General features: G+C 44.9%; 4 protein-coding genes across 9 annotated transcripts; 1 reads left to right on the top strand and 3 right to left on the bottom strand.

The window, feature by feature from the left end:
• Positions 1-11,948: 11,948 nt before the first annotated feature.
• slc41a2b (solute carrier family 41 member 2b) lies at positions 11,949-40,889 on the bottom strand. Of its 5 annotated transcripts, XM_034526164.1 has the most exons (12): positions 40,761-40,868; positions 39,781-39,784; positions 39,092-39,674; positions 36,106-36,213; positions 34,120-34,191; positions 33,410-33,554; positions 33,097-33,243; positions 30,247-30,394; positions 29,639-29,718; positions 25,188-25,319; positions 24,517-24,665; positions 11,949-14,507 (listed from the first exon to the last, which is right to left on the bottom strand). In XM_034526164.1, exons 3-12 carry the CDS (start codon positions 39,641-39,643, stop codon positions 14,322-14,324), a joined length of 1,719 nt encoding a protein of 572 aa, XP_034382055.1. In that variant the 5' UTR covers positions 39,644-39,674; positions 39,781-39,784; positions 40,761-40,868; the 3' UTR covers positions 11,949-14,321. The 5 variants fall into 5 exon arrangements, with proteins under 5 accessions (XP_034382055.1, XP_034382054.1, XP_034382053.1 ...); XM_034526163.1 differs by lacking the exon at positions 39,781-39,784 and having other exon boundaries at positions 40,761-40,889; XM_034526162.1 differs by having other exon boundaries at positions 39,092-39,784; positions 40,761-40,886.
• Positions 40,890-41,203: 314 nt separating this feature from the next.
• On the top strand, positions 41,204-44,625 carry c23h12orf45 (chromosome 23 C12orf45 homolog). Its single transcript, XM_034526787.1, has 4 exons — positions 41,204-41,580; positions 42,383-42,457; positions 43,638-43,771; positions 43,894-44,625. The coding sequence occupies exons 1-4, from the start codon at positions 41,460-41,462 to the stop codon at positions 44,053-44,055; spliced, it is 492 nt and encodes a 163-aa protein (XP_034382678.1). The 5' UTR covers positions 41,204-41,459; the 3' UTR covers positions 44,056-44,625.
• Positions 44,626-45,730: 1,105 nt separating this feature from the next.
• Positions 45,731-47,534, bottom strand: LOC117725900. Its single transcript, XM_034525757.1, has 4 exons — positions 47,450-47,534; positions 47,130-47,242; positions 46,855-47,046; positions 45,731-46,663 (listed from the first exon to the last, which is right to left on the bottom strand). Exons 2-4 carry the CDS (start codon positions 47,240-47,242, stop codon positions 45,775-45,777), a joined length of 1,194 nt encoding a protein of 397 aa, XP_034381648.1. The 5' UTR covers positions 47,450-47,534; the 3' UTR covers positions 45,731-45,774.
• Positions 47,535-49,866: 2,332 nt separating this feature from the next.
• Positions 49,867-70,092, bottom strand: aldh1l2 (aldehyde dehydrogenase 1 family, member L2). Of its 2 annotated transcripts, XM_034526359.1 has the most exons (23): positions 69,828-70,092; positions 68,168-68,312; positions 66,756-66,990; positions 62,994-63,159; positions 62,711-62,812; positions 61,369-61,458; positions 60,135-60,269; positions 59,861-59,986; positions 59,647-59,738; positions 58,674-58,821; positions 58,452-58,571; positions 58,219-58,346; positions 57,755-57,905; positions 57,591-57,661; positions 57,380-57,485; positions 57,189-57,276; positions 56,169-56,262; positions 55,986-56,085; positions 55,474-55,572; positions 54,882-55,047; positions 52,941-53,046; positions 52,651-52,850; positions 49,867-52,266 (listed from the first exon to the last, which is right to left on the bottom strand). In XM_034526359.1, exons 1-23 carry the CDS (start codon positions 69,873-69,875, stop codon positions 52,211-52,213), a joined length of 2,772 nt encoding a protein of 923 aa, XP_034382250.1. In that variant the 5' UTR covers positions 69,876-70,092; the 3' UTR covers positions 49,867-52,210. The 2 variants fall into 2 exon arrangements, with proteins under 2 accessions (XP_034382250.1, XP_034382251.1); XM_034526360.1 differs by lacking the exons at positions 49,867-52,266; positions 52,651-52,850; positions 52,941-53,046 and having other exon boundaries at positions 54,935-55,047; positions 55,367-55,572.
• Between the last annotated feature and the right edge of the window lie 443 nt (positions 70,093-70,535).

The raw sequence follows: 70,535 nt of genomic DNA, 5'->3' as shown, positions 1-70,535 counted from the left end.
CACCTGCTTCACCCCCACCCACTTCAGCAACCGCATAATCAGACACACACACACACACACACACACACACACACACACACACACACACACACACACACACACACACACTGTTGGCAACCTTCCTCCTCCTGGCTGACCTTGTGGTCTGATTACCCTTCCTGCCCTCTCCGACTGCACACCCTATCATTAGAGGGAGGCCAACAGCCACTGGTGTGTGTGGGTGTGTGTGTGTGTGTGTGTGTGTGTGTGTGTGTGTGTGTGTGTGTGTGTGTTTCAGTTGAGGTCAGAAAACAGAAAAGCAGCTTCATATTCCAACCAAGGAGAAGAGAAGGAGTTCCACCGATCTCTCCTGACATGGTTAGGGTCCAGTTGTCATGTTCTGATGATGCATTTATTTTAATTAATTTCTTTCAGAGATTGACAAAGGCAAGCGAGACACAGCTCCATCGAGTCCACTGAATGCTTTTTTTTGTTCAGAAATATACAAAAATCTAGATTCTATATGGCAGCAGACCTCCTCTTCTTCATGTAGGGCTCTTACAAACTTACCTTAGCTTGTTCCTATTCAATAAGGAAGGGACCTTTAGCCCCCTTTTATACCTTTACCTTTGTAATTGTAGTCGATTGAAGCAATAAATTCCTCAGCGCTATATTGATTAGAATATGTATCTTCCCACGTCCAGCACTGCAGCGACAGTGAGGAGGGAGGATGCAAGGAAGAACCGCAGGTTGCTATTTCAAGGGGCGGGCTCTAGATGGCGCTCAGAAATGGAACTTCCGAAAGCTGTAGGAAGTTCTGTTGTGTAAATAAAGAAAAGAAAAGGGGGGTATCTGCTGTTTAATACATCAATGTTAAAGGTTATTTTACTTAAGGTTCATAGTTCATTTGATGCCATTCTACAAAATACAGGGAGGTTTTAGTCCCTTTATGACAAGAAGAAAAACAGTTTCCCGTGGTGATACTTTAATAACTAAATGCATCACATCTGTAGTTCAATCGGGAAGTTCTGAGGAGACACTAAAGGACTAAAGGAATAAAGGACTAAAGGGCTAAAGGGCTAAAGGACTAAATGACTAAAGGGCTAAATGACTAAAGAACTAAAGGACTAAAGGGCTAAAGGGCTAAAGGACTAAATGACTAAAGGGCTAAAGGACTAAAGAACTAAAGAACTAAAGGACTAAAGGACTAAAGGGCTAAAGGGCTAAAGGACTAAATGACTAAAGGGCTAAAGGACTAAAGAACTAAAGGACTAAAGGACTAAAGGACTAAAGGGCTAAAAGACTAAAGGACTAAATGACTAAAGGGCTAAATGACTAAAGGGCTAAAGGACTAAATGACTAAAGGGCTAAATGACTAAAGAACTAAAGGACTAAAGGGCTAAAGGACTAAAGGGCTAAATGACTAAAGGACTAAAGGGCTAAAGGGCTTAAGGACTAAAGAACTAAAGGACTAAAGGGCTAAAGGACTAAAGGGCTAAAAGACTAAAGGGCTAAAGGGCTAAAGGACTAAAGGGCTAAAGGGCTAACAGACTAAAGGACTAAAGGACTAGAGGCCTAAAGGACTAAAGGCCTAGAGGCCTAAAGGACTAGAGGACTAAAGGACTAAAGGACTGAAGGACTAAATGACTAGAGGCCTAAAGGACTAGAGGACTAGAGGACTAAAGGACTAAAGGACTAGAGGACTAAAGGACTAAAGGACTAGAGGACTAAATGACTAAAGGACTAGAGGACTAAAGGACTAGAGGACTAAATGACTAAAGTACTAGAGGACTAAAGGACAAAAGGACTAGAGGACTAAAGGACTAAAGGACTAGAGGACTAAAGGACTAGAGGACTAAAGGACTAACGGACTAGAGGCCTAAAGGACTAGAGGGCTAAGGGACTAAAGGACTAGAGGACTAAAGGACTAAAGGACTAAAGGACTAGAGGACTAAAGGACTAGAGGACTAAAGGACTAGAGGACTAAATGACTAAAGGACTAGAGGACTAAATGACTAAAGGACTAGAGGACTAAAGGACTAGAGGACTAAAGGACTAGAGGACTAAAGGACTAGAGGGCTAAATGACTAAAGAACTAAAGGACTAAAGGGCTAAAGGGCTAAAGGACTAAATGACTAAAGGGCTAAAGGACTAAAGAACTAAAGAACTAAAGGACTAAAGGACTAAAGGGCTAAAGGGCTAAAGGACTAAATGACTAAAGGGCTAAAGGACTAAAGAACTAAAGGACTAAAGGACTAAAGGACTAAAGGGCTAAAAGACTAAAGGACTAAATGACTAAAGGGCTAAATGACTAAAGGGCTAAAGGACTAAATGACTAAAGGGCTAAATGACTAAAGAACTAAAGGACTAAAGGGCTAAAGGACTAAAGGGCTAAATGACTAAAGGACTAAAGGGCTAAAGGGCTTAAGGACTAAAGAACTAAAGGACTAAAGGGCTAAAGGACTAAAGGGCTAAAAGACTAAAGGGCTAAAGGGCTAAAGGACTAAAGGGCTAAAGGGCTAACAGACTAAAGGACTAAAGGACTAGAGGCCTAAAGGACTAAAGGCCTAGAGGCCTAAAGGACTAGAGGACTAAAGGACTAAAGGACTGAAGGACTAAATGACTAGAGGCCTAAAGGACTAGAGGACTAGAGGACTAAAGGACTAAAGGACTAGAGGACTAAAGGACTAAAGGACTAGAGGACTAAATGACTAAAGGACTAGAGGACTAAAGGACTAGAGGACTAAATGACTAAAGGACTAGAGGACTAAAGGACAAAAGGACTAGAGGACTAAAGGACTAAAGGACTAGAGGACTAAAGGACTAGAGGACTAAAGGACTAACGGACTAGAGGCCTAAAGGACTAGAGGGCTAAGGGACTAAAGGACTAGAGGACTAAAGGACTAAAGGACTAGAGGACTAAAGGACTAGAGGACTAAAGGACTAGAGGACTAAATGACTAAAGGACTAGAGGACTAAATGACTAAAGGACTAGAGGACTAAAGGACTAGAGGACTAAAGGACTAGAGGACTAAAGGACTAAAGGACTAGAGGACTAAAGGACTAGAGGACTAGAGGACTAAAGGACTAAAGGACTAGAGGACTAAAGGACTAAAGGACTAGAGGACTAAAGGACTAAAGGACTAAAGGGCTAAAGGGCTTAAGGACTAAAGAACTAAAGGACTAAAGGGCTAAAGGACTAAAGGGCTAAAAGACTAAAGGGCTAAAGGGCTAAAGGACTAAAGGGCTAAAGGGCTAACAGACTAAAGGACTAAAGGACTAGAGGCCTAAAGGACTAAAGGCCTAGAGGCCTAAAGGACTAGAGGACTAAAGGACTAAAGGACTGAAGGACTAAATGACTAGAGGCCTAAAGGACTAGAGGACTAGAGGACTAAAGGACTAAAGGACTAGAGGACTAAAGGACTAAAGGACTAGAGGACTAAATGACTAAAGGACTAGAGGACTAAAGGACTAGAGGACTAAATGACTAAAGGACTAGAGGACTAAAGGACAAAAGGACTAGAGGACTAAAGGACTAAAGGACTAGAGGACTAAAGGACTAGAGGACTAAAGGACTAACGGACTAGAGGCCTAAAGGACTAGAGGGCTAAGGGACTAAAGGACTAGAGGACTAAAGGACTAAAGGACTAAAGGACTAGAGGACTAAAGGACTAGAGGACTAAATGACTAAAGGACTAGAGGACTAAATGACTAAAGGACTAGAGGACTAAAGGACTAAAGGACTAGAGGACTAAAGGACTAGAGGACTAAAGGACTAAAGGACTAGAGGACTAAAGGACTAAAGGACTAGAGGACTAAAGGACTAAAGGACTAGAGGACAAAAGGACTAAAGGACTAAAGGACTAAAGGACTAAAGGACTAGAGGACTAAAGGACTAAAGGACTAGAGGACTAAAGGACTAAAGGACTAAAGGACTAAAGGACTAGAGGACTAGAGGACTAAAGGACTAAAGGACTAAAGGACTAAAGGACTAGAGGACTAAAGGACTAAAGGACTAAAGGACTAGAGGACTAGAGGACTAAAGGACTAAAGGACAAGGCCACAGCTGGGAATCAGCTGTCAGCCCCTACAGGCTTTGAAACAGGCGCTTCAGCTGTTATGGTTCCTCCTGTTTATAGCGGCCTAGAAGAGATCCCTTCCCTGCATCCAATGGGGGACCAAATCCACGGTCCTCGTCTTCCTTTACTTGCATGACTTATTAAGCGTTTATGTAAACTTGAGATAAGGTCGACCTACAGATCAGACACCAGTTATCCTGAACCATGAAACTCACAGTGGAGAGATGACAATAATTCATCCGGACCGTGGTGGGATTTGAAGGCCAGCGTGAAACCCCGACTGACGCTTTGCTTGTCGGTGCCTCCTCGTCACACATAACAGAATCACGGAGCTCTGGGATTCAGGTCTCCCACATCTGGGCTTTGTGATTCTTCTTCTCTAGCCTCCAGGAGACTCAGGCGGAGAGGCTTTCCCCCTTCCCTTAAACCTTCGCTGCAGCACACGGGTCCGTGATGAAGGTCTCGCAATGCACACGTCAGGGAGGGCTACTGCTGTGAAGCATTATGCAGGGTTAGTCCATTTTGCGTTCATAAAGATTAGAAATTACCCGCTGATTTATGCAAATGGTGACATTTAGGGTTGATGGCGAAATGAACAGAATAGAGGCCCGTTTCTTCTCTTCACCACTCCGGCAGTGTGCGTCCCGAGGGTCAATGTGGCCATAAACGTGTCATGATATCAGGAGGGAGAATTTATCCTATAAAGACTTTTCGTGAGCCACACGCCCTGCTGAGGTGCCGATGGGCAACCCACCTCCGCTCCAGCCCGGCACAGAATGGCGAGCTTCAGGCTTCAGAGACCGATGACCGTGGGATGAACTCGAACGCCGTTCCTCCAGAGAAGCGTGATTGACGGCCCAGATGGCGCTCCGTGTTCTTACACAGTCGGACATCTTTTACTGCCCCGTGCAGCGCTCTGAAGGTGACCTCCGACTTCCCCGAAGAACAATTCAAAGCTCACTTCCTCCAGTGGTCGGCCCACATACTCAGATAACTTGGTTGTTGATGGTTGTGGAACTAGATCTGCTTTTATGGCTGTTCGCCGCCCACGAATGAACCGTCAGAATCCCCTCAGCAGCAGGTGTGCAATTCCATGCTGTTTCCACCCCGACTGCATACGACGGTGTACAGTAAAATATTAGCCATGAATCAATACTCTACAGGCTATATAATAATATGCAACTTTTCACCCTCACTTTATATGCCACTCCTCGTGGTGAGACTCCACAGGCCCTGGACCAACAGACGGGGAGAGCAGCCGAGGAGGCGGACGTGTGGATGGAGGACATGTGGATGGAGGACATGTGGATGGAGGACGTGTGGATGGAGGATGTGTTGATGGAGGACGTGTGGATGGAGGACATGTGGATGGAGGACATGTGGATGGAGGACGTGTTGATGGAGGACGTGTTGATGGAGGACATGTGGATGGAGGACATGTGGATGGAGGACGTGTTGATGGAGGACGTGTGGATGGAGGACGTGTGGATGGAGGACGTGTTGATGGAGGACGTGTGGATGGAGGACGTGTGGATGGAGGACATGTGGATGGAGGATGTGTTGATGGAGGACGTGTGGATGGAGGACATGTGGATGGAGGACGTGTGGATGGAGGATGTGTTGATGGAGGATGTGTTGATGGAGGATGTGTTGATGGAGGACATGTGGATGGAGGACGTGTGGATGGAGGACGTGTTGATGGAGGATGTGTTGATGGAGGACATGTGGATGGAGGATGTGTTGATGGAGGACGTGTGGATGGAGGACATGTGGATGGAGGACGTGTGGATGGAGGATGTGTTGATGGAGGATGTGTTGATGGAGGATGTGTTGATGGAGGACATGTGGATGGAGGACGTGTGGATGGAGGACGTGTTGATGGAGGATGTGTTGATGGAGGACATGTGGATGGAGGACGTGTGGATGGAGGATGTGTTGATGGAGGATGTGTTGATGGAGGACATGTGGATGGAGGACGTGTGGATGGAGGACGTGTTGATGGAGGATGTGTTGATGGAGGATGTGTTGATGGAGGACATGTGGATGGAGGATGTGTTGATGGAGGACGTGTGGATGGAGGACATGTGGATGGAGGACGTGTGGATGGAGGATGTGTTGATGGAGGATGTGTTGATGGAGGATGTGTTGATGGAGGACATGTGGATGGAGGACGTGTGGATGGAGGACGTGTTGATGGAGGATGTGTTGATGGAGGACATGTGGATGGAGGACGTGTGGATGGAGGATGTGTTGATGGAGGATGTGTTGATGGAGGACATGTGGATGGAGGACGTGTGGATGGAGGACGTGTTGATGGAGGATGTGTTGATGGAGGATGTGTTGATGGAGGACGTGTGGATGGAGGATGTGTTGATGGAGGATGTGTTGATGGAGGACATGTGGATGGAGGACGTGTGGATGGAGGACGTGTTGATGGAGGATGTGTTGATGGAGGATGTGTTGATGGAGGACATGTGGATGGAGGACGTGTGGATGGAGGATGTGTTGATGGAGGATGTGTTGATGGAGGATGTGTTGATGGAGGACATGTGGATGGAGGACGTGTGGATGGAGGACGTGTTGATGGAGGAGGTGTTGATGGAGGACATGTGGATGGAGGATGTGTTGATGGAGGACGTGTGGATGGAGGACATGTGGATGGAGGACGTGTGGATGGAGGATGTGTTGATGGAGGATGTGTTGATGGAGGATGTGTTGATGGAGGACATGTGGATGGAGGACGTGTGGATGGAGGACGTGTTGATGGAGGATGTGTTGATGGAGGACATGTGGATGGAGGACGTGTGGATGGAGGATGTGTTGATGGAGGATGTGTTGATGGAGGACATGTGGATGGAGGACGTGTGGATGGAGGACGTGTTGATGGAGGATGTGTTGATGGAGGATGTGTTGATGGAGGACGTGTGGATGGAGGATGTGTTGATGGAGGATGTGTTGATGGAGGACATGTGGATGGAGGACGTGTGGATGGAGGACGTGTGGATGGAGGATGTGTTGATGGAGGATGTGTTGATGGAGGACATGTGGATGGAGGACGTGTGGATGGAGGATGTGTTGATGGAGGATGTGTTGATGGAGGATGTGTTGATGGAGGACATGTGGATGGAGGACGTGTGGATGGAGGACGTGTTGATGGAGGATGTGTTGATGGAGGATGTGTTGATGGAGGACGTGTGGATGGAGGATGTGTTGATGGAGGATGTGTTGATGGAGGACATGTGGATGGAGGACGTGTGGATGGAGGACGTGTTGATGGAGGATGTGTTGATGGAGGATGTGTTGATGGAGGACGTGTGGATGGAGGACGTGTGGATGGAGGACGTGTTGATGGAGGATGTGTTGATGGAGGACGTGTGGATGGAGGACGTGTGGATGGAGGACATGTGGATGGAGGACGTGTTGATGGAGGATGTGTTGATGGAGGACATGTGGATGGAGGACGTGTGGATGGAGGACGTGTGGATGGAGGACGTGTTGATGGAGGATGTGTTGATGGAGGACGTGTGGATGGAGGACGTGTGGATGGAGGACGTGTGGATGGAGGACGTGTGGATGGAGGACGTGTTGATGGAGGACGTGTGGATGGAGGACGTGTTGATGGAGGACGTGTGGATGGAGGACGTGTGGATGGAGGATGTGTTGATGGAGGACATGTGGATGGAGGACGTGTGGATGGAGGACATGTGGATGGAGGATGTGTTGATGGAGGATGTGTTGATGGAGGACATGTGGATGGAGGACGTGTGGATGGAGGACGTGTGGATGGAGGATGTGTTGATGGAGGACGTGTGGATGGAGGACGTGTGGATGGAGGACATGTGGATGGAGGACGTGTGGATGGAGGACGTGTGGATGGAGGACGTGTTGATGGAGGACGTGTGGATGGAGGACGTGTGGATGGAGGATGTGTTGATGGAGGACATGTGGATGGAGGACGTGTGGATGGAGGACGTGTGGATGGAGGATGTGTTGATGGAGGACATGTGGATGGAGGACATGTGGATGGAGGACGTGTGGATGGAGGACGTGTGGATGGAGGACATGTGGATGGAGGATGTGTTGATGGAGGACATGTGGATGGAGGACGTGTGGATGGAGGATGTGTTGATGGAGGACGTGTGGATGGAGGACATGTGGATGGAGGATGTGTTGATGGAGGACATGTGGATGGAGGACATGTGGATGGAGGACGTGTGGATGGAGGACGTGTGGATGGAGGATGTGTTGATGGAGGATGTGTGGATGGAGGACATGTGGATGGAGGACGTGTGGATGGAGGACATGTGGATGGAGGACGTGTGGATGGAGGATGTGTTGATGGAGGACGTGTGGATGGAGGACATGTGGATGGAGGATGTGTTGATGGAGGATGTGTTGATGGAGGACATGTGGATGGAGGACGTGTGGATGGAGGACGTGTGGATGGAGGACGTGTGGATGGAGGACATGTGGATGGAGCACTTTAGTGTCTCCAGAGGGAGCTGAGAGAAGTCTGTCCTCAAGTGATGTCACTTGAGTCGGCGTCGATTGGGGATGAAGTTAGAAGAGAAGTTAGAAAAAGAAGTGTGCTCCCCAGTGAGGCTACATCATCTGCTAGCATAACTCTACAGCCGAACTGTGGGTGGTGGAGTTGCATTCTGGGTGATGGAGGCTCCAGATTTTGACAGTCGTGGACACCACATTTGTACAAATCAGAGCAAATAGCTCTTCTGTAAGAACTGTGAACACAACATGAACACATGTGGCTAACTTAGTATGGTGTTTGGTGTCGTGAGTTTACCAGATCTGTCTGGGAGAATATGAAATATGACTTACTTGTTGCCCTGGTGACAGCTGGCATAAGGGATGATTGACCAGTGTTGAAAGGTTTCGCTTAGACCCAATCCTGGCTGGCTGGAGGAAGAGGGACACTTGCTTTCCTCTGGAGTCAAGTGATGACATGTGAGGATCGAAGGAAACCTGAAGCCTGAGACGTGTTGTGACTTATTGTCCTTCTGTGGTGATGGGCAATTAGTGTGTGTGGCGTGTTCACAGGGTGGCACACATCCAGCTGTCGAGTTAGGGCTGTCGACGTCCCGTCTGGGTTTCGGGTCTTGTGCCAAACGGGATTGATAACCGCTTAAATAAAGACGGATGGACCGGCGTTTCTCTCCAAGAGCACTGAGAACCCACCACAGGCTGAGTCATCCGTCCTCGGCAACGGCACTATCGATCTTCCTCTGGCGAAAGTACAGTTCCTGTCAGTGTAAAAGATGGAGAACACGGTGGTGGAGATGGTGTGTGTGTGTGTGTGTGTGTGTGTGTGTGTGTGTGTGTGTGTGTGTTTGTGTGTGTGTGTGTGTGATGGGCAGAGGTCACAGTGTCACATCCAGGCTGGTTACCCCCTGTCTCTGGGTTTCTTTCTGAGAAATGACTGTTTGAAGAGGACGGGTCAGCTCCATAAATTCAACAGGGAAACGTTCATGTGTCCTGACTCCGGAGGAATGTCACTGCACGCTGTCAGGAACTCCTCCGTCGGCCCGATGACTTCACAAAGATGGCCGAGCGTCTTGCAGCAGCGAGAGCGTCACCCTCACATTCCAGGATGTTCCATAACTGGATGCACAGGTGCTGTCAGACATGGCGTGGCTTTAATCGATGCCCTCAAGGAGCTTTGGTTGTCTTTTCCCCAAAACCCTTTTTTAGACTTAAAGCTGTAGTCATTTACAGACGTCGTCATAGTAACACATCGACAGTTTACACTTAAAGAACAAAGAGAAGCACGTGACACAGGAAACAATTCGTTTGGCTTTAATCAGCAACTCTTCCCCATAACATGAACAATGCTCTTTGGTAGTAGACAGAATCTACCCTTCCTTCATTCAATGGTTTCAGATGCTCTGCCATATTTAAAATGGAAATAGTATTAAAAGGAATATTACTGTCAGGAAAGGGTGAATCTCCATCAAGGAGTTTAATATTAACTGAGAATACACACACTCAGCATTATGATGCTGTGAGCTGAGCAACGCGTTGACCCTCTTCATGTTTGCACTTCACTTTCTCGTATTCTCTTCCTCCCCATCCCCACCGTGTGGAGCCCCGCTCCAGATGTTGTGTTTTTGATGTCAAATGGCCTAAAAACTCATTTTCATACCGTTGGGCCACAGCCATAGTATTTAACACCAGCCTCTGAAGGCAGCTCTTCCAACTCCGATTGGCCGCTCTGGAAGACGACGTGAACAGTCTTTGCCCCCTCGTGACTATCCTCCCACTTCCTGTCTCCAAGAACTCTTGTTTTATGTTGATTGTATATATGTAATTGTACAAATGGAGGTAGCAGGGGGTGATTATGTCACGTGAAATCCCCCATGAATCTGTGAAGACCACATCAGACATGGTTTGATTGTTCTCACGTTGGCTCTTTTCCTCTATGGTGCACTTTAAGGCCCCGGGTTTGGTAACTGTGACACACTGTTGCAACATGCATTTAGCTCCACTGGCAAAACCCACGGGCCCTTGAGAATTCTGTTTCCCATTACGTAGTGCATGAAACATCAATTGTTTTCCTGAGCGCCCAGAGAGGTGCTGGCTGTGAGCTGCCAGACCTCTGAGTCTGTCTCCAAGGCTCTGCATTACCATACTGCTAACAGCCCCAAGGGTGGCTGAATGAGTGACGAGGGGGGGGGGGGGGGGGGGGGGGGGGGCTCTGGCCATGTCTGGATCACTGTTGCTGAGCTCGCAGACCGTACACCCCCCAACAAACCTCCCAGCTCACTTTATCAGGCTAGCACCGCATCCCATCGACTTGGGTAAAAATTCTCCGTCTAGACGCTGTTAAAATCAAAAACACAAGCTCATACATCAACTGAAATAAAAATAATTATAGCGTCACACTTTAATAATTAAGATGCACAGCCTGATGCTGGCCTGGAATGGGTTGTTAAGTGCTCTGATAATCAGGTATTTGTAGATGTCCTGCTATTATTATTGAACCATAGAACGTCCTTCAGCTGAAGGACTCTGTCAGACAATCCATAAGCGTGAATAGCGATATACATCGAGCCTTTGATCACATGAGAGGTAAGTTGTGAAGTGTTGTGAATGCTTCTCACCGTGTTCAAGGAGATAAGGGAAATCCATTAGTTATACAACCCAGGACTTTGACTTGGTATTAAGTTCCCCCTTTCCCTTTTGATCCCAGACTGCTTCTAACCGCTTCCTGTTGGCACCTTGTGACACCCAACTTTGAAGTTTCTTAGCGCCGCTGTTTTCATGAGAAGCCGCAGACGTCAGTGCTTTCATCCGTCGCTCACGGAGGAACGGCAGCTCGTCACGCTGCGGCAAATCTCTTCTGAGGGAACTTTGATGCTCAGTGGCGTTGCAGAGACGCGTAACGGCCAAATGACTGAGGTCATGAGTCCACATCCACAGGTTCTATTATATACATCTACAAAAGACCATATTTATTAAGGACAAAATCTATTATATTGTCTCCTGTGTGCATTTGATTAAAGAAAAAAAAAAAAGAAGCTTTTTGAACTTGCGATTCTCCCAAATATCATGTGAAAAGCACAGCACATTTTTCAATTATTAGTAAATATTTATAAAAAAATGCTTTTGCCAATCTCAGTTATTGTGTGAGAGCAGAGAGAAAGGTTCTGTTCTTCCCCTGGAACATCTTGATGTGTTGGTCGGCGTAGAAATGCACTGAAGCCCAGGAGAAGAGGCAGAGCGCTGCCTGGTGGTGTTGTCATGGAGACGGCCGCAGGTCGTAGGTCATGCGTGGGGATTGCTTCAGGCGAATCTTTACCGTTCATTTGCACCCCAACTCCTGCAGTAGACGACCATCGCGTGGCCGAGAAAAAGAACCACAAGTGAGATGCTTTTCATCAGAAGGACATTTATTGAGACAGTTTTGGCACATGAGCCACGAATGCAAATAAAGGGTTTCATAGCAAATATGACAACTTATGATCTCGTCTAATAGTTTCATGCCAGCAGTTTTCGTGACGAAACGCCTCAATAATATAATAGTCGTCGTCGTCGTCCAACTAAAAGTACAAAACTCATTGCACAGTATTACAATGCTGTAGAAAGAAAATTGCATTAATGGTGTGACGGAGAGAAATACCTTGATAACCAGTGAATCTCAAGAGGCACATTGGAGTTGATCAGAACGTTCACGTGCACACTATATGCTGCTGAGATTAAGGAGGAAGTTGGATTTAGGGAGGTCATTTTTAAGCCAGACGGATATCATTTCTCGGGAGTCAGAGACACATTGAATAATCGGGCGGCTTCATCTGGACCTTTTGAAACACATGAATCTGTGTTTAGTCCGGTCGTGTTGAAATGAGAAGGAAACCATCCCACGCCGACATGAAAACAGCTGATCAGTTGAGATTCTATGCACACATTATTGCATTGATTAGCGTGCGAACATCCGGCGTGGAATGTTTTCTCTCCTGCCGTCGGTGTGCACAGCAGAGGGTAAGAGACAAAGGAAGGACATGAATGATGGGATCATCACATAGAGAAGATGTCATGGTTTGTTTGATATTGACATAACATCAGGAGGCTGGAAAGATGGAACGGTACACACAAAGTGAGTTCATCTGTGGATTGGTTGACCTCCAGCAATAATTGACCATTCACTAAGCCCGCCTCCTCTTACTTCCTGTTGCTGATTTTCAAGGAGCTAATTTAGCTAACGTTAAATTCACGAGTTGGTCTTAGCTAGCTGATGAAATGATGGCTATGTACTCGATACTATGATAGAATACGGAGGCTGATGCTGTGTTTGCATGACGAGCCACAAAGCTACAGGTCCCAGGTCAGTTTCACTGGAAGCCGGAGACTTGAAGCTAAAGACTGACGCGCTTATGACCCCTTGTCTCTCCAAAATAATTCCCGTGTCACCAACACAGGAATTAGAAAAGACACCAACAGTAAATACATCAATACATTGTCATTGTATTGCAGTGTTGAGCTAGTTGGTTTGTATGATAAAGATCAGTTTCATGTTCATTACCGTTACGGTTGACCACTGAGCGACGTGTTTAGCCAACAGAACGTATCTCTGGGGACGTTGCTGGGGCTTCTGGACTAAACTTAATCAAATCACATGAATAGCAACTACAAAAGGTGGATGTGGTAGTCGTGAACGGGGCTTTTTTAATGTTACCCGTCACCCCACAGAGCAATGTACAGCTGTAGGTTAGACAAACGCAGACTGAGTTATGACTTTATGTAGTAAGCTAGTTAGAGCAGATAAAAACAATGTTGCACCACGTGCACACCACGTGCACACCGTGCACACCACGTGCACACCGTGCACACCACGTGCACACATAAACCCCAAAGCTGGCTGTACAGACCTGACACGCCCGGTTACGTTTGCCAAGCAATGATTGGACAAGGGGTTTAGTGAAGGGTCAATTCCCAACGGCTGGGTACCAAGAAGTGTTGAACTACAAGAGCTTTAACATTATCCATTCATTTCATTTTGAGCCTTTTTGTAATCCTGTCCATATTCTTATGTTAGCATCATTCATTGCAGAAGAAATCATTTAAATTCAGAGCTATAGAATTAGACTGGAATTAATTTAGCCTGGCAGAGAACAGTGAGGGACTAAAATACACCCCAAAAAAGGGAAAATTGGAACTGTTCTGTATGGAAAGAGCACATTTGGATACAGGGACAAAACAGACGCACAACAACTTCTCCCCCCCCTCCCCCGGGGGTTAGCTGGTAGACCTGCTAACATGGCAGTTCAAAGTGGTTGTTCAGTTGATCCCGGATAAACCTCCACCGGCGTCGGCTCTGTGTCCCTCCACTGACTTGGTGTTGCAGAGCCGCAACACACAAGGCAGGTAATGAAGTTTATGACACGGTGGTAAAGGCCAAAATATACACCAACAAGAGAGATATGTCCATGGAGCACCACCAGGTTCCCTGCTCCTCTCAGCAACACCAGCAATCAAATATGCAAGTGCTGTGATGCAAACTATGCAGATCAAAATATGTGCTGAGAACAGTCTAAACTTATGGAATATGATGTATTTTATAAAAAATAAAAATAATAAAAAATAAACAAGAGCAGAAAGAAGTTCCCAAAAACCTCGTGTGGTTTCAGTGAAGTGAAGCAGAGGAATGTGCTGGCCAGCGACACAGGGCACCCACGCTCCCACAAGGCTTAAGGGAGTGAGAAGTCGGGTGGAAGAGGCGGGGGGCTTTCCACCGCCGCCGATGCCGTGTTGTCAGTCGCCCACATCGCTGTCCTGGTCTCCTATGACCCACAGGAAGTGGAAGCTGAGCGCCAGCAGGGCGGTGCCCAGCAGGTCGCCCAGAGCCGTCAGGTAAGGGATGGAGAAGCTGTCGGGATCTTTGCCGCTCCGCCACATGGAGTGCACCATCCAGTCTGCTATGCACAGCAGCAGAAACACCTGGAAGACAAAGGCAGGAGGGGGGTGAGCATATTGCAGGAGGCCCACGCTGCCACTTCTCAGAGAGAACAGGCAGAAATGTATGAATGAATCAGTTTGGCGCTTTTGGAAACACTTCTTTGCTTTTTTGCTGAGAGTTTGACGAGTAAGTTGATACCACTCTAATGTCTGCATGGTAACAATGTAGCCAGAGCCAGCAGCTTAGCTTAGCACAAAGACTGGACATGGTAACATCCTGCTGTTTGCACTAGTTGTCTGGCAAACGGTCTCAGCCAAGAAACAGTCTGGGACGTAAGAGCAGGAACAAATGACACAGAGATTTAATAAGGTTATGAGTGAGCTTCGGAGGTACTGGCTGGTTCACTTGTTTCTAGCTTTCACACCAAGCTAAGACGACAAATAATCCTATTTCCCAACATGTCAAACTCTTCCTTTAGGAACTACATTATAGCAGAAAGAATACTACAGTATAAATAAGAAATACAAATATTTTGAAAATATTAATATTTCCCTGATACAAGCTACAAACTAAAATAAATGGGAGGAGATTCAGTGTGTGCGTTTGTGTATGTGTGTGTTATTGTTTTAAGAAACACAACTGTGCTTAGCATTTGGCTCAAAGCATCATGGAGCATACCACCTTACAGAGCCACGAGCTTGGCTACAAACTCTTCTTAACAACGATAATGTGGATACAAATAAACAAATAATGGTTAATAAACTAATATGTTGTAGAAGTGGGCCTTTTCTTATTCCTTTTGAGTGGTGAAGCAGCTCTTTTTCATGGCAAAAGAAAAGGGAATAAGGAGAGGCGGTCTGAGTGTACTCCTCTACCAAAGAATAGAAAGAATAGCAAGATGGAGACAAGGGACGCTTGTGTTATGAAGGCTGGGAGGAACAAGAGCTACCAAACGCTGTGCAATGGCATAAACACTTAAACTGAGAGGAGGAGTAATGGACAGAGCAGCAGACCGAGAGACCAGTTATTCATAATTCAAGTTTCCACGCATGGAGGCAACCGTGCCGAGAGTAAAAGAGAAGTCCATTAAAAGATAAGGAGGAGTCTATAATTTAAGGGGAAATGGGCTGTCCAGAGTTGTGTGCAAACATTCTAAAAAAAGGATGGCAGTCATTGGAAGATATTAACATGCCAGGGAATATGAGCAGCAGCGATGGTATCAAGAGGGAGCGGGGATAATTGATTATGACAATATATCATTTCATTAACACACTAATGCATGAGCTCTGATAACCTGCCGATGGCCCCACTGGAACGTGTCATGGTGGTGAACAACATGGCTGCCTGCCTTCCTGCCGTGGAAGCGTCTCCCGGGCGTGCGCTCAGCTTTTAAACCCGACCATCCACCGCGCCGACAGACTTGTGTTCACCATGACGTGCTCTCAGTTGGAGAAATCGTTGCTTTTGTAGCATCATGTCTATAAACTATACACTTAGAAACTGGTCCTGTTGATTCTGCATAGCAACAAGACTTTGTACCCGGAGTATAATCAAGTATAATCGACCAATCACATCAAAGAGGCTGAACGCATTGGCCAAAATGCAATCTTAATAAAGTAAATAAAGCATCGGGAAAAAAATTATTTAAAAAAAAATCGTTAACGGGGGCCAAATTTCATTAATTTGTGTTCATGAATCAATAACGAATATAATGATGCCATATAACAAAGTTCTTAGACCTAAATCGGACTGCGTAAGGGAGAGAAAATGACAGAGTTATCAAAAAATATGATTCATCTGCCAATATGTTATGGTGATTTGAGGGCAAACAGCATTATTTTGTGTTTATTTAGTTTATGTTGCTGCTGTATGTGGATGTATTGAACACCATTAGTGATATACAAGTGAAATAAATAGCGTGTTACATCAGAAAAACACAAATCATAGACGCTCCATTTGGAGATTTGCCTAAATTGAAGAGATTTCTAAAAATGTTTTACTTCTCTTTATCAAATTCAGACTTTGCAGAGAGACTATTAACATATTGTGGTATGATACCAATTTTAACCAGTAACACAGTGTACACAAATTATGCTCACAAGCACAAGTGTGAATGAAACCCCAGCAGTCCAACCATATAGAACTTAGAAAGAATGAATCAGGTTGTATGTTAAATCATTTCAAATCGTATCATATACTGATTTCATTGCCAGGGATAAAACCGCCGATCCTCAACTTTAGTTTTTTGTTTTTTTTCCTCAAACAAAAGAAAGAAAAGGAGGCAAAGACGGAGAGAAACTTGAGAAGTTCCAGGCAGTCAGCCTTTCAAGGATTAAGATGCATCTAATTGCCACAATTTGGCAAAACAAATGGAAAATGGGAGACAAATATAACACCGTGCATTCCATCCGGCAGCTCGTCCTCCGTCTCGGTGTTCAATGCCTCCATCAGGCCCGAGTGTCTGCAGGACTAAGCTGTTTGATCTCCTGAGATGGCCCAGCTTGCCTGCATCTGCCTCCGTGTCAATTTGGCCAATTACACAGGCGGCAGAAATGAGTCGGACTGCTGCTCGGCTTGGTGGATGCTGGGAGCCGAGTGGGTGGAATGCAACTCCTCCGGCTCTCTAACAAACACAGTTGGACAGATTCAGCACCGACTTTAATCTTTCTCCTACGCATCTCCGAATTTTTGCCGCAAAGTTGCTCGTACCAGTGTTCAGTCATATTCAAACTTCTTTGCTGTCGTAAATCCCTTCAAACTCATGAAGTAAAGTAAATAAGAGCTACCCGTTTGTGAGATTTGATTAGGATAATTTACCATATAGGTCCACTTGTTACACTCCATTTGTGGACAAGTATTATTCACAAAGATATGACAGTGGCTGGATGTTGGGTCAGACATCTGGAAGCTGAGTGTAGACCCTGCTAGGGTCTCCGGTTGGACCGCGGGTTCAGACTTTTGCGGATGTTAAAAGTGCACAAACGAGACCAAAAGAACCCACGTTACCGTCCAAGCATTTCATCACAGGAACTTGAACAAACAAGGAGCGCCTCAGTGCTGCAATCCTATTTGCATGTATTAAAATAGAGTCATATACAGACATTTAGCACAAAATGGGCCCCTTTCTATGCAAATAGTCCAATTCACAAAGATCAGCAAGTTGGTGGTAATTGAAGTGCATTTAAAAAAAAGGGCCGTCTGCTTGAATTCATTTATTTTAGGATGCAATGAAATCCGTGTCATGAATAAAGCCACTCTACATGTCATTTTGGAAAATATGAAAAAAGAAAAACAAGATTGAAATAAATCAATGAAGCCGACTGTCGGCCTCCAGCGCATCTCTAATTTGCCACATGGATAACAACAATCAAGAAAGGACTTCATTTGTTTATTTATGCTTCATACGTGTCTTTTGTGAAATGACCTTGAGAAAGCGCGGACAGCCACAATGGACTCACTGGTAAATGGACTGTTCTTCTCTCTCTGTTCAAAGTGCTTTAACACTTCCACTGATGAACGAACCTGCTCTCCACTGAGCCACAAATCATTAAGAAATTACATTTTCTGACCGGGCGCTTATCAACGGTTAACTTGATGACCAGAATTAAACTTGATGCTGATGGGTGTGATTATTGCATATCATCTTTACACTAATGTGATCCTTTGAACATTTCTGCACTAAATAACTTCTAAAATCTGCATAGCTCTTCAGTAATTAATTAAAATATATTCTACATATAAATGTTTTTCATATATATATATATATATATATATATATATATATATTATAATTCTTTAAATGTTCTTCTGTTCCACTTTTCAGTTTCTTGATTTTAGCAATACACATTCATTTCTCTTTCTATGTTTAGACAGCGAAGGTGAGAACCTGAAACATATTCATGTTCATATTCTATTATCAGTACCAGAATGCAGTGCCTCCATGAGCGTTTAGGTAAATATATTATCGCATCGGACTCGTGTCTGCAGATATTCAATATAAAAAAGGACTTGCATCAGCAGATGATTGGACATTTCTCACACACACACACACACACACACACACACACACACACACACACACACACACACAGCTTTAGAATAAGGGGAGACAGGACTTCATTACAATGATGGATGGTAAACAGCACAGTCGTCTGTTGACTCTGAAAAGCACCGACCAGGAATGTCCGTGTGAGAGTTTAAGCAAGGCCTCTGCCCATGTGTATGGAACTATCCGTGATCTTATATATGACGTGTGCATTGATGTAAATAAACCCCCATTTCAAGCTGCTCTGGCTGACATCTGGTCCCCTCTTGTTTGCTCAGACGGACCTCTGAGGTCTCCGTGAGCCTGACCCTGCGCTCAGAGGAACCTGCACACCCTGCCAGAAGGAAACCATCGCTTCATGTCACTCTACTGGCTGCAGAAGAACAGTGCAGGCGTTTGTCATCCGGATTTAAAACTCTGAATTCTTGCTCTGGCCCTCTAGCTGGTCATCTCCAGCTCCCTTCTGCTGCTCTACTCGAGCGAACCTCCAACTCTCAATCTACGTCTTGTTGAGCATTTCCTCCCCCGCACCACCATCTGTCTCTCCTGTATTACCAAAATCTAAACATTTGTCTCACTTCACACCTTTTCAGAGGAAAAGACGGGAATCTGTTCCATCTCAGTGGAGGAAAAAGAACAAAAAAAAGGAATAATCGATCAATCTCATACTTCGAGTCATCTATTCTGCCGAGTGTGTATTCGGTCTTCGTGGTTCTGTGCAAAGTGAAACAACCTACTGTGTGTCTTCTCATGCCAACAGAACCAGAAGCAGCTGCCCGTGGACCCGTTTCACAGACACATGTGAAGCGCGTTCACTCGTGTTGACCGTGGGTTTCTTTTTGTTCCGTGAATGTGATATTGGCGTTTTGTTCCTTCATGTCACATTTTCATCATCAAGTTGACGCATGACGGCGTGGCATCTCAATCACTCAAAATACAAGGTAAGAAACCGTGTTTTTCATTTCAACTGAAAGCCGTTTAAAAGTCAGAGTGAATACGTCACGTCTTTCACAGCAAGTCTTTTAAATGCATGGGCTGAATAATTAAACATACCAGCTGCGGGGCGACGAGTTCTGCCCTTTTTTTAAAATTGCTCTGCAAGACTTTGTTTATGCTTAAGGGTTAACGTTATAATTAAATTCATCTGCGAATAGAGAACTGCAGCTGGAGAAAAACACACATCCACTGAAAATGTGGATTCCACACCTGATCTATGTCCAGCACAGTACTGTGGAGAAAGAGAGTCGTCCATATCTTGAGAATGCATCATATTGTGTTTTAAATGTGCCTCACCGAGCGGTACGGAGGAACTCCGCTGACGTCAGGAGATCAAGTGACAGATTAGACGTGCAGGACTCCGGACCGGAGGAGATGATGCTGCTGATAGCGTCCACTCAAGTAATGAGGTTTGGGCTTCAGGGCAAGAGATGGTCCCCCGTTGCTAAAGTGCCTTTAACACGTGACATGAGCACAGCAATGCGTCTTCATCAGGGGGAAACTTTGCAGAGCACTTTCAAAATTCCTTGAACACAAACTACTATTCTTTCTTCTTCTTTGACACCCGTGAGACGTATTGCACTACGCTGCCTTGGTTTATTTAGCATTGCCTCATTCTTTGTCTATATATGCTGTGGGCTAATACAGCACTGTTAAACCATGCTGCCTTGTGTATGGTTTAAGCTGTCTGTTCATGTTTGGTAAGTCCTCAGTTTAAATGTCGTATTAACTATTGATTTGTGCAAAACACAGAGCCACTGCATGCCAACATATGCAGAATTTGACATCTTTCTTTTTCTCCCCAGTTTGGGGGGGGTGAGGGGGGGCTTGCACACAGATCTCTCGACCACTCGAGCTGCAGAGATGTTTACATTTCTATAATTTTCTGCGGCTTTCTCTTTAAATGGAGCATTATCAAACCGCAGCGCCTGCTATTAAAGAAACAGACGGTTACAGGACTTTGTGACATTATTGAATTCTGCCGCTGCTACAGACATCTTAGCTCAAGTGTGTCTGACCCCCCATGTAGGGCAGAGAGGAACATCTCAAACGCCACTGGAAGTTTACTGTCGGGCGATTTGATGAGTGGCAGAATGTTTATTACCATCATTAGTGCCCGGGTTGGATTATAGGAGAGGCTCATGTTGGATACCTGTGACGGAAGCAATAGCTTAAAGTCCTTTTTCTTCCTTCAAGATCACAGTGTTTGGAACACACTTGGAATACAGATGGGCACATTGATCTGTGGTAGAGTGGAGCGGTTTGGAAATGTTCTTTAGAAGAGGTTTCTGTCAATTCTGCTAAACCTGCAATAACAGCTCTAACGGTATTGTGCTGTGTTCACATTGTAAAACGTAGTTTTTGGCGAGACTTCGTTAAATAAAGTTGTTTTCACAATGACATCAAATAGAATGATGAAGTGTTTGACTTCAAACACCAGTAACATGCAAACGGTAATGAAGGAGTGCATGTTGAAGAGCATGGGATGTTTTACTTTAGTTTGTTTCCATGGTTTCAAATTAGAATCGAGACATTTCCACCTTCACATGTACAAGTCTACTCCTCGTCTCAGCTGCAGCCTCTCCAGCTGTCCATATCTTTGCATTATCACTGCTCCAGACTCTTTTCTCTGCCATCAGGCCATTTCTGTACCGGCCTTATATTAATTTAGATCCATGTCTGTCCAAAATATCATCACCTCAACAACTTATCCTATTAGATATATGTCCAAAATTGTTTGAATTAACATCTTTGACCTCCAAAATCAAGCCCGTTGAACATTGAGTTCCAGTTGGACATTTCTCCCAAATTTGAAGAAATTCCCTCAAGAGTTTTTAGATTATTACAACGTCTAGCATTTATCTATGTTGCAGTATAAAGAAATGAGCTGCAGACGGCACCCTACGGTTCTTGAAAGTAAATCTAATAAGGAAGTGTCTTAAAGATGCATTCTCACTCCTGGCCATCAGAGGGCGACTCCTCTGGTTGTATAGAAGTCTATGCTTCATGTGTTAAAGCTGCATTCGCTCTACTGACCAACAGTGGGCGACTCCTCTGGTTGTATAGAAGTCTATGCTTCATGTGTTAAAGCTGCATTCTCTCTACTGACCACCAGGGGGCGACTCCTCAGGTTGTATAGAAATCTATGCTTCATGTGTTAAAGCTGCATTCTCTCTACTGACCACCAGGGGGCGACTCCTCTGGTTGTATAGAAGTCTATGCTTCATGTGTTAAAGCTGCATTCTCTCTACTGACCACTAGTGAGCGACTCCTCTGGTTGTATAGAAGTCTATGCTTTATGTGTTAAAGCTGCATTCTCTCTACTGACCACCAGGGGGCGACTCCTCAGGTTGTATAGAAGTCTATGCTTCATGTGTTAAAGCTGCATTCTCACTCCTGGCCATCAGAGGGCGACTCCTCTGGTTGTATAGAAGTCTATGCTTCATGTGTTAAAGCTGCATTCGCTCTACTGACCAACAGTGGGCGACTCCTCTGGTTGTATAGAAGTCTATGCTTCATGTGTTAAAGCTGCATTCTCTCTACTGACCACCAGGGGGCGACTCCTCAGGTTGTATAGAAGTCTATGCTTCATGTGTTAAAGCTGCATTCTCTCTACTGACCACCAGGGGGCGACTCCTCTGGTTGTATAGAAGTCTATGCTTCATGTGTTAAAGCTGCATTCTCTCTACTGACCACTAGTGAGCGACTCCTCTGGTTGTATAGAAGTCTATGCTTCATGTGTTAAAGCTGCATTCTCTCTACTGACCACCAGGGGGCGACTCCTCAGGTTGTATAGAAGTCTATGCTTCATGTGTTAAAGCTGCATTCTCTCTCCTGACCACCAGGGGGCGACTCCTCTGGTTGTATAGAAGTCTATGCTTCATGTGTTAAAGCTGCATTCTCTCTAATGTCCACCAGGGGGCGACTCCTCCGGTTGTATAGAAGTCTATGCTTCATGTGTTAAAGCTGCATTCTCTCTAATGTCCACCAGGGGGCGACTCCTCCGGTTGTATAGAAGTCTATATAAATGACTCTACTTCACTTGATTTATTCCCTCAGTAAACATTTTTAGTAGTTTAGTCTAGTTTCAAGTCTTCTTCAATACAACATGTTCATTTAGTAAATTATGGTAATTTAGAGTCAAATAGAAGCAGAGTGTGCTTTTAGGGCGGGGCTACAAGGTGATTGACAGGTTGCTATCAGAGCCGTATATGGCCACTCATCAAAATCAAGGTTTCAAACGACTATGTCCACTTCTTATATCCAGTCTGTGGGAAACCCTACAGTTAGTAGACCAACTACGCTTCTATGTTAGGCTGAGTCCGTTCCAAAACACTGATGACAAAGCAGATACAACACCATGAGTAATTTCTGCGGCATGCTTCCATAAATATTCCTTCCCGCAGTCACCTTGCTGCTGTGACACTACACAGAAACCCACATTCACTGCAGAACTCGGGCACCTTCAGACGCGGGTCAACAAACACCAGAAAGAAGTTCATGAATCATTCTGACTTGCAGCGTCTTCTTTGCCTCGCGGCGTGACCCAGCTTGTAAACCACGTCGAACATTTAAAACACCAAAAAGCCAAGTGGTGTTTAAGGTTCTTAAATCCAATCAATACAGTATGCTCTCTTTAGTGGTTGTAAATATAAAAAGACGTGAAAGAACTCTATGGGCCCGTCTCTGCCATTTGATAATCCTTCTGGGACTGAGGCCCCCTTAAAGCAGCTCTTCCTGCTCCGAGCTTAATTGATTTGGAAGCTTTCCAGGGCCTCCGGGGCCAGGATTGCATCCCAATGTTCAACGTCTGCATTCAAGGTTTAGGGGAGCCTTGCAAAACATTTAAATTATTACAATTCCACACCCAGACACAGATCATTCATAACCAGCAAGCCGTTCCTTCATAATTACCTGAACTGCTGCCAAAACAAAAACATACAGAAGTGAGATTCCTCCGCTCAAAATCACCTGAGTTTCCTCCTTCAGTTTGTAAGTGTTGGGAAGGAAACGCACGTCCTCACAGTCATCTTTCATAGACCTGAAGAATGACGTTTGCTCGTGGATAATAATGGGAGGTAACCTTGTGCAGATACAAAACTGAACTTGCTGAAGGTCGTGACGCGAATGGGTGTTATTGTATAAGCACCAAACCGTAGATACACTCTCTTATGTTAAGATGCTGGAGATGGAGCCTTGCAATAGTGCAAATAGGCATGAAGTCATGTTATAGTCACATGTTCCAGACACTCTCCAGTCATGTATGTACGTCGTCAGGGGTCGGCCGGTTGGGCAAATATATCGTCTCCGATGTGCTATTGGCTGAGTATGTTTTGGAAATGTCTGTCATGTCATTTTGCTTATTTAAAAGGTGTACCTCTGAAGAATGAGTGAGAGATGCTACTCAGCTTCACATCTAACTGGGTTAATCAGTGGAAAGACTAACCAGGACGATTTTTTTCATTGTTTGAAGTGTGAAGCGTTAACACAGCAACTGAGCCCGTTATTTCAGAAGGTTACATTGTTCCATTTCATAATTGAAAAGGTCTAAGAACATTTTCTTTTTTTTTCTCCTTCTGCAGGTTTATTTTGTTTCATTATTAGACTAAAAGAACGTGTGGAACATCGTGGTGTCAGTGACTATTTGTCTGCCACTGTTTGACTGGCGAGTCCTCACTCACTACTCTTAAATGATCACACAGCTGAGTGCATCGCCGCGGCTCAGACACTGACAGAGATATTCCGTGCTTTTTTTATTGGTCGTCAACATCACAACATTGCGTAATGTCAAAATAATACTTGAAGCCTAAATGAAGGCTTCGGGTTCCGGTTCATCCCGTGAGACGGAGCTGTGGTTTTGTAGTTAAAGTCATCTTGAAAATAAAAGCAGCATTAATAACGGCTATATTAAGACTCTGGATTGTGTCCCTTGAGCTTCAAGACTTGTGTGGAATAACGAGCCATAAATGTAGTGCAAAAGCCTCCAGCACACTTGGACACAGGCTCACCTGCAGCATGGCAGCAGCCAGGTAGACGGACATGAAGATGGGGGTCAGGGTGGTGTGTCCACTCTTCATCAGGTGGATGGTGTAGAGGAAGATCAGGTGACCGGGGATCACCAAAAGTAGAAGCACCTGAGCAGAGCGATGATTGGCTCCTGAGGAAAAAACGGAGGTTACAGGTGAATGCGAGACAAACACTGGAGAAACTTGAGGAGCTCAATAACACTAAATCATCAATCTTTAACACCAGTCTACTGAACCAAAAGTAGGAAATCAGCAGTTTGCATTGATTCCTTGATATCTCACACACACACACACACACACACACACACACACACACACACACACACACACACACACACACACACACACACACACACACACACACACACACACACACACACACACACACACACACACACACACACACACACACACACACACACACACACACACACACACACACACACACACAAACAATGTTATTAACAACGTATTGCAGCTATTGTGACTAATTATTGAAATGACCCACAGTTGAAAAGGGAAATCTGTTCAAAGTTAAGCGTTTGTGTGTATGATTGTAAACTTAGTATGAAGAGAGACCAACGGAGTGAGAATGGCTATGCCTCGGCATCGCAGCCAGCCAGCGAGCTGAACAGGTCAGCGGCGGTACTCACCTTTACCCCAGAATGTTCGGCAGGGGTAGTAGCAGCCCTTGGCCTCGTCGGGAACCTCCCCAGGAGCGCAGTGGAAATGCAGGTGAGTGGAGAACCGGCTGGCCTGAATAGCCACCAGGTTACCCCCGATGCCTGGACAGGAGAGCATTCTGTCAGGTGAGGTCACAGAGACAACGTAAAGGCAGGTAAAGTATTCATAATCATCGCTCATTGGGTAACTAGAGAACGGCTTCCACCCAATACTGCATTTCCAGGGTTTTCTGGACTTCACCAGTTCAGTCATGATCTAACCGTGACAGACGGGGACCGGCTGGCCACCAATGAACCCCCCAAGAATTATATTAACCAGTGCTGCCTGAACACAAATTACTGAATGACAAAGAGGAGCCCACAACGGTGCCTAGTAAGAATAAATATATCCTCCAGAAGGCTTTATACAACAAACAACATGACAGTTTGGCTGAGGTGTAAAAGTTAAAAGAGCAATGGAATAAGACTCGGTGATGAGTGACGTTCATCTAAAAAGGAACCAACTTCTAATATTCACTAAACACTTCTGCCCTGGATAGAAACAGTCAGTCACATGTTCTGTGTGTCTTTTGTTTCTCCAAGGAGTGCAGTTAGTGACAGTATGGGCTTCATGACAGCACCGACAGTCTTGATGGAGCAGCAATAGGGGGCGGGGCTTAGCGGCGGCCGAATTTCCTCAACACAACCATGAATCTAGTTTGAAAGATAAATAGCACAGAGTTGCCATCTGCTACACCAAATAATATTTTCTGAGTAGACTCCTCTGGTCTTTGCACTGTGTCAGGCCTCTAAAAATGATTATTATTATGATTTGACTTAAACAAGAAGTTTATGAAGCGTCCCATTAGAAGGAAAGGGATCACAGTCGGGCCCCTTGTTGAGCAGCTGAACAGTCACGAGAACGTGGGACGCCATCTGCACCCACGAAACACACTTTACATTCACATAGTGCAGCTCACACACACACACACACGTACACACACAGTCTTTCATCCATGTACCCACAATCTGGTGACTAAGCTCTGCAGGAGAGCTCACATACAGACAGATATCAGCAACAAAGGAGCTGACAAGGTGGGCGTCGTTTAAGCTCAGAAGAGAAGAAGAAAACCCAGATTTATCCTTTATGCATGTAAAAACTGCCAGGGAAGAGCGAGACGTCTCTTTATTCAGAATTATAAGGAGCGCAGTGCAGCGGGGGGACAGATCCTCAAAACGAGGCTGCTTTCAGTCACTGAAGCGGTCGTGTCCTATAAACACAAGAAGAACAAGAAGGATGTGTGTGTCTCAGACCCCCCCCCCCCCCCCCCCCAAACAAAAAAAACCCAACTAGACCTGTTATTGTGGCGACGAGTATATCGACGCAGACACTGCCATCACCTCGGGGTGACGTCCCCTTAATTCAATCTATTGTATCCGTTTGTCTGACTTCTGTCTGGAACATTGCCAGCACCGCCGCGGGGCCGCGTACAGACACAACTTCACGCTCGCCCTTTCCGTACAGACGCCGTGCAAACATGGCACCCTGCGGTCGTTTGCCAAGAAGTAACTTTACACGTCTCTTCATGTAGATGTGGAACAAGATCCTCCCACATACATACATACATACATACATACTACTGTATGTACCAATGTTGACCTGTTCATAGTAGGACTACACAATATATAGTTAAGGATTCTTGGATTCTTTTTTCCAATGTTGTGCTGCCCTTAATCATACATTATCAGAAGTTGCCATTATACTTGGACATATATTTGAGACTTTTCAATGTATCTTTTTCTTATTGTTAATTCTCTATGTTCAAAAACGGGGGTCCTAAATGTGTCCCATTGGATTCTTTATTTGTGTATATACATTATCCTCGTAGCACTGCACCAGTCTCCATGTAAATGGTTTTATTCTTTAGCAACAGGTCATGTGGTAACTGTGTGCACCGATTCATTTGGCACGCAGTGAGCACACGAGTCAACTAACGGGGGAACCGGCTTTAAGTGCTGCGCAGTGGATCCAATTCATGCCTATACTGATACATGTGATACAGACAAACTATGGAGGGACCCTGAGACTGAAGCAGCTAGATGGAATTAAGCCATCATTACATTGTTTGTAATTTCTTTTTTATTTACACCTGTGCTTTTCCGACTGCGACATGTCAAAATGTCTGGGCCCAAGAACATCGAACATTTGGCATTTTAAACAGAAACAAACAACTTTTTTCCACTTGTACTTGGATGGTGCACAGATTTTGACTTTCTGGCTTTTTGTCCTTGAGGGCATTTGCGATGGGTGGGGGCTGAACTGGGGGAGGGCGTTCTAGCAACCTCAGCAAGGGGGTGGCAGAGATAGAGTGGAGGAGCATTCGGGGGTAATCTGGCTTATTCAGGTCAGTGGGTCTGACAGGAGGAATGAGGATGAGGAGGTTCTGGGCTCCGGCGAGGGGGAACAGCAGGGGGTCCCGTGCTCCTCTCAGCCGGGTCGCTCCGCCCAGAGGGAGCCGTCCGCCCGCTCACCTCCGGGTTTGATTTCAGTTTGTTTATTTGACCGGCTCCATTATCAGGATGAAACGTGATAAAACAAACGCAGATAAAATATGATGGAAGGAAAATATGAACGGGATGCAAAACAGACAGACACCTGATCTTAAAACAAACATATATGAGAAGATGACAAGCGAAGATTAAAGGCTGCTGTACCCGAGTGCTGTCTGGAAAACACATAATATGATATCTGCAGGTTCAGAAAGATGGATCAAAGCCTTTATGACGACACCTGAAGCTGAATTTACAATCTAAATAAAAAGGAAAGAACACCCATTTCTGGTGTGATACACTGTCGCTACAGAGGCTCGACAGGAAATTAACTGGCAGACACTTCCTCAACAACTGGATTAAACATACCAGCTACTTTCTATCTCTGGGGAAATTGCATGTAATAATGTATTAAAAATAATGAATGGAGGCCAGTGTCTCTCCCGCTGCCTTTCGTTTAACCTGTCTGTTCTTATCACGCGCTACACATCTCTCTAATCCAACATCAACACACTTCCTTCTAGCTTTCTGTTGCGTCTCCCTTTTCTTTCATTTCATTCTTTTATTAGAACAGGACCCACGGTGCATTTTAATCAAGCCCAACGACACGAGCGGCCCCCGCCTCGCCACTTCCTCACCCGCTGAAGAAAAACGCTGCAAAAAGGCTTTTTCTGGCATAAAGACGTCTCCGCCCCCACAGACACCCCCAGCTGTTCCGTGGCCGGGACGCAGAAAACCAATTAAGAGTCAGAATCTTACTCCTATCTTGTTAAATGTCTTTCATTATTGCCGTTTAATTAAAAGCTTATCTCTTGTTGTGGCGGTGCCAGGGTCCTGGCAACCGTGGCTGAGCCAGTTAGCGGTGGGAGGTAGAAGCAAGAGGAAATGGAACGGCACCAGGTTTATAGAGACAGACAGACTCATTAGGTCACTCGTTTATGCTGATCAGCATTTGGAGGCATTATTTAGTAACTTTCATCAATCAGGGGACTGTTGACGGAGCATCGGCACTTCTTTGGGTTCAGCATTAATTCACACCTAGGAGCTGCACAGCACAAGACAAATAGACTCCACGGTGCGTCATCCATCTTGTGTGTAAACACTTTGTCTGAATCTCAGCTCGAAAGGGTCAAACTCTGCATTAATTGGAAAACTGAGAGACAAACGGGACCAACTGTTAAACAGCTTGTTGCCGTTTGCTGTTTAGAATAAAACGGGGTGTTTGTCTGCTGCCTAACAGGACAGAATGTCCTGAAGAAAGCTTTCCATTAACCACTGCACTTGTTTTGCTTACCACCAGTATTTGTGGAACAGATGGTCCACTACACAGATGAAGAGTCTTTCATTTAACTACATAGTTATGCTTTATATTTTATGGGATATCACGTCTTAAATTATCCATAAGGAGAGATGTTTCGATACCATTTCTTCCAAAACCTAAACTTGCATATTGTCGGATACGAGTACCGATGCCAGTGCATTTAAAAAGAAATTTTAAAAACCTAATCTGCACCAATTGGTCTCGTCTCGATTCATGACTTAATCAAAAGAAAAGTACACACTGCATTTAAATGAGCACGCACACAGAACTGCAAACCCTTCTGCAGGCGTACAGACCCAGGGGTCCTCACCTGCACAACGTAAACACATCAACACCGAACCGTATGGGAGTAGAGCAATCCGACTACACAAGCTTTCATTACGTATGTATTAAATCCCCCTGGACTAAAGAAGCTGTTGTCTTAAAACCTTTGGACCGGATTCCCCTCGTCTGTTGGTGTGTGTGCCCCCCCCCCCCCCCCCCGGGGCGGTCGAGCAATTGCGTTTCAAACGGTGACACCTTGAAGCCATTCACAGCAAAAGGACGGAGCAGTGCCAACACTGTGACTCACCGTTGATAACCGGCGTGTACACCACGATGCCGGCCAGATTTGGGTCAGACACCGTTTTGTCCAGGATGAGCCCTCCGATGCTGCAGAGCACGACATAATTAGATGATTAACTGGTGTGTGTGTGTGTGTGTGTGTGTGTGTGTGTGTGTGTGTGTGTGTGTGTGTGTGTGTGTGTGTGTGTGTGTGTGTGTGTGTGAGAGAGAGACAGAGAGAGACAAAAAAGAGGGCATGGAAAGAGGAAGACAGAGGATTCTCAATTATGTCCACGGTGAATTTGTGGGCTCATCTATAAATGCCACTAAAAATGCTTCATCGGCTGCAGAGTACACAGTAGGCTACACAGTACAAGAGCTTCAATAGTTTCTTTTCTTTTTATTTGTCTGCGAGATGTGGCATCTCCTTCCCGGAGTATTCCCTTCCTGCTGGCTGCATGAGTGAGGCTTCCAGGCTCGAGGGGACCCGAGGGTGCTCGGGTGCTGCAAATTTGTTTTGGGGGATGAGTCATCCAGACACAGGGAGTTGCAGACACAGGATAGTAGTCATTTCCCCCTTTGAAGACTAGACAGGCACACAGACACACACACACACACACACACACGCACACACACCTGCTGATGACCATGGCAGTGATGACCGGCTCCCATCCGGAGTAGAGCAGGGTGCGGCTGGCTGGGTGCTTGGAGGAGATGACGATCCACAGAGGATTCAGACACATGAAGAAGGCGCAGACCAGTGACGACACATACGGGTAGGTATCTGGAGAAGAGCAAGAGACGTCGTTCATTTTCCATCTCCGGATGGCGGTTTGGAGCCCTTCCCAGAATGCACCGGGGAAACGGTACAGTAAACCAGCTGAATATTCCCACCCCCCAGAAACTTAGTTTGAGGAACACGCTTTTGTGATGAATATATACCCCATAAATTGCAATAACTGAATTATAACCGCTGAACGCAAATATATAACCATCGAGAAGAAGTGCACACCAACACAGGGAAGGTTCCTCTCTACAAAAGCACCTCTTTGTTCAAACTACAAAATAGCACAACTAGTTTAGTCCAGGCACTAAATAACCATCATTAGGAAACAGTCAGAGATTCATCATCACTGTGCTCTCGTAACCCCAGAACAGAAAAGTCCCAGTGTTCGGGTTAAATGCAGCGCTGAGAAAACTTACTGAGAGCGGAGCTTTGTACCCACATCGACCCACATTGACGGGGAATCTGACACCGAGTTAGCATTCAGATACGCTCCAATGAGGGTCTACTACAGGTTAAACTGTTACATGGACCCCTGACACTCTGCCATCGGGTAGCCCTGCTAAATGGTCCCTTTATTATTTCAAAGTATTCAAACTTGACTAGAAACCACTTCACACTTTGAAAATCCAAATGTTTCTTTTTATTTCCAAAAATTGCTACTTTAAGTTCTGTTAAATAAGTTATCACCCCAGCTTTAATCCAGACATTTGGCTCTGGAGCTGTTATGCTTTTCAGCAGACTGCTGCCAGTTTATGGCTGCATGTAATAATGTGGTGAAAAGATAAATAAAATTCATAGAAGATAATGTCCTCTTTTTTTTGTCATTGTGGGCAATGTGTCATGTGTCAGATGGATATGTGACCGGTATATGAAATGCAGCTTAACTCAGTATCCAAGTCTAAACCCATCCATCCATCCATCCATCCATCTATCCATTATCACCTCTTATCCGGGGTCGGGTCGCGGTGGCAGCAGGTTCAGCAGGCCGACCCAGGCCTCCCTCTCACCCGCAACACTTTCCAGCTCATTCTTGGGGATCCCGAGGTGTTCCAAGGCCAGCCGGGAGATATAATCCCTCCAGCGTGTCCTCGGTTTTCCCCGGGGCCTCCTACCAGTTGGACATGCCCGGAAAACCTCTAATGGGAGGCGTCCAGGAGGCATCCTAACTAGATGCCCGAACCACCTCAGCTGACTCCTTTCGACACGAAGGAGCAGCGACTCGACTCCAAGCTCCCCCCTGATGTCCGAGCTCCTTACCCTATCTCTAAGGCTGAGCCCGGCCACCCTACGGAGGAAGCTCATTTCGGCCGCTTGTATCCGAGTCTAAAGTCTAAACCCAACCTGATTTATTTCTTCAACTTAATACCAACCCTATCTTCCCATTTTGCCTAAATCACGGACTCAATTGTCCCGACGACATCCACACAAACGTACTGAGTGCTCACAGGCTCCGTCTCATGCGCTCATTATCTACTGCCGAGTCCCCTCACGACGACAGCCTGTTGGTTGAAACAGTGTTATAAATAACGTTTCTCCACTAAGCATTAGAGGCATTAAGCTCATAACTCAGTCGATAATCAGGCGGTTTAAATTCAGTTTAGTTGAAAATAAACCCACCATTAGTTCCAATTTGGCAGGAAAGTGTCGGCGTGGCTGAACAACTGGGCCCACTGTCCCAGGAGTGACACAGCCAGACGTCCCGCCATGGAAATATGAAATCCGGAGGTCTGTTTAACACATTTAGCTCCTTTCGCTGTGGTGAACGTCTGTGTCACACAATTAGACCAGACAGAGTCTTTTTCCAGGGGAAACGGTTCCCGGTGTTTGCCGGATTGAGTGTCAGGAGGTGGTTCCACGATAAACATGTGGAATGTGTGGCGGGAGGACAAAAGGGCCGCTCTGTCCTGCAAGAGGAGAGGCAGGAGTGACCTCTGCTGGCTGACAGAGGGAAGTGTCCCACCATGTTCCACCTGGGCTGACGAGCGTTTCTAACTGAGAGGAGTGACCAAATGCAGTGATTGTCAAAGTGTTTTGTGTCGCTTCAATCCAAAGCGTATCGTAACTGGAGACCAGGATGAGAGGATCCACCATCTCATGCACGCATGTGCAATGTATGGACAATTTGAACTAGAAGAATCAGGTTACTCTCAGGTTGCGTTCACCCAGGTGACTTTTACACACCTTGTTGCTTCAGTTAATGTTCACATGGACTGTGTTTACCTGCACAAAATACTTTTTGCACTCATGCCCTTGTTTTTTTACTCTATTTATCTATTATTGCACTGTTTATTGTTTTTATTATATTTGTATTGTATATTGAAATGTAATATATATATATATATATATATATATATATATATATATATATATATATGTATATATAACATTACAATAAACATGTAATATATATATATTTACATGAAATGTAATATATATTTATTGTTTATTATAATATATATATATATACATATATATATATATATATATATATATATATATGTATATTACAATAAAATACAATAAAAACAATAAACAGTGCAATAATAGATAAATAGGGTAAATAACAAACAGATGACAGTACTTTAAAACAAGTATATATTATAAAATAAAAGTGTTTTAATAAGAGAAGGGAAGATGTGCAAGGGTGTTTGAAACTGTCCAACAGGATCTTTTTCTAAAGGCAGCAGCTGATCACCTACCCAGACATTTGTAGAGGCCCTGGCTTATCCAGGCCAGGATCGCCAGGGTTATGAGGTCACCAAAACTGGCGGCGATGGGTGTGGCTACATTGTCTGGGTTGATGCCCGTCTTCTTCGAACCCACGATTACACCCACCATAATGAAACCTGACACACAAAAAGAAAAGGGTGATCTTCACATTACTGGTGACATCAGGCGCCATTAAACAACCAGTTGGTCAGAAAGGAAGACATTGTTACAAATGTTGTTTGTGGAGGACAGAAGCCTGGTCCTCAGCTGTGTGTGTGTTGGGGTGTGTGTGTGTGTGTGTACCCTGCAGCATGGAGGCTATAAAGGCCGTGGCCACGCTGCTGGAGCAGAGCAGCACCGCGTGGCTCATCTGGAACTTCCCTTCTGGGATCCAGCCGAGGACCACGGCTGCTACGGCGGCCAGGAAGCCCACCACCGTGGCCTGAACCTGGGAGGAGGGGGATGGGGAGTTACTGCTGTGCTTTCGTGTTGAGTGGGGGGTAAACAAGCAGTGCTACGTGTGTGAAAAAAAACACACAAACAGTGCTTACAGGATCAGCAGAAGGGTTACTCATGCGAGGTCAAGTTCCACATACACATGAAGGTAAAATACTGTAATTAACATCATGTCTAGGTTGTTTTTTCCCAATCCATTACATAAGACTTCCTGCTGACGTGTGTTGTTGCTGCGTACAAACTGCTCGCCAAAACCCCTCCAAGGTTGCATGTCAGCGTGTGGAGATGATTAACAGAGAACGTACTCTATACACAGACAGAGATATCAATAAAACAGCCTGAGTCAACACCCACTGGGATCCAACCAATTACTAGTTACACATAACATGGCTTTACATAATTATATGATTATATATAATCACATCGGGTAATCAGGAAAGGTGTCTGTACTGAGTTTGAAAAGGAAAATTCTTAGAAGCCGATGTTAACCAACATTGTTTCATCCGAATGGCTGCACGCGCATGGAGATGGGTTAAAGCTTCAATGGGAGCCATTACCTGCTTCAGTGCCAGGTTGCCGATGATTAGATTCCACTTTTCTATGGGAGAATCCATCTTGCCCACATTCACCTGTGTTGGGAACCAGGAGAGAATATTAAAAAAAGAAAGCAAAAAGGAAAAACAATTGGTAGCATTCTTTGAGTTTTCTATGAGTGCCTTTAAAATAGGCCAGAGCCCCTTTGTGACCTGAAACCTCTGGAGCCCTGTTACCTATAGTCCGCCAGATTATCAGGAACTTAAAGGGTACCCCACTGCGATGTAAACGGAGCTCATCGAGCCGGAAAGGCGTGGTTGTAACAGTCAGGGATGCCGACACTATGGAGTGTCCTTATGGAAGTGCAGTACTAAATTAATGGAGTGTGTCTTATTGTTGTAGCTGAGTTTTGCAGCTTTTACACATGAATTATATTGAGCTGTATGCATGCATATTTCTTAATATGCATACACGTGCCCTTAAGACTGTACAGGTTTCATCCTTTTCATCGCTCTGTGCATCATAGCGGAGTTTTTGGAAGAACGTGAACACGAAGACAAACCAGGTTTTGTGAGGAATTATGGGCTGCGCTGTCCGTGTTGACACAGCACAGTGTCAATGTGGAGCCTGTGTGCCGAGAGCCGGAGGAGGCCAACGGGAAAGCCAGAAAGACAACAAACAAAGAGAGACTTTCTCCTCCGTCACTTCTTCTGCTCCTCTGTAGAGTATAATCGAGTATAGAAGATAATCACAGACACACTGACCAACACTGGCTGGATGAGCGCTTGGTGCACTTGTGCACGGGGTTGCAATCACACAGGTTTATGACACAGTTTTTAAGGGATATAACGTGCAGAGAAAAGGCTGTTCCCTTCCCTCGGCGCTCGTCTTTTGTTCACACTGTTTGCTCTTGGAGGGATTTGAGCGGCACAGCGGTTTGGGCGTCTTGACTGCTCGGTTATCCCGGATCCCACCCCTCCCTTTACAGGAAACCACCCCTTAACTCTGCTGCATCAGCAGATTCCTCCACCAACTCCTAATCCGCAGAGCTCTCACACTAAAATCCAACTGAGATGCCGCACAAATAATTCTTACATGGAACTCTCTGAAGGGATTAGAACTTGGGCTGAGAAGGGGACAGTAACCCAGGAAGGCCGTGAGCCTGTTTACTTCCCATTTCACCTGACGGAGTAGAAAGCGTAACAGACTAGACGGATTGAGAGAGACTTGGGGGGGGTCATTGGGACGTCACCCATTGGTTTGTGGGCTGATGTTATGAAGCCTTGAGTTCGTCAATTTGGTCGTCTCTGAACCGGAAGTTACCATATTTGGAATGCGTAGGTGTCACTCAGAGAAGTCGTCTCGGGTAGTGATATTAACCTGTCAATCACAGTAGTCCCGCCCTAAAGCATCCCCTGCTTCATGGTCTGTTTGACTCTAAATGACCATAATTTACTAAATGAACATCATGCTGTATTGAAGAAGACTTGAAACTAGAGATTGAGACCATAAACTCATGTTTAAAAGGTAAATGACCTGTACTAGTATAGATCTTCTCTAGTCTTCAGACCACTCAAAGCACTTTACCCCTACATGACATCATTCACCCAGTCACACACTGATGATAGGGGCTACCATGCAAGGGGCCACCTGCCCATCAGGACTAGCTAACATTCACACACCGTACAGGAGCAATTTAGGGTGAAGTGTCTCGCCCAAGGACACATCGACATGGACTACCGGAGGTGGGGATCAAACCGCCGATCCTCTGATTGAAGGACGACCCTGCTCACCACAGTCGCCCCCGTTTACTGAGGTAATAAATCAAGAGAGAAGTGGAGTCATTTTCTCATAGACTTCTATACAACAAGAGGAGTCGCCCCCTGGTGGTCAGTAGAGAGAATGCCGTTTTAAGGCACTTAAGCATCGGTTTCACTCGGCAGAAGCGGAGTGTGTGTGTGTGTGTGTGTGTGTGTGTGTGTGTGTGTGCGCATGTGTGTGTGTCTCACCGCTGTGGACAGCCTTGAGGCAAGAGTCATCTCCAGGTTTCCCTTGAGGCCGAGCAGAGCAGGTACCAGAATGAAGATCTCCGTGATGTACTGGAACGCCTCCCAGTGCTGCGGGTGAGCCGGAGGAAACACAGGGCGACATGTTCAACCTTTAAATTCCTACACTCACACTAAGCCCCGACATTCAAATACTATCCTTTAGATAAGGATGAAGTCCTTTATTTGCATGTGCACCAATGAAAATTAAAAAAAATTGTAAAATGTTAAGAAATATGGATTAACGCTCGCTGCCAGCTTGTTGGCTGACTGAAGCAAGAAAATTCAGATTTTCCGGGTGGGATTAGACCACAAAAAACAATGGACACATCTGTCAATCAAGACAAAAACACCCACTAAACTAATTGTTTCAAAAATGAACATCGTCTAAAACTAGAACACATTGAAAATCTGCTGGACAAAATTAAAATAATCACAATTCTAAATCCACTTACTAGCTTTTTTTCCAGAGCATTCAAATACTACTAATTGGAACGTAAAGGAGAGTCTGTATGTTTAGAAGTGTGGTGGTCTGAGGCTCTTCTCCATAGTCAGTGTCTTACTGCAGTAGATGGAGTTTGGAGAATCAGCACAAGAGCAAAGTAACGCTGTTCTCTGCACGTATTTTAGACACAAATCCAAAAGCGAATGCTACATTTACATTACATTACATTACATGTCATTTAGCTGACGCTTTTATCCAAAGCGACTTACAATAAGTGCATTAAACCATGAGTCCAAACTCAGAACAACAAGAATCAAGCAAGTACAATTTAGAATATTTTCACCTCTTTACTTCTCAGACAGCCCTTTCTGACGGTGAGCTGAAGCTGTTTTCTCTGTTCTCTTCAAAGCCACCGGACCCATTGACAAAAACATTTTACATTTAACATTACAGAACCCAGGAGCTTCCAGTGGAGGCAGCGGTACAGCAGAAGCTCCTGTGTTCTGTAAAGTAAATGTTCTTCCGGTGTACCGCTGCCTCCACCAGTTACTTTGTCTGTGTTATTGTGTGACTTTGGTAGTTTGAAGGGTTTGTTCGAAGTCACCAAAGTTCCCCCTACAGAAAGGTAGAGAGGTGAAACTATTCTCAATAAAGTGTTCACTTAAACCGATACGGATTTAGTTTTTATTTAAGTAGGCCTTCTTTTAGGTGTCTAAAAATATGTTTTGACCGGGAGAAGTACCTCATACAACCCCACTTCAAAAAATTAAAACCAACCCTTCAAGTTAAAAAAGGTACCCTGTAGAGTTGTTGACATCTAGCAGTACTATGGAATCATGTTTTAGGAGCAAATTCCTGTTTTATGAATATTGCGCACAAGGACACACATGTATGCACTCGGGCACGTGATACACATTCGTGCCACGAGCTTCCACACTATTCCTCTGAATGTGAATGTTGAACATGAACGCTTTAATTCCTCTTCCCCTTTTTTATAGTATATAAATCATATCATGCATTGTTCGCGTCAACAATGCATGATGTTATATATACACTATATAAAAAAAAGAGGAAGTAAGTGCGCTCACTAAATACGGGGCTACTTGTGGTTCCTAGAGTCCTAAAAAGTAGGATGGGAGCCAGAGCCTTCAGTTATCAAGCTCCTCTTTTATGGAACCAGCTTCCACTTTCAGTCCAGGAGGCAGACACAGTCACCTCATTCAAGAATAGACTTAAGACTTTCCTGTTTGATAGTGCTTATAGTTAGGGCTGAATCAGGTTTGCCCTGGTCGAGCCCCTCGATATGCTGCTATAGGCTTATAGGCTGCTGGGGGATGTTTTAGGATACACTGAGCACCTCTCTCCTCTTCTCTCTCTCCTTATGGATACATTTACATCTCTCCATTGCATCTTATTAACTCTGCTTCCTCCCCAGAGTCGTTGTGACTTCACGTCTCATAGGGTCCATTGGACCTGGAGGTGTCTGATGCCTGGTGAACCAGCCTCCCACGTTGGCCCTGCTGATGCCCCGCCCCCCCTCCTCTCTACCTCCTTCTGTTTCATGGATTGGAGTTCCATTCATACATTGTCATATTCATGTAATGTGTTTATGTAACTTTGTAAATGCTGTTCATTCTGTACACATGACATCTATTCTTCTGTCCATCCGGGGAGAGGGATCCTCCTCTGTTGCTCTCCTGAAGGTTTCTTCCCTTTTTTCCCTGTGAAAGGTTATTTTTGGGGAGTTTTTCCTGATTTGATGTGAGGTCCTGGGACAGGGATGTCGTATGTGTACAGATTATAAAGCCCTCTGAGGCAAATTTGTAATTTGTGATATTGGGCTATACAAAATAAACTAAATTGAATTGAAAATGTTTGTTAGACCTCAGGGAAACACACAGAGTTTCTTTCCGTTTGAACACCACAGGGCATCTTTAAAAACAGCCAATGTCTTTTATTTGTTTTTGAGCCAGTAGCTTGGGGCCAGCTGTGTGTTGATGCTGCAATCCTTGATATTATCGTACTGGTTGATTTCAAATGTCTATTTGAGTGAAAGATTAGGACAAAGGTCATTTTGTTACTACGAAAGCTTCAGTTTTTGTTTTTGTGTCTATACAATGGTGGAAAAGTGTAATAAACTGTTCTCCAAGGCTCAAATACAGACTGCCACAGACTTTAATGCATTAATATTGCAATACCTTCATCGTTGGGTCAGAGGCTCAATCTAAGGTTTTTTGTTTTTTTTATCCGTCGGTGGTAAAAAGTGTTTGCTGATTATCTGAGTGTTTTTTGTCCCTTCAGACTTTGTTCTGGCGGTGGCACCATGCTTCTACATCTCACTGATTCCTTCGCTAAGTACAGTGTTATCAGAACTGATGGAAGTAATGGCCCCAACTATGAAAACAAGACCTGGTATGTGTTAAACTGGAATTAGACTCTAATGCTCGAGGTCTCAAAAGGTGCTGGCTGTGCTTTGGATAATAGTTGCATTGTGGTTCAGCTTACCTGCACAATATCCAGCACCATTCCAGCTGATACAGTTCCAAATCCAGCCAGCAAGAAAGGCAGCAAGATCTGCAGTGCCATGGCCAGCAGTGACTCCTTGGGCATGTTCTGCACAGCCGATCCGGGCCCTTCCTCCTCATCGACTTCCTCCTCCTCCTCCTCCTTCTCCTCATCTGCCTCCTCCGCGGAGAGCCTCCTCTCAGCCAGAATGGGCTCTGTTTCGGAGTAGCCTCCATCTCCACAGTCGGATAAAGTTACAGAGGAGCGAGAGGCCCGGTCCAGGAGCCGTCGGCTTTCAACGAGCGACGTCTCCTGTCTGTAGCCGTTCTGGAGCGAGGCGGCCTCAGGTTTGGCTCCGAGGTCTACCATGGCCAGCCGCTCCTCCTGCAGCTTGGTGTAACCGGTAGGAACCATGGTCTGGGATAGAGAGGCGATCCGCCCAGAGGATTTCAGAGAGAGAGCACTCCACCCTCCGCCTGCTCCGCTCATACGCACCGTCAGGCTAGAGCCCAGGGAATCCCCTATGGCTCCTCCCAGACTCTGGACACTCATGGTGTGGTACAAGGCCGCAGCGTCTCATCTTCTGTCAACCAGCGTGAGAGCAGTGTAAAAAAAACGTCAGACAGTTCAAGGGGTTCAGAGAGGCTCAGGTGCACCATCCATGTTGGAAATTGGCTTTAGAGACTCACAGGCCTGAGGGAAATACACAAAGACAGATAACAGAGGGGGTATATTGGAGAACAGGGGAATGCAGCATGATGCAATATTTAAGATGAAATTACTCTGAGATGGAACAGCTGCATCACTCCTCAGGCAGAGGAACTAAAAACTAAAAACACATTATTCCAAGCTCTAAATGTGGAGCAGCTGTTTTCATGTGGATTACAGACCAGCTGTGATGGAGTCCATGCAACTTCTACAACAACATCAGAGGCAGGAGTTTATATTAAAAGTGCACACATCGTCACGGTAGCTACAGGATTTTTGTATCTTAAAAAGGCATTACATTTTTAAGATGTGTTTTTTGTCCCCTGATCACATCTTATTTCTATACAGGAATGTATCACTGCGGGTTTAGTTGATGCAAAAGTGAACCAAAGCAGTAAAAGATGAATCACCATCAGTACCAAAACAGTTTAAAGTGGAAGAACAACATAATATGTGTTGAAATAAGTGATACATTTGTCGAATATGTTGTCAGCGAGAGCAGCAAATATGCCCATCAAAATCAAAGGAGCATTTAACTTAGTTGATACCGTGTCGGTTGGTCTGTGGATGATGGTGCAGGAGTAGGTTCTATTTAGTTTGTACCTTTTCAGAGGCATTACAGTTTATGCATTTACATATTACCTGTGTGTCTGAGTAACGGGAGCTTCTACGTCATGGCAGCGCCTCCGTTTAACGCAATATGACGGCAACTGCCAACATCCCTAAAACCGGCAATGCTGTTGAACGCTAAGTTAGTTGTGTTCGTGTGAATATGCTAGCTAACACGGTGCTATGTTAGCTAGCCGGGCACAAACCAAAACAGAAGGAAGCGCGACTCCGCTGCTCGCTTCTGTATTAACCGGGAGACTGCGGCGGTCAATAGTAGCTAGTACACGTACAAATAGCAAACTACTTCTTCCGGTCGTCACCGGATATTAAACTATTTGTTTCCATCACTCACCTTTCTGGAACGGTGGCATTTTCTCTAGAAGAAGAGATGGGAGTCTTTTTGACAGTCAGCCAGAGCCAAGCGGAGAGCCGCGTCAGAGCGAAGAAGTGCCACCAAAGCTCGTCTATGTTGAAAAGATGAGCAACTCCACTTTGAAAATAGTGGGCGTAATCCGCACTGGCGCATCAAAGTGTTGGGTGGCACCGGGAACGTACTGTTAAATGCGTTTGAAACACTTAGAAACATTAAAAATAAATGATGCATCATTTGCAAACACATATGTGTCCTGTTCTTTAGCAATTATTGATTTTATTAACTTTATTTTCTTGGTGGCGATGCATATAGTGACGGTGATGATGTAAACATTAAGAATCATTGTTGTACTGGGTCAACAAAACACAATGAGAGTGGGACCTCTTCCTAAACCGACGAGCTTTAAATTCGGAACAAACGTGCGGTACTCAGTGCCACACAGATATTTTGATTGAAGTGCGATTGAATTGAATTTTTTAAAATTATCATAGTCCGTTAAATTTTCAGATAGGTTCCACCGAAATTAAGAGTTATAACGACGTTTTAACAGTGTATGTTTATTAGTGTTCATATTCATTGTCTATTTACGGCCCGTGCACTTTTTTAACAGCCAACTTCACCGCCTCCGAAGCACCAGGGGGCGCCATGTAATATATTCGCCCTGTACCCGTCACCCGGATGTCCATCTCACTGGAGACACATGCTGATAATAGAGACGCTGGTCGTGTCGCCTCTAAAATGGATTTAAAGATCAAGAAAACGAGTTCACAGGCTCTGCTGTCATGCGGCAACGGAGAAGGTTGGGACGCTTTTATTATCAGAAGAAGAAACGGTTTGACTTGAGAGAAGCTTCACTCGTTAGCTCATGTTAGCTTACACTACAGCACGCAGCACACTAATACAGTTATTAATGACGTAATGAGATGTTTAAAACCATATCTAATGTAAGTCTGATTCGATATTATTTCATATTTGTTTGCCGGCGCTGGAAATGACAAACTAAATATTCCCAAATGTCTGAAATCATATTTACTAGTTACCAAGGGATATTAATCATGTAGGAAATTAACACATTTTCATAAAAATAGGATGTCAGACATTGTTATGGCTTGCAACATGTGCTTGCAACATATGACTCTGTACACTATATTATTATTAATGTCAAAGACACAAACAGGTCCTATATATATATATATATATATATATATATATATATATATATATATATATATATATATATATATATCCTCACCAAGATATTAGTATGGATCTTTTTTTGCACAGATCAGATTGATGTCCCCGGGACAGAACTCACGTCAAACACAAATAAGCAGAGTTTTTAATGATAACTAATTCATATGTAAAAAAACAACAAATGTATTGAATCATAGCATGATCAAATCCAAAAGGGATCAAACTACTTGTTTTTTTTTTCATGACAAGATCCAGCAAAATGTCACTAATCTATCGTCTCCAGTGGTGTGCTTTGCATTGTGACCCATACATGTCAGGGAAAGCCACATTTAGTATTGTGAGCTTCGTCCTGGTCCCCAGAGAGACGGGCTCCGTTCTGACGGCTGTGAGCATCGTTTGTCTTGCAGGTCTCGGTGAGAAGCTTCTCCTCAAACCAATGGCGGGCAGAGCCCTGCAGACGGAGAGGGTCCCGAGAAGCAGCGGTGAGACCAGACCCCACTTACCTGCATGCTTGCTATGAGTTCCAAAGTTTTTTACGGGGGTTACATGATGAAATGTATATGGTAGTCCCAATTTGCTTCAGAGGAAACTAAACAAAATGACTCTATTATAGGATGGAGGATGAGTTAAGAGGAAAGAGGAGAGGTTCTGCAGCTGATGCTTGTGTGTCTTTTCAGACGGCAGCAGGAGAACAGGTTGTGGCTATAATGGGTTTTGTCCTTTTAATAACCGTTCTCTTCTCAGGCTCTTCTTCTCACCAACATTACTGATGATCAGTAGAGGGTACCAATGATATTCTTGGTGGTTTTAATATAGCATTCTTAAGAAATACAGCCGTTTAAGAGCTTTCTTCACCAGGATGGAGATGTGTGAGGACCACGTCAGGTTATTAATGATGCTGATTCCCAGGAACTTGGAAGCTGTTAACAAGGTCCACCTCAGATCATTGATGTAGACGGGCGTGTGCCTCCTTTTTTCTTAAACTCGTCAATCGGCTGAAATCTGGGAAATAATGCAAGATTAAAGGGTGAAGCTGTGCAGGCATGTAGACATAAACTGATTTTTTGTCTTGTGACTAGCGTTTTACAATATTGGATTGATGCAGATATTTTTCCAACTCATTTTGTTGGACGGCAATATATATATATATATATATATATATATATATATATATATATATATATATTTTCCACCTAATTGGGGAGGACATACAGTTTCTCCTGTGGTGGAATTCCTATATTAGTATGCCTTTTGTTATGCTGATGGCCCCCTGGCGAATATAGAAAGTCAAAGGTTTGGGTGGGAAAGAAATAAAATAAATCAATGCATTGACACACAGAGAGCGACCTGTTGAATGTCAGGCGCACCGGTGATGAAAATGTTTGGTCTGTGGAGTCTCGTAAACACAGCATATTCATTTATTTATGTAACATGGCTCTGTTGAATCTGAGGATAAGTTCAATTTGACCCACAATACCGATGTCAGTCATGTGACATCAGAGTGTCACGTTAGTAGCCCTGCCAACAAATGTTGTTCTTGTTTATTCATAAATGTAACATGCTTTCTTTAAAAACAATCCCTGTATACGACCCCTACCAACCACCTTTTGAGCCAGAGGTGTGATGATGTGTGTTTTTCTTTATTTTGTTGTTGTGCGTCAGTGTTGGAGCGGCTGCAGAGCTTCCTGCCTCAGATGGCCGAGGCCAACGAGAAGCTGAAGCAGCAGATGGTCGACGCTCCCGTCGGGCACTTTGACATAGAGAGCGTGGAGGGGGAAGAGAGTGTCATAGAGATGGTGAGCGACGGTCCGCCTCCCTCTGGTGGACCGGAGAACCCCAGATATGAACGTCGAATGTCCTTCCGTCATGCGTCATATGACTCGATCGAGCCGTGCGATGTCTCCCTCTTGTCCTTTAGGACGTGGCGCTGGTGGAGCTCAGCGGGTCTGACGCCGAAGACGAAGAGGAGACTTCGGACTCCGAGGAGGAATCGGACTCCGGCGAGGTCACGGAGCAGAACCTCGTATTACCCGGAGACAAAGGCAAGAAGAAAGCCAACATCCAGGTTCTCCATGAGTAGAACGGGTGGCCGCACAGACTTTTGGCTGCGTGTTGAGTTTCTTTGCCCTCCTGAGGTGACGCGGACTAAACTGACCCAAACATCCGCCTCGGGCGAGGAGGGATTTTACTTCACGGACACCGAAGACGCAGGTCTTCCCCCCTAGGAACAAGTGTAGATATCATGTTGTAAGTTTAATAAAGTGCCAGATGGCCTCGTCCAGTCTGGCGGTCAGCGCACCTCATTGAACTTGACGTGTTCAGATCACCGTGGATCTGTTTGAACAGTTTGTGCTCTTCTGGAAGAGGACGGGCGACCAGAAAAGGGGCGTGATAATAAAATGCAGCCTCTGTGCACCTACCCCGTTACGGCCACATGTTCGCTCTCTGAAATCATAATTAAAAACCATGTGGTTTGGTTTGGCAGAACACTTTTATCCATGTTGTTGTAAACTATATTAGGTTTGTACACAGGATGGCTCCTCACAAACCATTATTACATTAGTACATTTTGCTACTTGTGCCTCTTTAAAATGTATTAAAAGTATTTTGTTTAAAAAAAGTAATAAAGGTGTCATTTTGGGGTTCAACTTGAAAAGTCCTATTGGGAGTTCAGGTAACTGAATAAGCTTCAGCTGTTTGGATTCAAGCAGGGCTGTAAACAATAGTAGGAAGTATCATATGGTAAACAAGTAAACAACAGACGTATCAAACAGGACTGCACTTTACTTTACACTTTACAAGACAACAAGTTACTTTCTAGTTAAGTCCTGTTATCATTTGCATTATATTATTTGGATTGTACAAGTGACATCATAACCTCCACAGGATGGAAATAATGTTTACGTAATAATTATATATATATATATATATAATAATTAGATTTCTAGGTGCCTGTTCCTTCAATTAGATTGAGTGACATTGGATAAGAGGGCAGCATTCTTCTCAACACATTCAATAGCCCAAGGCTGCAAATGAACACGCTTACTCCTTTAATTCATCAATTATACATCAAATAACATCTATTGCCTTGATAAAGTTTAGAGTCACCAAAAAGAGTTGAATTCAGACAGCAAATGTATTATTTACAGTTGAAATGGTTTTGAGTTGAATGATTGAATCAGGACACAGTGTTTCCAGTGGAAAATACTGTTGGAACCATTTCTACTCAAAATACCCTTCAACTTTGAAATGGTTTTAAAAGAGATTGAAACATATTTTATTTAGTCCATAGTATGTTCAGCTGATGTGCTGTGATCCAATGCCAATAATGCTGACCCTGCATTAACCTTCTGTTGCTATTGGGAAGCTTTAAGGAGAGCTTGGCTGAAGCAACACCCTCGTTAATGGTCACCTGAAACAAACACTTGACACTGAAAGAGGAACCGGTTTCTATTTCAATCTGCAAACATTTGGATGCTAAGTTTCTTTCACCAATGACTTGTGATTTATTCTATATTCTCTGTTGCTCAGAGGGTTTTTGTCTCTGTTATCTATGTACACAACGTGACGACACACCTTCAACACCACAAACCTTTCATTGCTCTGACTTTGACTCTCATTCTACAGTATAAATTAAAGTAAATTATGACGAGATATCATTTTGTTAGTATTGGTATCGATTATCAGCATTTATTGAAGATGCAGATTTGTGTGAGCAATTTAGAGATTCGTCTTGGAAAAAAAAAACAATCTGTATCATTAAGAGAAGAATTGTTTATCAAAAAGGGTGATTCTTGAGTTAGTCCTCCTCTGATCCACCGCAGTGGCAGGTGAAGAGCCTCCCCAGAACCCGGGTCTTGACGGAGAACGTCCTGACTTCACAGGCTGGAGCTAGTTTGCTGCTCTTTCTTCTGAAATACCTCCTTAGTCTATCAACGACGCTCAGGGGTTTTCGGGAAGCCTTCTGCAGCTGCCCTTTTAGTTCCCTGGCAACCGCCTCCCCGAACGCCGTACCTCCGGACACGGCGGCGGCCCGCAGCAGCTTTGCCGATCCAAACTCTCGACAAAGCTTCGTGAAGATGGTCCTGTGGAGGTTTCCAACAGTCTGTGGCAGAGTGAAACCTGTTCCTCCCAAAGTCTTCTTCAGATTATTGAAAGCTCTATCAAGGTCCAAGTCCAGTAATGATGTATTTGTGGAGTGGGCGAGGTGGTCCAGCAACTTACTCAGGAACACAGCGACAAAGATCTTCTCTCCCTGCGAGAACTCCTTTTCCCAACTGGATGGACTCACTGGGGTCAGAGAGCCTTCGGTTACGTCTGTGCTGAATTCCTCCTCCATGCTGTCCTCATTTGGACTGGATGTGGACTTTAATGTGAAGTTCTGGGCCAGACAACTCTCCAGGATCTTGGCAACATGGTGCACCATATCCAGAGGAGCAGATTCCGATGATACCTCCAGTTGTCTGGAGGAGTTTGTCTGCGTGACATCGGCCAGCTTGCGGTTGACCTTGTTGGCCACTTCTTCTGCAACCAGCAGCAGCAGTTGTTCGGAGTGGTCCGACCTCTCCGACGCAACGTCTAACGTTTCTCCAAGACATCGGTGAAGTGAATCTCCGAGGCTGGCTTGCATATCCTCCTCTGTCACGGTGTGAAAGTTCCACTCTTGACGTGGAGATTCAATCTCGATCCTAAAAAGAGAAGCCGTCATACTTTAGTCAACTGATCTGCTCCGTTCCCACTGGTGTCGACCAAACTCAACCCTGATCACTCATGATTGTATTCAGCAACACTAGGGTGAATGCCTGTATTAAAATATGAGTATGTTTCAGAAGAACATGCAAGTGAATAACATGGTTGCCATTGACGCTGTTTGACTTGCATTGGGACAGAAGCGCTGCTGTGGCCGCTGGCCCTGGCATCGGAACTTTGGCCCAAAGCCCAGTCATAAACCTGAGAGGCCACAACCTCCAGGACCAAGTTGTACACTCTCTCTACGATGTTGAGACACAGGACAGACAGCAGCAGGGCCGTGTCAGGATCCACCTGGCCTCCCGCCAGCAACGCCCACTGCCTGGAAGAAGAGCAAGAAGGAAAGGTTATGCGGAACAAACATTTAGAGAGCAGTTGATTTGATGACTTTGAACTGTGACTCACTCTTCTGTGATATACTTGAGATGCAACATGACCACTTCCTTTAGACTCTTTGATGTAAGCAGTGGCACCTCCAAATCACTGCACCTCAGCTCTCCTGGTTCATCAAAAAACATCTGACAGGAAGAAAAACAATGGGTTTTTAACACTAGGCATGTACCAACAATACATCTCTCATTGGCATTAGACCGTAAAATAATCTACGTCTACTTTCTGAAAAAGCTGTTTGCAATCACATTGAACCCATGTACATCTGTGCATATCAGGAGCTGATGGGGCACATACAGCTGTTAAACCTTTAAGGTGCATTTAAATGGTCTTACCTCTTTTAAATGCCCTCAGGTGCTTTAAGCGTTTGTAGTTTCCTGGTGTAGATGTGAAGCTCTGCTCACTGCTCCTGCTGCTGATGAGGTGACTAGAATGTAGAATGTAGAACGTAGAACGTAGAACACTCATCTGAACTGACTTTAAAATGACCTGAAGGACCAGAATGGAGATTCCTTCTGTGGAACTGCGGAAAATTCTATTTATATGCACATTAATATATTTATAGATTTTTTTTGTAAACTTGACAAAACTAAGCAACATATTTAAAAATGTTTTCAAGAGTTTGTCAAAAGTACCATTTCCACCACTTACTTTTAAATATCAGCATTTGAAGCAAAACTTGGGTATTAGGCACTGTTATTTATTTACACTTACACACAGTCTATTAATACAGTGATAATAATCATTTTAATAAAGTGTAACTCTCAGCTGTAACCACTGATTCACACTCATCCGAACAGACTGTGATACATTCTGCATAGTGTGTTATTAAAATAACAAATGTTTCATCAGCCGCTGGTGTCACGGGAGGTTTCCTCACCACAACTGAAGCATTTCAAAATGTCAGTCCTGGGGCTTATATTAAAAGCATCTTCTGTAATAAAATGTACTTTAGTTATGGATCTACAGTGAGAAGAAACCTACACTTATTATGTTTTCTAAAACTTCCCATTGACTTTCATGTAAATACTGCTGATTCAGCTGGACGTTAACTCCTCATTTAATAACGTCTTTGTCATACAAAACGTTATTAAATGGACAAACTGGACAAATCAATCCAAAAATGACGGAGGTTAACAAGAAAATAAACCAACCCTTTAAAGCACGACTGTGTAACGTTTGCATAAAGAAGATGTTATGTTGTCATCTTCCTCGATCCAGGACTTTAACACCTTTTTAATACAGATTGGAATGACATTTAATGCAGATTTCAGTATGAATTTTAAGCCCTTGAAAATAATGATATACCATGTACTTGAATTTCACAAAGGCTTTTATGATAATACCTTCACATTTAATATACTATTATCCCCCCGATATATACACAGTATGCTACTCTTTGTTATGCTTTTTGATACGGCGCTCTGTGGTGGAAATCAACCTTTTTAATTTCCTTAGGAGAAACAAATGTGATCTGAAAACTCTTAAATGCCTTGAAGTGTTTATTGAACAGACACTTGGAATAATGAATGCAGAGCTCTTTCCCCACAGATGGTTCAGAGATTTAACGACGAGAAAAGCTCCAACAGTCTTTCTGCACATCCCCCCTCCCCCCTCCCAGGTGTCCTCCTCCCTCCGCTGAAGCCCGAGGCCTGACATCAGGAAGACATGATACATATACGCTACTCTTTGTGCCGTTTTATTATGGCGTTTTTCATTATGGCAATGTTTTGTTTTGCATAGCCAGTAGGCCAACGTTTCTGTCACCAATCAAGACCAATGAAAAATGCTGCTGTGTTATCGATGCCTTATCTCAATCAGTCTGAGAATCCAGTTAGGTCTGGGTTAATACATTTGTCATGCTGATAAATTCCCGGGCAGAAGACGTTCTAGTTCCTGTTGTAATACGTGTAGTAATCACAGGAGTGGCCTAATCCTCTCCACTAACTGGCAGCTTTATTGGGTTTGTCAGATTAGCAGATGAGAAGTTGTGTTGCCTCAATGTATTGCTGGTGGGGGACTTTAGAAAGTGACACGACGATTGGAAGTGACGAGTTCAGCGTCTCTTTGTAGCACAGATCGTCTTAAGCTTGGCCAACACCTTGGCCGACTGGTGATGGCCAACAGAAAGAGGCTCCTTACCATCAGGAATAGTTTACCCACGTAAACACGACCTGTGGGCTCCCGTCCTGCAACAGCAACGCCAAACGGAGTCCATTGTCACGAGCAGAACATTATACACATCTGATTATTCAGTTAAGCCTTTCAAAAAGACAATAAGATCATTGTCAGTTAAACTTGAATCCTTAACATACATTTAAGGCTTTATTTGAGAATATGAAATGCTTTTTTAATACCTTGAATTATCCATGAGTCCTACAATGCTATCGAATAAGCAATAAAAACATACTTTTACTCTGGCCGATACTAGCTAACGTCAGCAAAGGTTAGCAATCTTTACATAGATGTAGCAGCGTAACTAGCACTGCTACTGCTACTAAACTCATTTCAGTACCATTACTGTGTAGCCGCTGCCCAGCGTCTGTCTATAAAGTTTACTGATGTGATGAAACACAAACTCGTTCACATCCCTGTAGCCTGCACAGCGTCTTCTGCAGGAAGCTTTTATTCATGTGAAGACACCGAATTGAATGTGTTCCATATTACGTACTTTATACATATTTCAAGGAACATACTTTAAATAATGGCGGGCGCAGCACGACGTTTGTATGTTTTGGGAGTCACAGCAGCATTACAGTCAAATTCAAATCAAACTTTATTTAGCGCTGTATGACATTACTGGCTGAAGACATGCTGTTTATTGAGGGGACAGACCCCACCTTTCACAAAGGTGGAGGAAAAACTAACTCAAAAAGCACTTGCTTCTTAGCCCTTGCTGCCTCTACTGATAATGTGGGACAGAAAGAAAACCCATTTCACAACTTCTTCACAGTAGTGATACTTATTACACAGCTTTGTTGAATACTCAATTCTGATTGGTCAGATGTAGGGCTTTCTGTGGTCTGGTGCTTCTGGATAACAGGCCGCTACTATGGACGCAGTTCTGACCCAAGTACACAGCGAGGACACTTTTATTTTGTGGAAGAAATACAAAATATTGTTAAATTATTGATTTATTTAATAAGCAGCCATGTCATATGCTCGCTTGTACATGATCCCTTTAACGAATTTTAAGTCTTCCTCTGTCTGACAAAAATATATCAAATCATTTGCCCTCCATTAAAAATAAATATTTACAAAAAAAAGTCAAATTTACCAAAGGGAAGAGACTGAATGTCTAAAGTGAAGTGGGAGCAGACATGATTTAAATATCTTGAGTTTGATAGGGGAGAAAAAAAAAAATGTTGTGGCACACTGATGAAAAATATTACTGACCCAAAGTTCAGACTTCAAATAAAGGAAAGCCATTCCTAACAGCATCTGAAACAGGCCTGAGACCACCAAGTTTCAAGCCCCTAAATGATGATTTGTATACATAGGTAAAATCTACCTAACAAGGAGGCTGTCCTCATTAAGACTTTAATCAATAAAGAATAAAAGTGTCAACAATCCCTTTTGTCCTTGCCATCAGTTTGTTTTTAATGTGTGAAAGTTCATTCTTTACCTTAAAAATAATTGCCTATTGAAACCCCTTGCTAACTTTGTTGTTGCTGTCCAGAGGTTGAACTTCTCACCTTGATGCAGTGACGTCGAGGTGTAGCCTTAAAGGGGATCTATTAGCAGAAACGGAATACAATATTCATATCTATGTTTTTCATTAGTGTGACATCACCTGAAACTAAGAATGGTGGTTTCGTTAGCTTAGATTGAGCTCTTCATAGCTACATAGGGAGCGGGTCCTCTTCACAGTCCGCCATGTTGCGCCTCCATGTTTCTACAGAAGCCCAGAATGTAGCTGAGGGCCACCGTAGTTCTGACACTCAGAAAGGAAGGGGTGAGTGGAAGGTTTTCAGTCAGTCGCAGTCTGCAACCTCACCACTAGATGCCACTAAATCCTACACACTGTACCTTTAAGACGCTCTTTGACTCTCGGCCGACTGACTGGATTCTTCCCAAGCTTTTGATTGCATTGAACATTGACCAATGATCCGTTGATGAAAACTGTCAACACGGTCTCACTGCTAAATAGTCACAAAATGCAATCTATTGGTTTTGTGTATGGGGACACAAATGTGTCCTATTGTCATGTCACTCGGAACAACTTTGACCTTTTCGGTACGACATTTCGTTTAAAAACAAAAGTAAGGTTTAGGCAACAAAACCACTTAGTTAGGTTTTGGAACATCATGGCTGGGCTTAAAATGACTACCTAGAGTTAGATTTAGACAACAAAATCACAACCAAAAAACCGCAATGTGGTATCAAACACTCGTCTCCCGGTTGAAAACCTTCAAGTAAAAACAATCTGGTAAATGCACCTCGAGTTAAGATTATTTCCACAAAGTGCTTTTATGTGGATTAACTCTTTGACACTTTTTGACCCGAATCCTGTTTTTCCATCATGTCAATGATGAATGATTTTCTGGTACGAACAGAACAAATGCTGTTGAAGAAGAAAAAGACGTGAAAGGAATGATGAAGGCAGTGAATGAGAAAGGCCTAATTTCAGATGATTTTCTAATTGTTAACAAAACGGATCAGCATTATTGATGACAACGGGAAAACAGGATTCAGGTTGAAAAATGGCGTTTTAACGTAAAACACTCTTATGGAACCGAAACCTGGACAATGGTCAGAACCAGGCGTCCAACTCAGGGGTCCATGTGTAGGATACACAGACCGGTGTAAACCACATGTGTCCGTTGTCCATGATGTGATTATTATTCTTATTATTATTATTATATCTTTTTTTTTTTTTTTTTTTTTACACGGAAAGCCAATAAAAAAAACAGGCACGTGATCCAAACTGTGGCTCTCATTCATACAGCACACAGACGCACGCACGCACACACACACACACACACACACACACACACACACACACACGGTCCAGAAGCTGGATGTCTGACTGGAGCCGACAGACGAGTCCCTTCCTGTTCAGATGTGGGTCAGAGTTCGTTGGCAGGGTCTGTGCCTCAGTACTCCACAGTCACGGCTTTGGTCTTGAGGTATTCCATGAGAGCATCCTCTCCTGTGGGCCGCACAGTGGAAACAAAGATCACTGGATTGAGTTGTGAACACTTCAACCATTTTTTTTCAGACATTCAGATTTGCTTTGATTGATTTTTAAGAAGCCCGAAAGAGGTTCAAGTATCCTGTATTTCAAGAATCCAGAAATAATGAGCAGATTTTATAGTACCAGAAATGTTTTCTTTCACAAGCCCTTTTATCTCCACTGGTCTAAGCTGTGATTAAATCCATTCCTCTCTTTGATTAAGTTCACACCAAATTGCAGTCAACATAGAAACAACACAAATGTTCCACTAAAGTAAGAATAAAACAAAGAAAATAAGGCGACTTTCTAATCTTGTGCCAAAGGATCCATCCATGCCATGCCACCCGTGTCTCTACTCACCGAGGTCTTTGCCGAAGCCGGACTGTTTGAAGCCCCCAAAAGGTGACGCCACGTCGGTCTTATTGTAGGTGTTGACGAACACCGTTCCGGCGTCGAGCCGCTCGCTCACGTACATGGCCTTGTTGATGTCGCGGGTGAACACGCCCGAGGCCAGGCCGTACTCGGTGTCGTTGGCCCTCCGCAGCACGCCGTCCACGTCGCTGTGGTACGCAGGACGTGACAGAGAACAGCGGTTAGCGACTCGAATGGCACGGCGGCGACTCCAGCAACACGCCGTTTTGATGACTCACCCATCTTTGAATTTGGACACCACCATGACGGGGCCGAAGGACTCCTCTTTGGCGAGGAACATGTGGTCTTCTACATTAGTGAACACCGTGGGCTCCATGAAATAACCTGAAGGAAAATGACCATATCCAGGATTAGCTAACACTAACAATAATGTTAATGGACCGAAAGAGTTATATGGCGTATTTAATTTGTGAAAAAAAAACACATTCCTAGAATAGTTAGCAATTCACCTTTGTAGTTTACAAGATCTTAGCCTGGAGCTAAGATCACAAAATAAGACTGATTATTAAAATATAAATAATTGTTCAAAATTTGACATTGCTAATTTTGTGCTAGCTTGTTTTATTAATGCTAAAACCAAACGCTAGGAAAGAAACAATGGACAAAACTGAGGTATATTTGTATACTGTATTGTATACTGTATTGTATTGTATTGTGTTGTATATTTGTATTAAGTTGTATATTTGTATACTGTATTGTATTGTGTTGTATATTTTGTGTAAGCACACAGAGTCACCTTACCAAGTCAAATTCCTTGTTTGTGCAAACTTACTTGGCCAATTAAACCTGATTCTGATTCTGGGTAATAATTGACTAAATGCATATATTTTGTAGTGAATCCAATTATTAGTTGTACCCTGATCTTAGTCTGCACTTACACTAAAGATGTGTTAAAGACCAGGAGAATGAAAGTAAAGATGTGCAACTCCCTCCTGGCAGGTCTACCTGCTAATGCCATTCGACCTCTGCAGCTCATCCAGAATGCAGCTGCTCGACTGGTCTTCAACCTCCTAAATTTACCCACAATCCTCTGCTCCTCCGCGACCTTCACTGGTTACCGGTGGCCGCCCGCATCCGCTTCAAAACATTGGTACTTGTGTACCGTGCTGCGCAGATCGGGTCTGGTCTACATCCAGGACATGGTCTAACCTCACATCCAGGACATGGTCTAACCTCACAACCAGGACATGGTCTAACCTCACAACCAGGACATGGTCTAACCTCACATCCAGGACATGGTCTAACCTCACAACCAGGACATGGTCTAACCTCACACCCAGGACATGGTCTAACCTCACATCCAGGACATGGTCTAACCTCACATCCAGGACATGGTCTAACCTCACACCCAGGACATGGTCTAACCTCACATCCAGGACATGGTCTAACCTCACATCCAGGACATGGTCTAACCTCACACCCAGGACATGGTCTAACCTCACACCCAGGACATGGTCTAACCTCACACCCAGGACATGGTCTAACCTCACACCCAGGACATGGTCTAACCTCACACCCAGGACATGGTCTAACCTCACACCCAGGACATGGTCTAACCTCACACCCAGGACATGGTCTAACCTCACATCCAGGACATGGTCTAACCTCACACCCAGGACATGGTCTAACCTCACATCCAGGACATGGTCTAACCTCACACCCAGGACATGGTCTAACCTCACACCCCACCTCGTTCACTTCACTCGGCTTCTGCCAATCAGCTTGTAGCTCCTTCACTTCGAGCTAAACACTCAACAAAGTCACGACTGTTTGCTGTGCTGGCTCCTCATTGGTGGAACGAGCTCCCCATTGACATCAGGAAGTCTCTACAAACTAAAAACACATCTTTTTCGACTATACCTTGAATAGGGAAGGTAGTGCTGTATTTGCACTTTAGTAGCACTTAAATGTCTCTTACTGATAGCACTTTGTAGTTTAACTTTATTGAAATTGTACTTTCTCGATTCTTGTTGTTCTGAGTTTGGACTCATGGTTTAATGCACTTATTGTAAGTCGCTTTGGATGAAAGCGTCAGCTAAATTACATGTAATGGAATGTAATGTAAAAGACGGAAGGAATGAAAGAACAGGTCAACTCAACAGGTCAAATGTAAACTGTCCCACTGGCTCCAGACATTGAGGTCTCGGTGTGTATTCTACCTGGCCTGTCCACCTGCTTCCCTCCGTACACCAGCGTCGCTCCCTCCTTCAGTCCGACTTCGCAGTACTCCAGCAGCTTGTCCAGGTGGGCTTTGTGGTTCTGCGGGCCGTGGTCCGTGGAGCGATCCAATGGATCTCCAATCTTCATCTTCTTCAGCTCTTCCAACTGAGAGTTTGGAAAGGGGTGGAGAGATTAATGATGCTGTTCCTCAATTCTTCACTATCAGTTTGCATTATGGGAAGTGCAGGAGTCAGTCCCCTAACTATATGGAAGTGCTTAATGTGCTGTAATAGAGGGCTGCAGGCATGACGGATGTTTGGCATCGCACTGGTTCCCTCAACAAAAACCCTTCGCAAAAAATTCTCGAGTGGGATATTTACAGACATATTTTATGTCGTAGAACAAAACGTTAAAATCTCTTCAGCTTGCAAATGACTTATTTCATGCATCCAACCAAAAACCCATTCAATATAAACCCACTGACTTCGAGATGAGGGAACCGGAAGTGCAAAACATGCCGACTCATTTCTGTGTTTTAGGACTCGCTCCTGCACCACTCCCTGTCCTCCAGGAGAGGGCTTTGGCTCGCACCACTCGGCTGATGAAGTCATCATGAACGGACTCCTCCACAAACAGACGGCCGGCAGCGATGCAGTTCTCCCCCTTGTTGAAATACACGGAGCTCATGCCCTGTGGAGCAGAAAGCAGCGGACACACGGCAACTTTAACTAGAGCCTTCTTTAAGTATTGAAATGCATTCAATGAAGGTAGGATTCGGCTTTCTTTTATAATAATCACACTAAAATATAGACAGTGTTATTTCTATTCTTTCAATGAATACATTTGCCTCTGACGAAATAGTGAAAAATGACCATGATCAGAATTTCCCTGAAGGTCAAATGTGTTGTTTTGTTGGAAAAACACTCCTGAAGCCAAATATATCCAACTTAAAATTGTATAAATCAGCAAATCCTCATATTTTGAGAACCTGAAACCACAAAATGTTAATAAATAATACCATGTTTGAGGGGAACTTTCTATAAATTAAAAGATGTATTCTAACATGCAGAACGATCAACAGCCGCCCCCCCCCCCCCGCTCACCATGCGAACAGCCTTGTCCATGTCGCAGTCAGCGAAGATGATGAGGGGCGACTTCCCCCCCAGCTCCAGAGAAACCTTCTTCAGGTTGCTGAGCGCACAGCTGCAACGGGAAGTCACAAGAGGAGAGCATGAAGTCTCACCGCACAGTTTAGTGGACCGAGCACTGAGTTGGTCAGCTGATACCTCTTCATGATCTGTTTGCCGATGGGCGTGGAGCCAGTGAAGCCCAGCTTGCGGATGTCCGGGTGGTCCGACAGACGCTGTCCCACCATTCCACCTGGAGGACGGAACGGGTTACTGTGGATTATTCCTTTTGTTGCCGGGTACCATGAAAAGACCAAAACCAACCGCGTGTTGGTCTGTCTCTCAATACTTTCTCACTTCCCTGCCATGTCTGTGGCCCTCAGCTCTAAGCCCATGGGTTCCTTCTGAAGATGTAAATCTTCAAAAAGAGGGCCTGCAAACGTATGGTTTCATTTCTATTAAAATGGCGATTAATTTCCCAAAACAGCTGTTCCCTGTAGTTTTTAACAAATGAGGAAACAGTGCATTTGTTGGACTATTTCCTGCGGCGGATTAATCCACATTTGGTGCTCTGGTGAGGCAGCAGGGCGGTGCATATGGGGTGGAGTTCAAATAAACTCCAGTGTGTTCATGGTGATGAAGGAAGATGTCCCCCAGTGCAACAGTGTGGCTCACTGACGTGTGAACAATGGAGCTCTACGGCTGAAAAGCTTTTTCTTATCGAGCCTCCTGAAACAATCAAAATTAACCAGATTGAGAAGCGAATATCACTCCTGTTATGAGGGGTTCTCCTGTGTGTTGAAGTGGCTAGGCTGCCTCTAGCGGTGAGGTTGCCGAGCGTCTGGGAGAACTACGGCAGGCCTACGTGAGACGCGACAGGTTTGGTTTGTCCATTCTGGGCTACCGTAGCAACACGGTGGACTCCGTGAAGAAGACCCCGCTCCCTAACAAAGACACAATGATTTTTTTCAAGGTTCAGGTGACACTCAAGTAAACATCATATTCTATTCCATTCCTGCCAATGGACCCTCCTAAACCCTACTTCTCTTAACAAGCGGCCCCGAATATGATCGGTCCGGTTCTATTTGCACTGTTGTCTCACTTCATGACCTCAAGGTCAAAAACCACACGTGGTCAGAACAGAAAACGGACCACGTGGATCCTGTGTGTGCTCGTTACCTGAGCCCGGCAAAATGTTTACGACTCCTTTCGGAATGCCGGCTTTCACCGTCAGCTCGGCAAACTTCAGCGCCGTCAACGGGGTGACCTGTAAATGTCGGGGGACAGTGCATGAGACGGGTCCATCCGACCGTCGGCAGCACAGTCATCTCAAACACGGTGAATATCTTAGCACTAATATGAGAGTTCACCTGCGCGGGTTTGAGAACGAGTGTGTTGCCCGCGGCGAGGCATGCGGCGCTCTTCCACGCCAGCATCATGAGCGGATAGTTCCACGGGATGATGATGGCACACACACTGAGGTGGGGGAAAGGACACACACACACAGCGTTTAAAAAAAACTAATAACACAGTGTGCGACAACGTGGCAGGAAGCGTTGGGTCAAACCCCAGAGCTTTCACCCCAGAGGCTCTCTCCTGGTGAAGGTCAGGTTACGATTGGGCCTGGCCTGGTTGATGGGGATCGTCTTGCCCTGCAACAGAGAAACCACGATGGGCCTCTGGTGTCACGATCCATTAAAACTGTGTGTGTGTGTGTGTGTGTGTGTGTGTGTGTTAAACCCTACCTGGATCTTGTCGCACCAGCCTGCAAAGTATCGGAAGGTCTGGATGGACATGCCCACGTGGGTCTTGAGGGCCAGCGTGTACACAGCTCCCGAGTCCATGGACTCGATGGTGGCCAGCTCCTCCTGGTGTTCCTCCATCAGGTCTGCCAGCCTTGGGGGGGTGGGGGGGGTTACATTTTTATAGAGCAATCATTTTTTTCTGGGGTGGTGGGGGGGGGGGGGGGACACACACACTCTCCACCATCACAAGTGTACTCATAGAGGCCCATGACTTATGGTAACCATTTTTGTATTTAATGTAGAGAGAATAAAATGGCTAGTGGACACAATCATGAAACAAAAAAAATGAAATTCCCCTTTTTGGTTTTGGGATTTCACACAAAGCAGAAGACGGGACTCATATACGGAGCAGACCTGTGTGCTGTGTGCATTCCCACTGCAGTCCTCTAGGTGGAGCCACTCACTTGTAAAGCAGACTCCCTCTGTCTCTGGGGTTCATTCGGCCCCAGGGGCCACTTTCAAAGGCTTCTTTGGCAGCTGCCACTGCCCGGTCCACATCCCCCACCGAGGCGTAGGACACCTTGCAGATCACCTGGTGAAAGACGCAACAGTTCTCATACGACAACGAAACCGGACGTGCGTGTGCACGTGTGTGCACGTGCACGTGTGTGCGTGGATTCGTATGACAGTGACTCACTGATCCGTCGGTGGGATTGATGGTGTCGTAGACTTTGCCGTTTTCTGCGTCCTCAAACCTTCCGTTGATGAAACACTGGTTCGGCATCTTCACCGTCATGTTGTTTACTTCTTTCGTTGCCTGGGTACAAGACAAAAGCAGCAGAGCAACAATCACAACCTATTTTGAAGTTACACGAAAAAAGGACCCCACTTTAGGACTCTAAATAAGTGGGGGACTCACATAGTCGATGAGCAGCTCCTCCTCCTGGTCCTCCCCTCTCAGCTTACGGACGAACATCTGGATGAAGTCCTGGAAGGTGGTGGCCATGTACACGTCCTCGCTCTGCAGCTGGACGCCGGCGCACTTCTGCTTCACCTCCTCCACCAGCCTGAGACGAGGATTAATGGGTTTATAATAATTCGTGGGGCTATTATTTGCGTATAAAACTCAGCACTTTATTATTTTTATCTCCTGGCCGGGTGGGGGGGGGGGGGGGGGGGGGGGGGGGGGGATAATGTGTTCAGCCGTGTGTGCATCTGTCCATCTGATCTCACACATTAATCATGCTAATGTTTTATGTGCTCATTTATGACTATGCTCAAGGAGCTCTTGTGGTTGCAGTTTTATTTTTAATGTATTGTTTGATGACACCTTTGAATCCTGACCACTTACTCCTCTTAACCAGCAGGCAGGTGTTAAACAACTGCTTACATAACAAGATTTATTCTGCAATCTGCTGGGCTAAGAACAAGCCCTACCTGGTCGGTTGAAGGCCACATTTTAGCCTTTGTTGTGGCTCGAAAACTAAAATATTTGGACTCATTTTGGGACTATTGCAAATCTGATTATGATTCCCGGAAGTTAGGCACGATACAAAATGAATAAATCCCTGTTTTCATTATCTGAAAACCATCGCCATCGTGACCATAAGGGATCCAAGTGTTGTTGTAATAATTATTATTATGGCCACAAGAGGTGCTTTCCATCACACAATAGATGTACCTTGTGTTTAGATGCATGGAGAAAGCTTTTTTTGGTTTCGTTTACTGGTTTTCACAGGTGACTTTTCTTTTTAAGTCAGGAGAGAAAATAATTTAGATCATAATTAGACAATTTCACACTGGCCTCTTGGCATTTACTTGACTAAACGATGCGACTTGAAGCCCCATTTCTAACCTAACAGGGGAATCGCTGCACCGGCCTCCTCCCTCACCTGACTACATCCATGGAGGCGGCTCCGCACTTGAAGAAGTCTGTGGCGTCCTCAATGGCTGGGACATTGCTGAGGATGCCCTTCCAGATGTTCTGTGATGAATGAAAGCATTCTCAGTCAGACAACTTGGGTCAGATTAAAATAAAAAGGCATATTCAAGAGAAGCGGGCCACAATCAGCTAAAACGCAGTCCGACCGCCCGCCTCCAACTTGCCCTGATCTCCTCCGCCATCTTCTTTTCATCATCGGTCAGCTCCACGCTGGAGCTTTCCCCAGAGGAGAAGTATTTAGAGGCAGGGATCATCTTCCCGTCTTCGAACTGCAGGTTCTTCACCAGGAGCTGGGGACCAAACACAGAATGGATCTCACACACACACACACACACACACACACACACAGACTGTCTGGAGAGCATCCGATCCACAGCCAACGGAGGCATGAGCACAAACATGTGTGTTGTAGTGCGACAAGACGACAGAGACACTCACAGCTTTCCCATCGCTTCCGTACAGCACGAGGCCGTTCTTGGTGACCAGGGCGGGTTGGGACGCCCCCTCAATCTCCAGGGGCTGACCGGCGGGTGCAGACCCCCCCAGCATGGACGAGCCGTACAGGGTCACAGACTTAGGGAGAAAAAACAGGGGGAGGATTTCAATCAGATGTTTGATTACATTTGGTGCTACGGGTTCAGGAAGACAAAATAAAGCCAATTATTGCAACCTCCTCTTCATTGTATGTTGGACTGAGGTTCTTAAAAGGGGGTTTCTCCAGATGACCTATTAAAGGAATACTTTGACATTTTGGGAGCTTTGCTTTCTCGCTAAGAGTTCAGAGGAGATCGAGTCACTAAATACAAATCTAGTGCCAGTTAGCTTAGCTTAGCACGATGACCGGAGATATCCTGGCTCCATCATGAAGGCAACGACACCCGTCTACCAGCCCCTCTGAAGCTCTCTGATGCACACGTTGTGTCCCATTTGTTCAATCTAACAAACAAGTTATTATCTGAGAAGATGTGGGTTTCCTGGACTACATGGACACAGAACAAGGCCCAGAGACTGAGAAGATGTGGGTCTCCTGGACTACATGGACACAGAACAAGGCCCAGAGACTGAGAAGATGTGGGTCTCCTGGACTACATGGACACAGAACAAGGCCCAGAGACTGAGAAGATGTGGGTCTCCTGGACTACATGGACACAGAACAAGGCCCAGAGATGTCTGGTCTGAGGGGACCCAATGTCCAAGGTATGTTTTTAGTAAAACCATTGGTACTGCTCAAATGTTGAGGCAACTTGGTCTTGTGATTGCGACGACTGTAGGTGAATAGAAGCTCCTCCCCTTTTCTTCTTTTTTTAAATGCATTTCTCTCATTATTCATTGAGTTATTTTCTTCCATGTCTGTCATGCCAAAAAAGTCTAATAAAAACATTATACAAAACAAAATGTTCACAGATGTCACATTTCAATGCTATAAATAGACAAGAGTTTAAAAAGTAAAGAAAGCCTGGTTTGTTTCTTTGAAAGCACAACATGTGTAAGGGCACATCGAAACTGATCCAGGACCTGACAAACACGTTTAAGTTACGGAATATCCGCTTTGTTCCAAAAATACCAGGATCTACGTCAGCCCTGAAAACCTCTGTTAGTCTGACCTCCCAATAACAGTGTGTGTGTGTGTGTGTGCGTGTGCGTGTGCGTGTGCGTGTGTGTCTTTGCGCACCTGGCCATCGACGACAGTCCAGGCGCCGGGGACTTTGTCATGGCCGCGGATCCAGTCGTGGATGGCCTTGGCCGGTTGGGCCAGGTTGACCTGCGGGGACAGAGAGAGACATGCTGACGGGGCGGATTCTTTTCCCGAGTCACCCACACTTCTGAGAATGAGAGGGAAGCCCGGCAGCTGGTCGCCACTCGCTGAGTGACACGTGGTCCCATCGTGGTGGGGAAAAGAAAAGAAAAAAACCTCTGCACTAAGAATAGCACATCTAGATTCACTGCTAGCAGACGTTGCTCCAAGAGGAAAATCAAACAGCAGCTGAGGTCAGCTCCGCCTCGGCCTTTCACTTGTGTAAGCGCAGCACCAGCCCTCAACACTTCCACGTGTTTGGGGTCCGTCAAGATGGAAGAACAAAATGACTTAACTGGTAACTGTTTGGGCTTCTAGCTTCAACACCCACACATAGAACAAAATACTAAATTAGAATACTGAGTATAGCTGCTTGAAATGCTTAATCCGGACACCCCACGCATGGAAGATATCATTTAGGAAGAATCCTCTTCTCAGTATTCAGGAAACTAGATTTGAAGAAATTTGGGAGAATTGGAAAATGAATTCCCGCTTCATTTAAATATGCATTCCATGTGCATTTAAATATGTTAAATTGATTTCTCCTTTTTGGAAAATCACAAATGAAAAAACACACCATGTCCAATTTTTGTGCTCTATAACTGCATTTTCTTTCAATAAATGACTCATTCTGTGAAAGTATTTAAACAAAGAAACTGATAAAAATGTCAAACAAATCAATAATGAACAATGACACCCATTATATAAAGAGCGACTTGCGTTAGCACACAACCACTGACCCCGCCCCCCCTTCCAGCGCAGACAGAACCCTGCTGCAGGTTCTCCCTGACTGACTCCAGATCAGCTGTGTTCATGCACCAGTAACCAGCTCAAAACGAGCACTGCTGATAAATAAGAGACAGGAGCGATGAAAAGCTTTGCCGAGTGACTCGTTAGCGTCTTGAATGTTGGTGCTTCGCCACATCCAAAACAGAACCAGCTTTTGAAAACCCAAGCACACATTCAGGAGCGTCTTCTTAACCGGCCGACATTGAAAGCAGCGACAGCGGATCAAGTCGTGAACACATTCTTTTCACAGATGTTTTGGTCTACGTTATTTGATTTCCTGTAGGGCGGCTGGCTGCCTTCTGCCCGGCAAAGGTTGGTGCTCCAGACTGAACGAATGACATTTATTAAAATATTAAATATTCAAAAGGTCTGAGATCAGAATCACGTATATCTGGCGTGTGGGGCTGCCGTCTGAAGTCAGGCCTCTCACCTTGGAGTTGGACTTCTTCTGAATGCCCTCGTAGCTCGCTCCTTCCTCTGTCTGGGGAACCCGAGGGGCCTTCCCATCAGCAATGAGCTGCACCGACTCCACCTGCACCAGGAAACGGGGAGAGGGTGACACCTCAGTGTGCGTCGTTTCATTACGTTGTTGACGGATTACTCAAGTTGAAAAGGTTCTATATAAATGTATGCTGATAAAAGACGCTTGATTTCACGCCCCATGTGATCAAAGGGAGTAGTTCATCCGAAATGATTGAATTCCAGGTGCTTACCATGGCCTTGATGCCCTCTGGGAAGAGGAAGCGGTTGTAGAGGGCGTCCACGGTGTCGTTGGGCTCCACAGCACACTCCCTCTGCAGCAGGATTGGGCCGGTGTCCAGTCCGTCGTCGGCCCAGAACACTGTGAATCCAGCTTTCTTATCGCCGTGGATCAGGGTCCTAGTGACACACAGAACAATAACCCAACCTTAAATATAAAAAAAGTTTAACTAGACTCATTATAGATAGCTGTAATTAGATTGCGATTAGTGAGACTCAAGTTACTTTTCCATTAAGTTTTTCCAGAGCCTGCAAATAGTGTTTCTCACCAAATTCATGCTTGGATAAGCTCCAGGCCCGTCACCTCCGTGAAATGAATAAAGTTTAGAAACTGGATGGATTAAAACATATCTACAACACGATTAACTTTTCACTATTTGAAATCTGAAATACAGACTCATTATTTCCGCTAGGAGATTATGTATTCGGCCATGTGCGTGCGTGCACGTCTGTGTCTGTCCAAGGCTCATCGCATACTTCTGAACCTGCTGATGTTATTTGTACTTCTTTAGGCCTGAAGGTTTTGCAGTCATTCACGCTTTTTGAAAGACATATTTTATTGATTCACTGTGGCTGACAGCTTACTCTACCAGTTTGGATGGCCAGTAAACTATCGCTAAACCAAACGGACACACTGAACCAAGCGCCGACGACAACGGAGAGCCACTCCTCGTGGTGGAAAGAGGAGAGCCCGTTAGCCATGAGCGGCCGATACGCCGTGAACATTTGTGGTTTGCACTAATTCAATCAAACATTACGTTATGATTAGATAAACATTACTCTGTCTGTCCATTAAATGAAGAGCAATTTTAAGATATTGGATGATTAGCTTAGCTTAGCATAAAGACTTCAGGCTGGGCCTTTCTGTCCAAAACAAACACAACCACCTACAATCATTTAACAAGTTTTCATTTTCTCAAATTCGTACATAAATTTAAAAAGACAAATTATATGAGTCATGTGCATTTCTTTATTTATTGCATTTACTTGGACAGAACTAAGCTAGCCGTTAGCCACAGCGCCTCCTGGCTTCATTCATAACGGACAGACAAGCTAGTGGTATCAATCTCCTCCTCTCACTCTGGTAAAGAAAAATAAGTACATTTCCCCAAATCTCACACTACTCTCTGACGTAAAGTACTCTTCTTCTTCTTCTTCTGCAAATAAAGTAACCACTGCCAAACAGTCGTATATTAGGCACAGATGGAAAACTTGTGTTTAAACAATTGAATGATAGCGAAACCTATTTATTTACCTGCAGTGATAACACACACAGAGAGAGACAGAGAGACAGAGAGACACAGAGAGAGAGAGAGAGAGAGAGAGAGACAGAGAGACAGAGAGACAGAGAGAGAGAGAGAGAGAGAGACAGAGAGAGAGGCAGAGAGGCAGAGAGACAGAGAGACAGAGAGACAGAGAGAGACAGAGAGGGAGAGAGAGGGAGAGAGACAGAGAGAGAGGCAGAGAGGCAGAGAGACAGAGAGACAGAGAGACAGAGAGAGACAGAGAGAGACAGAGAGGGAGAGAGACAGGGAGAGACAGAGAGACAGAGAGACAGAGAGAGGGAGAGAGACAGAGAGAGGGAGAGGGAGAGGCAGAGAGAGGGAGAGGCAGAGAGAGAGAGAGACAGAGAGAGAGAGGAGAGGGAGAGACAGAGAGACAGAGAGAGGGAGAGACAGAGAGAGGGAGAGGGAGAGGGAGAGAGAGCTAGAGGCAGAGAGACAGAGAGACAGAGAGACAGAGAGAGGGAGAGACAGAGAGAGAGAGGAGAGGGAGAGACAGAGAGAGGGAGAGACAGAGAGAGGGAGAGGGAGAGAGAGCTAGAGGCAGAGAGACAGAGAGACAGAGAGGGAGAGACAGAGAGACAGAGAGAGAGGGAGAGACAGAGAGAGGGAGAGGGAGAGAGAGCTAGAGGCAGAGAGACAGAGAGAGGGAGAGACAGAGAGACAGAGAGAGGGAGAGACAGAGAGAGGGAGAGACAGAGAGAGAGAGACAGAGACACAGAGACAGAGAGAGGGAGAGAGCTAGAGGCAGAGAGACAGAGAGACAGAGAGACAGAGAGAGGGAGAGACAGAGAGAGAGACAGAGAGACAGAGAGACAGAGAGAGGGAGAGGCAGAGAGACAGAGAGACAGAGAGAGAGAGAGAGAAAGGAGACCAGACTGGCGGAGAGAGGGAGAGATAAGAAAACCAGCTTGCTAGGAGTTGAGTGAAACAGAACCGGTTTAAACAGACAGATAGCAGCATACCACCCTCACCCTCACCCCCGACGTGCAACATGGCCTGTGGACCCTTAGCCTTTTAGAACAAAACACATTATAGAGGACGCTAGCTCGCCAAACATTTGCTAACCAGCAGCAACTGTAGCCACAAGGGATGTGGAGTTAGTGGAGAAGGAGAGTCCTCAGGCCAACACCTCTACTCAGTGATACAAGTTACAATTAGCCAACACGTTAGCTCAAACTAGCCAACATTAGCCCCCACAGTGTACTCCACTCAGCGTGTGTTTAATAAATTATACATTTGATTTGTATGAGAAAAATAAATAGTTATTTCTTCATTCCGTTAAGTCTCCCTTTTAACATTCCCAAAACTGAACCGTTTAGAGTAGACCGTCTTATGCCCATAACATTTCATGGCTATTTTGGCATTTAATTGTGTTTTTCCTTTTATAAAGCCAGTCACATTTTAATCCAATACCTCTCGGTTTTTACTTTTTGTGTTTTCATTTATCTCTCGTTGAGATATTGCAGCATATGAACCAGCACAGTATGGCAGTGATAAAGAATTAATCTTTGGTATGGTTATTTTAGTGTTTTTTCTTCCAAATGAAAATAGGTCTGTTTTGTGGTACATGGTGGCTGCTTTATATTATATATGGAAAATAAATTAAAAACAATACATTGACAATATGCAGAAGGACATGTAATTGGAAGCAAATTGTTTGGCTTCCAATTACATGTCCTTCTTCATATTGTCAATGGTGTACCTGCTTAAGCATGGCACAGATAGTGATGTTCTATTTAAATCAATTAGTAGTGCTTACAGGTGTCTGTGTTGAGGGAGAGACACAAACATTCAGAGAAAGGATATAATTACCAGCCTGGGGGGGTTCATCTGCTGCAGGTGGGAGGGGCTGAGAAAGAGCTGCCCAACCAACAGAAAAAAGCTGAAACCAAATCAACCTTTGGAGAGCGCATCGTCCCGCTGCGGTGGTGCACCACGTTACCGCCGATCAATGATCAATGGGCCATTTAAGTGACACTCCCACACTGCCGCTCAAACCCTGTGCTAATCGCCACCACACCTGATGTGGTGTGTAACTCGTTTGTTAGGGCGTGAGCTGCTCTCTGGGCTTGGCTTGTACGGATTTACGGAGTCTTGCAAGCTCATGCGTGCTGGCCAAAGTAATGTGCATGATTCAATCGTTAAAATGTCATCCATTCATTCCGTCAACGTTTCTTCTGGCCAGCTGCCGCCATCAGAAGGCGACTGCTGTCTTATGGCTGCTTAACTGATAGTCCGGTTTTCTCGGTTACTGTGAGGAACGCGGCCGGCACGGTTGCCTTCACTGCTGTGAACCTGTGTGGGCAGTGAGTCAAGAGCTGAGTCACAGCGGTGACACCCTTTTAACCCGAGAGAGGATGTGAACCAAGGTTTTATCTGAGGAGGATATACCCCACTAATCCCTCCCCATCTCCTCCTCCTCCTCCTCACCAGTTGATGGCCGAAGCTCCTCTGTGCAGGGGCAGGATGGAGGGGTGGTAGATGATGGAGCCGTGCTTGGGGTCGTCGATGACGTTCATGGGGATGAACTGGGAGCAGAAGGGCATGACGTTGAGCTCGGCGCCCACCGCCTTGTAGGCTTCCACAACCTCCGGGATGGGCTTCCCCTTGAGCCGCCACCGCGGGAACTTGAACACCGGCGTCCCGTCCTTCTCGGCGGCCGCCGCTGAAGGAGAAGAGGGGAGTTTACTGACAGCGTTCAGAAGGCGGAAATTAAGTGGATCAGCAGATTTACTGGTCGAGCTCCATTTCATCCTTCCGCTTATTTTAACCGTTATATAAATTCAAACTTCAATGCATTTGGCGGTAAGGAGCTTTTCAGTTTCACTTTTCAACATTGAATGCAACGCTTTTTGATCGGTTTTACACCGTCTTCTTCTCGTGTCCTTAAATGCAACCAACAAAGGAAGACGATGACATCAAGCATGATTTAAGATTATCACAACAAACTCTTGTATTTTAACCGCTTACAATATTGCAATGAGGTCTATCAAGCTATGGTGATATACTGCACATTTTCCCCAAAGGAACTTTATTAATATCTTACTAACATCTGTTCTATGAAAACCTTTTTTATTCAGATCTTTAGATTTGTAAATGTCAGTAATGGAGAGCATCTATACACAGTTTGTGTTGAAGAATAAACTTCCGAGCATACTGTAGATACTAGCTGCCTACATGGCACGCTAAATGTGCATTAGGATCGTCACCGAGTATTGAGCTATTGAGTATTGAGGAATGTGTTCGGAAGCAGAAATGGGAGAATACTGGCGAGGCAGCGCTCAAGAGAAAGCCGGTAGCTGACGGGGATGCTGCTTCCTGTAAAGATTGCATCATACGCGGCCCAGATCGTAGACGTTTACACACACACACACACACACACACACACACACACACACACACACACACACACACGCACACGCACGCACGCACGAACGAAGGACCCCGGATGTTGCGGGGCCGTCACACCCAAGATTCTCCGTCTTCGCCGTCTTGTGATTTTTGCCCAAAACCAATACATAACATTTACTCTGTTGGATGTCTTTGGTATTTCTCATTTTCAAATGATAAAACTGTTATTTTATTTTTTTTAAGAACATTACGAACACCAACTTAATAATTTAATAGTCAATTATCAATTATGATTTTTAGACGTGACGGACTCAGACAGGACTTACAGAGCCCCGCTGTTGGCTGGAAGACCCCCACGTGTATTCCCTTTCTATTCATAGAGCCTGGTATTTTTAGATCATTTCCTGCCAAATCCCACTAGAAAGCACCTCAATTTCTCTGATGTATTTAGTGGTACGAGAGGTGGAATGACAGCAAGCGAGGTAACTCACCCAGGGGGTCGGCCTTGCCATCCTTGTCGGGGACCGTGAACACGCCCACCACCTTGTGGCCCTGCTTCCTCAGGTTGCTGTACACCTCCTGGCCGAACAGGCTCTGGCCTATTATAGCGAGCTTAAGCTTATTCTGGTAGTAATTCTGAAAGAGAGCAAACACAGACATGTTAGTTTCAACGTCTGCCAGGGTTACTCAGAACTGGAAATACTCCTCAGTGTACATAGAGCCTCAGTGGAGGACTTCCAACACTCGTTGAGCTCCTGGGTGGCGTGGATGTCATGGAACTGGCAAAGGAAAACCCAATGCAGACGCAGCCTGGACAGCCGGCAACTGCAGGAGTGCCTTGAGCACCAGGGGGGCCAGAGGGGCCCACAAAACAACTCTTTAAAAAAATTTTTTTTTTAAAAGTACACTAATGTGAAGTTGGGGAACTTGCAATATTTTTTAAAGAATAAATATGATATGTTATTAGAAGACATCCCAAATAGAGAGCCAAAGTCCCCCCCCCACCTAACGGTCAAAATAAAATAGAGAAAAACAGCCATGAACTCCACATCCGATGTTTGTCAATGTAAAAGATAATTCTAACAATTCACGGAGCAATTTAAACCAGATGAAAACGTTATTTTGCGGAATGAAGTGCCATGTTGGTCTACTGGAAGGGCGGAACTTTGCCTCCCTATACAGGTCCAGTTTTAAAAAAAAACCACCCCCAGATTGTAATTCAAGCTTTCTGTCAGAGATTGGTTGACATCAGGCCTCCCTATGACATCATCAGGGTTATTTTTTCCCTTATAGACAACTTTATGCAACAGTTTTTTTCAGGTTGAAGTGCATATAAAACCAACAGGGCAGCTTTAACCAGTCATGTCAAACCTCCACTACTTTTAAGTTCCTGTAAACAGAATCACTGGCTACAAGGACCACGTATCTATAATATATGTATTAAAAATGTTATGCAACACTAAAAACATTATTATTGATCTCCTTTGTAATTAATCGACAAAATACGTCTTCAGATTTCTTGTTGTATCCGACCAAAATCCAAAGTTATTAGGTTCTTATCCTTACTACAACGATTTAAATAATCTAATAATCAACTCATTTATTGGACTGTAAACAGCATGAAGTGAAAAGAGCAAGGGGCGATCCGCCCCCCAAATAGCAGTCCGCCCCAGGCCCGATCCCACGCTCATCTGAACGGTCCCGTCAGGTGTCGAGGGAGCGGTTACGTTGGATTTTAGCACGTGCTATAGCCACGATGCATCCGAGCAAGGCAGCTCCCCGCCGGGGGGGGGGGGGGGGGCAGTACGAGTGAACGGGGCAGGCTCGCCCCCGAGCCGCTGACGGCGTACAGTGCGGAGCTCACATGCTGATGCAACTCCTCCAGAGTGTGTACAGTAGTCACCCGGAGAGAGGGGAGGGGATAGAGGCGGCCGAGCCGGCAAGTAACGTGGCATTAGATTATTTAATTCGCTCCGTTTGCGTGAGGCAGCGGGGTGAAGACCTCGACGTGGACCGTGATTCACTGATCCGTAATCAGGGTCGAGCCCCGGTGCAGTCCCCCTCACATCACCGCCGACCGGGCATGCGTTTACTATGAACCGGTCGGGCTTTCCATTCATTCTCTGGTGCAGCAAAATGAACGTTACTCACGGACGAGGTGGAGAATTTCCTTAAGACTTGACTCGCCGTCCACAACATAATGGCGGTGTTTTATATATATATATTTATATATATATATATTTTTAAAAAAAAACAAATTATAAAAAAATTAATCCCAAATGCTGCAGGATTTGTCCGACCAGCTGCTGGACACACACACACCCACGCACACACCTGACTCTATGTGTGTGACTGAGTGGCAGTGGCACGGTCCGCGACAGACAGCTTATACTCGACAGCAGCGGCGGACACGTCCAGTACGTGCTGCATGGTGCCGTGCGTGCGCGGTCACGCGATGCATGCCCGTTGACTAGCGCTACGACCGCGCGGTCACGCGTGGGAATTCTTCAAATCCTCATGGCGGTGGTTTGATTGGGTTATGTTATGATATATAGGTTTGTATTGTTGGCTACATCATTTTTATTAATCAGCCACATTACATTAATATGTAGCTAAATCATTTATTTATAGGCTTGACGTTTTAGAAAGACGTGTTTAACTTGAAAAATGTATAACACTAAATTATTACATTATTAATATATAAACAACATCATATAGTAGCTACTTTACATTCAGACCTGCAGGAAGGACACACAGTTGGGATTTCATGAAGTCAAGAAGTCAACACAGTAGGGGGCCGGAAATATTACCCAGCACCACATTAGTTGTGGTCAGTGTGTTCTTCAGCAATACTCAATG

Source organism: Cyclopterus lumpus, chromosome 23 (genome assembly GCF_009769545.1).
Source record: "Cyclopterus lumpus isolate fCycLum1 chromosome 23, fCycLum1.pri, whole genome shotgun sequence".
Classification (NCBI taxonomy): domain Eukaryota; kingdom Metazoa; phylum Chordata; class Actinopteri; order Perciformes; family Cyclopteridae; genus Cyclopterus; species Cyclopterus lumpus.
The sequence above is the reverse complement of the archived record's forward strand: the minus strand, read 5'-3'. Positions and strand labels throughout refer to the sequence as shown.

What these genes read in the sequence shown, in the direction of transcription:
- aldh1l2 (XM_034526359.1), bottom strand. Translation starts at nt 69,875, where the DNA reads ATGTTGTGGACGGCGAGTCAAGTCTTAAGGAAATTCTCCACCTCGTCC. An exon ending in CAGAGGGCATCAAGGCCATG is followed by an intron (nt 62,813 to 62,993) that starts GTAAGCACCTGG and finishes TTCCTGGTGCAG; the next exon opens with GTGGAGTCGGTGCAGCTCAT. An exon ending in CGGCTTCGGCAAAGACCTCG is followed by an intron (nt 52,267 to 52,650) that starts GTGAGTAGAGAC and finishes TGCGGCCCACAG; the next exon opens with GAGAGGATGCTCTCATGGAA.
- slc41a2b (XM_034526163.1), bottom strand. Translation starts at nt 39,643, where the DNA reads ATGAGTGTCCAGAGTCTGGGAGGAGCCATAGGGGATTCCCTGGGCTCT. An exon ending in TGGTGCTGGATATTGTGCAG is followed by an intron (nt 36,214 to 39,091) that starts GTAAGCTGAACC and finishes GCTCACCCGCAG; the next exon opens with CACTGGGAGGCGTTCCAGTA. An exon ending in GGGCCTCTACAAATGTCTGG is followed by an intron (nt 30,395 to 33,096) that starts GTAGGTGATCAG and finishes GCTCTTCTCCAG; the next exon opens with ATACCTACCCGTATGTGTCG.
- c23h12orf45 (XM_034526787.1), top strand. Translation starts at nt 41,460, where the DNA reads ATGTCCATCTCACTGGAGACACATGCTGATAATAGAGACGCTGGTCGT. An exon ending in GTCATGCGGCAACGGAGAAG is followed by an intron (nt 41,581 to 42,382) that starts GTTGGGACGCTT and finishes TTTGTCTTGCAG; the next exon opens with GTCTCGGTGAGAAGCTTCTC. An exon ending in GAGGGTCCCGAGAAGCAGCG is followed by an intron (nt 42,458 to 43,637) that starts GTGAGACCAGAC and finishes GTTGTGCGTCAG; the next exon opens with TGTTGGAGCGGCTGCAGAGC.
- LOC117725900 (XM_034525757.1), bottom strand. Translation starts at nt 47,242, where the DNA reads ATGTTTTTTGATGAACCAGGAGAGCTGAGGTGCAGTGATTTGGAGGTG. An exon ending in CTCAAGTATATCACAGAAGA is followed by an intron (nt 47,047 to 47,129) that starts GTGAGTCACAGT and finishes CTCTTCTTCCAG; the next exon opens with GCAGTGGGCGTTGCTGGCGG. An exon ending in AGCAGCGCTTCTGTCCCAAT is followed by an intron (nt 46,664 to 46,854) that starts GCAAGTCAAACA and finishes TTCTCTTTTTAG; the next exon opens with GATCGAGATTGAATCTCCAC.